The 72089-nt window shown below is 37.6% G+C and overlaps 2 protein-coding genes and 4 non-coding genes across 6 annotated transcripts; 3 read left to right on the forward strand and 3 right to left on the reverse strand.

The window, feature by feature from the left end:
• Positions 1-5926: 5926 nt before the first annotated feature.
• On the reverse strand, positions 5927-35726 carry LOC135077093 (uncharacterized). The gene is made up of 10 exons (XM_063971670.1): positions 35438-35726; positions 13789-13945; positions 13131-13293; positions 11398-11531; positions 10903-11062; positions 10332-10461; positions 9950-10027; positions 9177-9294; positions 7507-7670; positions 5927-6120 (listed from the first exon to the last, which is right to left on the reverse strand). Exons 1-10 carry the CDS (start codon positions 35611-35613, stop codon positions 5946-5948), a joined length of 1455 nt encoding a protein of 484 aa, XP_063827740.1. The 5' UTR covers positions 35614-35726; the 3' UTR covers positions 5927-5945.
• Positions 12205-12715, reverse strand: LOC135077092 (probable small nuclear ribonucleoprotein E). Its single transcript, XM_063971669.1, has one exon. The coding sequence runs from the start codon at positions 12608-12610 to the stop codon at positions 12323-12325; it is 288 nt and encodes a 95-aa protein (XP_063827739.1). The 5' UTR covers positions 12611-12715; the 3' UTR covers positions 12205-12322.
• On the reverse strand, positions 13022-13093 carry Trnag-ucc (transfer RNA glycine (anticodon UCC)). Its single transcript has one exon. It is a non-coding gene; the product is annotated as a tRNA-Gly (tRNA).
• On the forward strand, positions 35342-35413 carry Trnae-uuc (transfer RNA glutamic acid (anticodon UUC)). Its single transcript has one exon. It is a non-coding gene; the product is annotated as a tRNA-Glu (tRNA).
• A 399-nt stretch (positions 35727-36125) lies between the features above and the next one.
• On the forward strand, positions 36126-36199 carry Trnan-guu (transfer RNA asparagine (anticodon GUU)). The gene has a single exon. It is a non-coding gene; the product is annotated as a tRNA-Asn (tRNA).
• Positions 36200-41437: 5238 nt separating this feature from the next.
• Trnag-ucc (transfer RNA glycine (anticodon UCC)) lies at positions 41438-41509 on the forward strand. Its single transcript has one exon. It is a non-coding gene; the product is annotated as a tRNA-Gly (tRNA).
• Positions 41510-72089: the final 30580 nt, after the last annotated feature.

The following is a 72089-nucleotide window of genomic DNA, read 5'->3' on the forward strand; positions in this document are numbered from 1 at the left end:
ATTTTTCGCGAATCGGTGTTCATACATTCACACAATACATTAGACGCCATGTTGTCATAAACGACATATTATAAAATCGCTGTGATTTAATATTCTTAATCATTAATTTTATGGCAAGTGTCCATCAGGAATCATTGTTCTTACACACAGAATCGTATTATTTCGCTTTCGGGTAGTAATATGTCAAAATTGTTGGTTCTTTAGGCGAACAATGTATGGAGAACGAACATTGTCCTGATACTAGGTGCACCTATTCCAAGTATTTATTAATACGTGATCCAAATACCTGTTCCACTTAGTACGTAGTAATTTACCATACTTGACGCGACTAATGCGGACTAATCCACGTATTATGACTTTAAAATACAATTTCCTTTGAAAAGATCCACTCGTAGTATTAATAATGCAATTTGAAATTGAATAATAATGTTTTTGCTGGTTGTTGATTGATTGATATCCTCCCTTCATACTTCAACAGGCTTAGGACTGTCAACTTAAAAGTTGGCGTATTTAAAAGATATCAATTTCATAAAAATATTTACATAATTTTTTCTATTTTTTATTTATGCAATTATCACGGACGCGTGACAACAAACCAAAACAAACCTGTCGGAAGAATAAAAACTGGTTTTTTACTGGCTAGTCAACAAGGAGTGAGCTGGATGAGAGAGAACAAAAATTAAAATATTCAAAACCTTACCTGTGTACAAATAGAGTTTAAATTACGTAATACATCAAACACCTATTCCTATCTCACACCTGCCTGCGCTCAAATTTGTTTGTCAGACAGAGACGGAGTGAATCTCTACGTTCGCACATAAGCTTAGCGAGAAATACGCGGTGCGCGTAATACACGACTACGGATTATGCAATAATAACCTCTATTACTTTGATGGTAGGGTCGGAAATCGTGTAATTTAAAAAATACTAGGTGGATCAAGTATTTTAAAAATTGGAATAGGTGCCACTTAGTACTGTAAAATACCTAGTGTGTGGATCTGTTCTAGTAAATACGTCTCATCTCTAGTCTGTCTGTCTGTCTGTTACGCTTTCCCGCTTAAACCTCGCAACCGATTTTGATGAAATTTGGCATAGAGATAGTTTGAGTCCCGGGAAAGAACATAGGATAGTTTTTATCCCGGTTTTTGAAACAGGGACGCGCGCGATAAAGTTTTTCTGTGACAGACAAAATTCCACGCGGGCGAAACCGCGGGCGGAAAGCTAGTAAAAAATGAAAGTCAAATTGAATGTTACCTATTTGGAAATTGAGTATGAGAATACATTTTAAAAACTCACTTTTTTTTACTTATAGTGCAAGTCCAGGAGTGTGAGACGTCTGCTGCAGCGTCAGGTATTCCATCGCCTTCGACGAGTTACACGATATCACACATCTACAGAAAATAAAACACACGTAAGTAAGTTACAAAAAACCTATTGCTCAAGTCAAAGGAAAAAGTTTCTCTAAACCGCGCGGTGCTTTACAGAAAGAATACAGATTCCAAAATTTACATAAATTCACAAAATGGTAGGTTAAAGACTTACGTTTTGACATTAAAATTGCTTTACATAGTGGGCGCCCAACATGGTGCAGTTAAAATGTGCAAAAACAATAACCACACTGGAATCTATTTTGAAAATTACCAACCTTATGTATTTATAAAAGTCAGGACGAGCTGGTGAGATGTCTGCTGCGCCATCAGCTTCTCGGTTGCCTCCATCGTGTTGATGTTACAGGATATCAGGTGTCTATAGAAAAAAAAACACGTATTTTAGCGAATAAAAACGAAATCAGGTAGTACCTACCTACAATAGGCGATTTTTCTAGATTTCGCCATGATGGATGTAAAATTATCTTACAAATAAGCAATCAGTCGGTAGAAAAGTCATGCCTAGGAGGCAATTTTAACTTGCGTAGGTAGGTTCTGCAAAATGAAAAAGGATTCCCTTTGTGAACATGTTTTTTCTAATAGATAAAATTAACTACTTATGTGCTTTTAGGGCACGAAGCCTCGTTATGTAGACTACCTACTTAAGTACCTAACGTTAAAAACGATTCACCGATCCCATCGTCCTCAAAATAGGGAAATAAAAAAACACCCTACTTACCTTTCATCTCAGCTTCTGTTCATTGTCTTGCAAATTCCCAAATCCATAGAAGCTCTGCAATTCCCACCCAAATGATCTTCAATCTTGATTCCGCTCCACACATTTTATAACTAAATTAGCAAACATTTTCCGGTAAAAAAAATATTTAAAATCATTAATAACGGACGGGCAAGATAAAAATGGCTACCTGCTGAATCTTTGTACTAAGGGTTAAACGACAAAATTAAACTACCCTCACCTAACGATAAATATCCGAAGGCCCCCGAGAAAATTTTTACGGCAAGAAGAAAATACATGTCAATTTTCATTTCTACTTTGCTTTGACATTAATTAATTATTACTTAAATATTCTATCCTTTGACACCTAATTTCGTGCACAATAACTCACAACAAATTAAAATAGTAGTGAACCGATTTTTTTTTGGACCGACGACATACCGCTTGTATTTTAGAAGAAAAAAAAATGGTGTCAAGAAATACATAATCATGCAGCTTTCAAATTAAATTTTGACCGCACAAATAATTAATTATTATTTGAACTGAAATTATTAACAAATATTTGCAGAAAGTTTAAATAGTTTTTTTTTATAATATTATAGTTTGTTCCATTTTTTTTTAAGATCACCACCAATCGGTGTACTTTTTATTGAAGGTTTTTGAAGTCGATTGAAAATAAAAGAAAATAAAAATAACAATAAAAACTTACACGTGCCAATTAGGTATTTAATAGGCAAACCGAAAATAATTAATCGATATAAAAACCAGTCGACCTCATGTTTGTCCAAAATCGCCCATGACGATGACCTCTCGGGTTTAAATAATGGCTGGTATTTTAGATCTATCATATTATCATTTCAGCCAATGCCTGTGGTGCACGGCCGCCACAATTTCCCGCCTACTTCTTCTTTTTTGTTGGCAATACCACAGAATAATAATAAGTACTACGTAGCAATACTCGTAAATTTCCCGCTTTTTTTCTTTTCTGAATTACCTACCTTTAAAATTAAAATTTACATTGCATGTAGCTAGTTATATCAGGAAATTCGAAACATGATTTATTATTTAGATTTTTGTACTGGAGAAGCAGAAAAGCTTTTATTTTGTATTTCTGGTATTCAATTTAAACCTAGGCTGTAAAAAATAACAAGTGATTTCTTTGCTATGCTAAGGCATTTTCCCGCGTATACATCCCGTTATTTGCAGGATCCTGTTTAGTAGTAAGTATACGTCTTTTAAAATTAAGGTCCACACGGAGAGGTAGACCATATAAGCTTTTGTGCTTTGTTTTACGTCTTCTATGCGATTCTTGCAAGAAAACAAGGAATAATGAGGGCTATCGTTTTTATACTTAACAGTTGGCACCCCTGGCGATTGACAGGCCTTACTCTACAGTGGCGCCATCTTGATGAGTGCAAATGCGATAGTCCTCCTACCACTTTAGCGCTCACAAGCTGGCGCCACTGTCTTCGCGACTAGCAAGTGACAGGACCTTACTCTACAGTGGCGCCAACTGGTGAGCGCTAAAACGATAGCCCTCATTGAAGAAAAAAAAACTCGTCGAAATTATTCTGTGTTGATAGCGCACTTTTAATTGGCTCTAGAAAGTTAACGGTTGGTCCTAGAAAAAAAAGTTATCTGAAGATTAGTCTTATTTTTATCTATTCTAAACATTCCCGGCAAAAAAGCCAAAAATTCCAAAAAAAAAATTAAATTTTTCTAAGTCTCGTGCCCCATAGCGCCCCGTTTCCTATTTACACTGACCTACGAATCCCGTTTGCAGTGTCCCGCAAAAAACCGAACCGTGTGTGTTCACACAACAGTTCAGTTTTGTGCTTTAGACATACTCTCTCATCTGTGGTTTTGTCCTGCATTAGGTACACTGGATTGCAGTGGAAACGAGAATAGATGTAAAAATACTTTTTTCTTCAAGGCTCTCGCGGGTTACGGACGGTATTACGTTTATGACGCTTTGTGACTACTTTACTCGTCATGATTACGTACTGGCTATTGGTATAACTGGTCCCAGCTGATTCAACATTAATCTATTAGCTAATTTGCACACTGAACTTACCGCCTGACTCATTGTTAGTAAACAAAATAATTGAGCATGTCAGCTTGGAATGTGAAATTATATTTAATAGACAATAATTATGGGGAATCGCTAGCATGTCTCTTATTCACCACCATGAGCACCACGATGTCGTTGAGTCAGAGAACATGACCTGCTAATTTTTATTGAAGTGTATAGCTATTTTAGTAAATTATTATTAATAATAAAGATATGTATTTACCAATAACTACTTTCGTACTAATAATAATTCATTGTAAGTAAACCAAACCTCAAAAAAAATTCCAATACCAGACAGTTATCCGTAGTAATATAGAATAGAATACTAAATAAATGCCTATTTAATCGTTAAACATTATGTATTAGTTCACTGTGATTTAATTAAAATTAAATTAATCAAGAATGTTACTTTCCAGACCTTTAGCGCCATCTGTCAATCTATAATACATAGTAAGAAGTTGAATAACAATTTTTGCCTTAGCAGTTAGGTACGAACTAAGTTAGTGTAAGAATAACGTAACAGATGGCGCTTATGTCATCATCTAAGAAGTTCATCTCGTATGAGCTCGTATGTTTTTATTAGAATACCTAATTAATTAATTACAATTAATTAACTATAAATACAGCTGCTGCTTTGTATTTCTGACTTAGAACTCCTTCAGGATGATAGTTCTTTGAGGTAGCAAACACAAAAGCGTGCTCGGTTGAGGATAGTGTTAGTAAAATATTGACTAAAACATTATTAATAGTATTGAAACAAACGTTATTCCATAAAAATATAAGATATATTTCAATCTGTTGGCACTTAAATTACACCTAAAATACTGCTTCTTGTTGCACATACTAAATATAAGTTTTTTAAATAAAATTAAATCAATTCAAAAGTACCTCGTTTGTGCGACAAAAATAAACGGTTTATCTATAGGTACTATTAATAGCCTTATAATAGAAAACTGTATTATAAACGTTATGATCATAATCAATAATGCTGCATTACATATTATTTTACTATAAGAGAGTTATCATAGAGAGCAAGTAAGTAATAGGAATCCTTATTTTCATTTGATGTGAGGCGCACGAAATTGAAACGATTACATTGCAGAATAATAGTGTTCCTGCCTTATTATTTTTAGTATCGTGGCTGTTTTAGTCCAGAGGACTCACTGCAACCAGTTTCGATGACGTCACAAGCTGATGTGGCACAGGAGTTGCCGCTTGTCACTCGCCCCTGGTTATGCTTGATGGTCGTCAATGTAGTAAGAGCTGATGAGTTGGGCTTAATAGTCATTGGTCATCTATTGTAGTCGCCAATTTGTTACACACCGCTGTAGCTGGTTCCTTTTGCTTGAGGTCTCTATCGCGACCGCCGTTTTGTCACTCCCTGTTGTTACGCGGTGTATGCGTTCAGTTATGCTATACTATAAGGTTACTGCTGCGCTCGCCGCTTTGTCACTCGCTCTATTTAGTTGTATATGATGGTCATTTGCCTTGGTCACCGCTTGTTATTCGCTGTTATGCTTGGTGGTCACTGTGGCAGCCGCTTTATCACTCGCTGTCTAGTTGTGCTTGATGGTGAAGAAAGACCTCATAGTCACGCACGGTAAAGTTGTAATCCGGTGCGAGCAAGGCGGGCGCGGAGTCGCCGTACGAGTGCAGGTTGTTGTAGCTCTCGCTGTTTAGTTGTGTTTGGTGGTTACTATGGCGGTCGCTTTATCACTCGCTGTCTAGTTGTGCTTGATGGTTACTCTGTGGCGGCCACTTTACTCGCTGTTTAATTATGCTTGATGGTGAAGACCTCATAGTCGCGCACGGTGAAGTTGTAATCCGGCGCGAGCGAGGCGGGCGCGCCGTCGCCGTACGAGTGCAGGTTGCTGTAGCTCTCGCTGTTGGCGTTGCAGTTGTTGCTGATCAGCAGGTCCGCGCCCGCACCGAAGATTGGCCCGCAGCTGGAAGGTAATACGATTGATTTTTGAATGGCATGTATACGTGTATGTTAAGATAAGAAAGCAAACTACAAAAAAGTTTCTGGGCTAATCATTTTTGGGACAGACAACAGAGCCTACTGCAGATATGGCTGCAATGACGCTTTAGTGTATAATTGCTATTAAAATATCAGCAGGCATATATTTTAGCTTGATTTTGGTGCCAGTCCCATCGTCAGCTACAGAATGTCCACTGCTGAACATAGGCGGCTTGCACCCAGCGGTTTGCATCCAAGCACCTTCTTGCTACTTTTACATATATCCACTGGTCGATGCAGCGATGGGGACGGCCAGTGGGTTATGTGGGATTCTTCCCGCCTGCTCACTAAAAGCGAGGCCTACCCACTAAAGCCCGACGGTGTCCACCGGGGCCTAATGAAATGGAACCGCGAGTTATTGTCCTAGATTGGACATTCATTCGCAGCAAAAGCATTATACCACTCACTTGGGGTGGTAGCACAGCGCGAAGGGCTTCTTATTAAGCTCTGACGATGCGGAGTGGTCAACAGGTGTTTGTTTGAGAGGTTAATGCCCGTTTTCACCATCAATCCCTAATTTTTAAGTGACCCCTATGTTAACACATAACAGGCATTTTGTTTTCATAGGGGTCACTTAAAAATTAGGGATTGATGGTGAAAACGGGCATAACCGCCTCTGTGGTCTAGTGGTAAGACCACTTGCTTCAGACGCAGAGGTCCCGGGTTCGATTCCCAGTGGGGGCAGATTTTTCTGTTCGGTTTGGTAGATGGTAGAGCTTGTTCTAAGTCCGCCTGGCTAGCTACCACCATCTTACCTAACTCTGTCGCCCTAACAACAATGTTAACAGTATTATTGTGTTCCGGAAGTTAAAGGTAAGATAGCCAGTTCCTCCATGGTTGAGGATTCCGGGTGAAGCTTCCACCTTCGGCCTGATCGTCACTTACCATCAGGTGAGATACAGGCCAAGAGCTTTCTCGTTGTGGATAAAAAAAAATAGTCTACCTAACACTAAGTGTAGTACTCACTCGGGGTGGTGCACAGCGCGAAGGGCTTCTTATTAAACTCTGACTCTATTTCTATCGGAGACACCTTCAGTCAGTGTAGTACTCACTCGGGGTGGTAGCACAGCGCGACGGGCTTCTTATTAAGCCCTGACAATATGATGAGATCTCCAGTCTTCTGACCTAAGAGCATTATACTAAGATCAGCGAGGACTGGCCAGTAGTGTAAACTCACTCGGGGTGGTAGCACAGCGCGATATGGGCTTCTTATTAAGTTCTTTTTTGATAGTCTGATTAGGCCACCACTTGTTTCCCAGAGGTTTATGCCTATTTTCACCATAGTCTAGCCAACACCAAGTGTAGTACTCACTCGGGGTGGTAGCACAGCGCGAAGGGCTTCTTGTTGAGCGCGTACCGCTGCGGCGGGTCGTGCAGCGCGAACAGACACGCGCGCTCCGCCGGCACGTAGCCGCCCGCGCCGCCGCCTGCCCAGCCCGCGCAGCAAAAGCCGCCTATCACCTCGCCGCGCGATAACTATACATAAACATACAGAGTGGAATTTAGTAATGCCACCTGGAGGGAAAGTACTCTTAATATAGTAGATATTTTTTTTTCTCAAAATCAAAGTCAAAATTTCATTATTTGTTTAGACTAATAAATAGTTCTTACAAATCGTCATTTTGCTCTTAAGGAGCCTCTACATGTCTCATAATCTTTTTACCCTACCAGCGCTTCGAGACCAACATTTGGCAAGTGCTGAATGCCACCTGGAGGGAAAGTACCTACTTTTAATACTGTAGATAGAAAATTTGACTCAAAGAAAACATTTCTTTATTTTTGCAAAGAAATAGAACTACATTCAAAGATTTCCAAAAATTTGCTTGCCACACCCGGAAATCGAACCAACTAAAATCTGTTAAAAATTACACCCTGTATTTTTACTGCATCGATCGTTAGGGTTAAGTATAGGTAAGGATGAAATCTCTCTAACAAATTTGATACCTAAATGAAATAAAAGGAAAACCATGAAATCTTAAGTTATTTTACCTAATTATGTACAGAACATTGTATGGTATGGTAGAGAATTTTCGAAAAATTTTCAAAATCTTTGAATGCAATTCTCTTTCTTTTCAAAAATAAAGGAATGTTTTCTTTCAGTAAAATTTTCTATCTACAGTATTATGAGCAATTTCCCTTCAGGTGGCATTACAAAATTCCACCCTGTATACATTTAAGCGCCAATATTGGTTAGGCGATTATCCCACTGCACCGCATTCCGACGACAGATCAGGCGCGCGTTTCTTACAACAGACCTAGATCTGAGTCACAGTGTGGAGCAGCATTGTAGTTATAGTCATAAATGTTTATTACATCATGTTGGTACATTTGGATCTTAAATACTACGCGCTACGCGACGGAACGCGGTGCAGTATGATAATAACCCTAGCTCGATATTCTATCACATTTGTTTTTAATATGGCAATTTGTGTACACCATACTCAGATCTTCTAGGACTATAAGGACTTCGTGTTTTACAAAACTATGTCTTAGGTAAGGTTGTCCACGGTGGTATGGTGGTACGCAGAATAATAATTATCAATCATTGTGTAAATCCTTGAGATGGTCTTGTCAGCAAATTAGTCACTTAAAATGGAGGCTATCGTTTAAGCGTTCACCAGTTGGCGACACTGTAGAATAAAGTCCTGTCACTCCCTACTCCCTAGTGGCTACAACTGATTAGCGCTAAAGCGGTAGAAGGACTATAGCCTTGCATTTACCAGAATGACGCCACTACAGAGTAAGGTCCTTGCCAGTACGGTTAGCACGAAACTTTCGAATTCGAATCGTTTGCGTATTCGAATTACCATCAAAAGATTTGAAATTCTCACATTATCGTTTAATTCGAAGGTTGAGTATCGAATTTTGTCGAATACGCAAACGATTCGATGACGAAAGTTGTTCATGCTAGAGGTACATTAGTGTCAACTTTATACTTGTACGATAGCCCGCATCCGTGCCCGCATTGTGTACGTAGTTTACCTGCACCAACAGGAGTACCGGCGCGATGTTGTCGCAGTGCGAGTGGAAGGCCTGCGCCGAGAAGCCGTGTGTGGACGCGCGGAACACAAGCCGCCACGACTGCTTCGGTGTACCGCACCTGGAAACATTAAAGATTGATTAGTTATGAAGAAATACTAATGTTTACATTTAGCAATCCTACGGGCTGTGGCGGTCACTTAGTTTTCTCCTGGATCCCTCTCTCGATCACACAAGAAAATTCTGAGCATAGCATAACTGCTGGACAAAGGATTCCCCCAAACTATGGTAACATTTTGATACTAAGGATGGCAATATTGTTTTAAACTTTCATGGTCACTAACATAATTATTATTTACTAGCTTTCCGCCCGCGGCTTCGCCCGCGTGGAATTTTGTCTGTCACAGAAAAACTTTATCGCGCGCGTCCCTGTTAAAACCGGGATAAAAACTATCCTATGTTCTTTCCCAGGACTCAAACTATCTCTATGCCAAATTTCATCAAAATCGGTTGCGAGGTTTAAGCGGGAAAGCGTAACAGACAGACAGACAGACAGACAGACAGACAGACAGAGTTACTTTCGCATTTATAATATTAGTTGGGATTATTATAGACGGGATTGCTACCATGTACCTCAATTTCAACTCAAAATTAAGGTACATGGTAGCAATCCCGTCAGTAATAATTTATACTATAGGCACTTCTGTTGTGTGAATAAACAAATGACGACCTTTACAGGTTCATTAGGGAAAGGTAATTGAAGGCAATAAACTCACCAGTTGTTGATGACGGCTTGGAAGGCACTCTTGTCTTGCTGCAAAATGTGAGACCCGGCGAACATGTTCACTGCCAGACTGCAATTTGATAATTAAGATAACATGGATGAAAATCGTTCATAAAGAGTAGGTATGATGATGGTGGTACTACGTCTTTGATGCAAAGAAATTCTGTTTTCTTGACTTCTTATGTAGGCTGTAAAAACTAAAGCCCGAATACTGACAGATAACAAGGTATGGGTACAATTTTAGGGTATTTATTATCATCATCATCATCATTTCAGCCATAGGACGTCCACTGCTGAACATAGGCCTCCCCCAATGCTTTCCACGTTGATCGATTGGTAGCGTATTTAGTATAATAATGAGTATAGCATCTTACCGTGGCTGCGTCCGCTTGTCGGGGTCGGGGCGCGGCGCCGCATGCAGGGCAGCGCGGCGGTAGCGCTCCAGCGACAGCTCCATCGGCACCGCGCCCGTCGGCTCCACCTCCTCCGCGAACACCGCGCTGTCTGCGGAGATCAAAAATATTACACTTAACAACTTTTCTATTAGACCATAATATAAACCTAAGCACTCGGTAAGGATGAGGGATTTCATCGCTTGCTAAATGCAATTATTGCTGCGAAGCTGCTAAAGATAACATCATTATCATCATTAAGTATTTCAACCATACAAACGTCCACTGTTGAACATAATGCTGCCCCCAATAATTTTTAGATAAGCCGGTTGCAGTTGGTATTGGCCTGCATCCAGCGCCTTCCTGTAGCCTTTATAAGGTCATCTGTTCACCTTGTGGATCACCATCGTCTCGTGAATAGACCTGCTTTACACCAGCGGAGAACTAAACCGTGACAATAGTTAATTACTTATACCAATAAACCTTGTGCATCATCATCGTCTCATCAATAGACCTGCTTAGCAGCAACCGAAAACTAAACAACTATAGTTACCGATGAGCAGCAGCCGCACGTGCTGCATGAGCGGCTGCAGGTGGTGGCAGACGCGCGCGCGCTCCTCCTCCGTCCAGTGCGCGGTGGGCTGCGTCACGCCGGCGCGCTGCTTGGCCCACGCCAGGGCGCAGCGCCACACCTCCTCCTCTTCAAGGCATAGCTAGACAATCATTATTATGCTTTAGTATTCATTTGGAATGCATAGGCAGCGAAGCAGTCGGGCAAGTAATAAGTTCATTGACCGACCCGAAAATTAACTTGAAACAAAACTACCTAATTGTAACTTATTACTTTTCACATGACAAAGTAGTAAAGTCACTTTCAGTTTCACATTAGTTGTTTCTCTAGATTCTCGATAAATATTACTCTCGAGAGTGTTCATGTTTATGAGACAAAATTAATGACCAAACACTTAATAGGTATTAAATTAAGAGAGTTGACTGGTGGACATGTAGGTAGTTAGCAAGAAAAACAAAGAAAAATATTAATACTTACAAAGTCTGAAGATATTAGCTTGATGAGTGCTTCCTTGGGCAGGTTGAGGAACGCATTTGTCTTCACACAGTCAGCAGCATTGTCCCCGATGAACGCAATACATCGCTCCATAAATGATGATGCACTCTTTCCTCCTGAAATATTTATCTGTAGGCTGCAGAATACTGTTTTGCATTTGACTACCTTCTGCTAGTTGCCTTGTATGTATGCCTTTAAAATTCTGTACTTGGAACGGCCATCTATTTTTTAATTGCATTATTTCAGACTTGTCTCCATGTAGACGTATGAAACATGCTTAGCCAACTCTCATTTTCTACCTGATCATAATATTAATATTGAGAGAAGGTATAGCATGGCCTACTTAGTATAGTAAAAACTATTTTAAATAACATGTGAGCAGAATGTCTTTCATAAAATATGTTGCATTGCAGGAAAATTTATTGTCGCGTGGCACTCAAAATAAATACCAGTTGGTGTGCCGCCTTGAAACTACGTTGTTGTTGTGTGTATAATAATTAGAATTAGAAAAAATGTTTAAAGGAATCTTGTAAAGTTAGTTTGAGTGATCAAAATCTTTTTAGCTATATCTACCCGAGAAAGTTGTGAGAATTAGTTACTAGCAGTTCTGGTTTATACTGATCACAATTACAAATCATTCTAAAAGCTTTCTTATTCCCTAAATTACTGATAGGAATTATATTAAACTATTTTTGATATTAAATGAACCGCTAAACTTATAATTTGATGTAAGGGTAGACTAAATTTAACATTCACACTCAATGTGAACATAATTAAAACACAGTATAGTAAAATCTTAAGTTTTAATTGGGACACTTAAAAAATAAGTTGCAGCTGACCCACAGTTGAAACATTCACACTTATTTACTAGGAATGAATACACGGTAATGTTTATAACCTTATCAAATCACGTAGAAGCGTTTGGATTCACATTTTGGATTAGAGTTATATTATCGCCTTTCATCATAATCCTTCCGATTGGTTTTCTATTTTTGGTCTTCATGTGAACTTCTTCAGCTTCGTCCAAAACAATGTTCATGTATTCATCAAAACCCACGATGTGACCCTCGATTCTCAAATTCACGTTCTCGTACAACCAAATCTGCACCCGACTTCTATTTTGTAAATATCTGAAGATGAGGTTGATGGGTTGCACCATCACCTTCTGGACTTTCGGTGGGCCTTTGTAAGCCATTTTTGGATTGTATTTTTCTAAAAATCCTAATTTTCTACGAAATAAAAACCGCCAAAGCCGGCTTCACAAGCGTTGCGTCGCCTGTCAAAATGTCCTGTCAAAGACAAACAAGATGGCGGCGCGGCTTCGTTTTATGGGTGTGTTCACTGTGCGTTTATTTTGTTTTAGTAAAATCACTATTAAAATACTAGTTCCACAATAAAGTATATAACCGTGGCATTAAAAATGCCATTAGAAAACTCATATAACGTGTTTGTTTGATTCCTTAGCCCGCTTTGAAAATTGTTTTTTTTTTACAGTTGGTTTCTTTTGCAGTGAATTTTATAAATATTTATTTGTTTGTGATTTTTTTATTGAAACCATTTTGAAACAAAAAATCCCTTTAGTTTTTAGTTTTGAATGGCAAAAGTGTGCGATGGCCGGGAATCGAACCCGGATCAACTGCTTGGAAGGCAACTATGCTGACCATTACACCACCATCGCAACTGATGGCAGATGCGAAAATTTTCAACAAGATTACCTGGTCGATCCTGTATTTCCATGGCTGCTGCAAGAAGTGTGCAGGCGCTTTCCACGCTGAGGGTCGAGGTGACGTGGTCTTCGCAAGCCGCACGGAGGTCCTCCACTCCCAGATCAGCTGAGAGTGTCATCATCTCAAAAACACCGGAATCTTGAAGAAGTAGCTGCCAAAAACAGGTTAGTCCATATTTTGAGATCTTTTATTTGCTTTTATTACATTTTGTGCGAATTTCTACAAAAGTTGTCGAGGTTTTCGTGATAAATGTTTTATGCATCATCAACTTGTAAAAGTAAGGTAGGTCCTACCTTACAAAAATGTTTTGCAAAAAGCGATTGTCAGATGTTATTTATTGTTATTGTTATTTAAAATTTGATTTTCAATAATTAAAAATCAATGCTATGCACTGAGCTATATCGTAGCATCAATTTGCGTGAATGTTTTCCCATTATCATTTTAAGTTTACCATCACACAACAAAAGTTTCATGAACCCCCAGAATTACACAGGTGAATGACACTTTGTACATAAAACAAGCGATAGATGGCGTTGCAAGTCTCTCGTTTTATGAACCAAAAACAAACCGATTGGGCGTCACAGTTTACTAAAATAAAATTTTGAGAAGTTAAAAGCAAAATAAAGGTTTTTTTTAAAGTACAAACCTTGCCGGTGTAGACATACTGTATGAAGAGGCGGAAAGTGTCTGGCTGCACGTGCGGCATGCGTATGGGGGTCGGCTGCGAGCCCACAGATGGCGCCACCGAGCAGCCGGGGATGCGGCACACCTCGCCGCGCTTTGTGTTTTGGAAGCTTTTGCATCTGGAACAAAAAGTACAAATTAGATATTTTACTGATTATGAACTTTCATTAATATTTCCAGCCGCTTCCGCCGCACAACCGCTTAGGGCTGTATTTTTTATTTTACTTTTAGAGCAAATTTTTATTGCGCGATCATCATGTTAATCTATTTTGTTTTACCTATATTGAATTAGGTTTACAACTTTCCTACCTACCTACGTAATTTGTAGTGATGATAATAATTGTGGAACTCAGTATAGCCTCGTAAGACCGAAGAGTAAATTTTGTCGACTTCTTAGTATCGCCGAATGTGCTTTCAGAAGAACGAATAATTTGTAGTAGTAAAGGCCGAGCACTTCGAGTAAAAAAAATTCTATGTTGGAGATTTTCTTTTGCATTCATATTTTCAGGGGCCCTATATGTATAATAGTGCATAGAGCTTATTTTAGGTGAAAAATAATAAAAAAATGTTTTCTCTTAAAAGAACATTCGGTATTACAGACTTTAAAAAGGAAAAGTAAATAAATTGTATTTTATACTTTAAAGTAAAACATAAATGTAACCTTCTTAATAAATTAATACTACATAAAGATACAATAATGATATTATAATAAATGTAACTGAAAAGGTACAACGGTTTTAATTTTATTTAATGTTTCATAATTAGTACTTTTAAAAGTACTATCGGTTTTATAACATACACTAATTATAGGTTACAATGTATAAGAAGTAAAGTGAATATTCATGTTAATTATAATATTTACTAAACTAAAAATCAGAACGTTCTCATGGTAAATTTTCTCAATCATATCATAATTTTAAAAGTCAAATACTCAATCCCATCTCAATAGAAAAAATATACAAAAATAAAACTTTCACCATCAAGACCGAATGTTCCTTGCAAAGAACTATTATTTTCAAACGAAAAAAAATCTTACAAAACTACTTCAAATTGGGAAAAATAATTTTTTTGCTTGTTTAGCAGTGTCTTAACTTAAATTATACCGGTCAGTTTTGCAATTAAACTACGTTTACGTGAAGAAAAAAAATTAATCGCACATCACGTCTTCTCGGACGAACCACCTTGTCAAAGAAAAATGATAATTTGACAGTGACATTTTGTTTTTTTTTATATTAATTAGTTCGGATACCTGATTTTGAATACTTTAAGCCATAGACTATCACTCTTTTTTTTCGATAGGCGCGAATTTTTGAACTTAAATTTATCGCTAAAGTTTTAGTTCCTCTGAAGGCACATCCGGCGATACTTCGAAATCACCTCCGAAAATGTCTCGGCGTTACTGACTACAAAGTTTTAGTTCCTTCTGTGGCACATCCGGGCTTACGAGGATAGGATGACATTTAGGTCGCGTGAATAAAGTTTTTATTAGACTAAACTTTAGTCAGTTACTTACTAAAGTGACTCATTCAAATTAAACTAAGCTCTGGGCGAATATTCTAATTTCTATTATAGATTTGATAATATTAAGTACCTACCTAGCTGCAGCGAATTTTGGCTGAGCGACTTTAAAAAAGTCATTATTTAACTAAGAATTTTTATTTTTATTTCAGAAAATACATGTCACTGTGTTTCACGCAATGAAATATTGATATTTAAAAGACGTTTTGAAAGGGAGATGTATCGCAAGAGATTGAAGACCTAAAGTCATAAAAATTACCATTTCAAGATTTTCAAAAAGTTTTCCCTCAGTCAACTACTTATTTTGGCCACCCAACTTTGTTATTTACCTTATTTTTATTATTTTTAAAGCAGAAAAAAATCGCACGCACCGAGTAGGTCGTTAATGTGTTTAAGAGCCGATAATTTTGTAGAAACACAAATTGTGTTATAAACGGTCCCGCCCGAGGAAAAACATAAGTTGTCAAGCACTCGCAACTTCGCAAGTCGCAACTTATGCCCCGACTTCTAGCACTAGGGCCACCATGATTTACGTTAAAATTGTTAGTCTATTTACTTTTAACCATGGAGAGTGGCTTTAATGGTCATGGTTGGTTGTTTAAAGAAATTGGCATTCTCACGGCCGCTTCACAATACATCTTAAACTGTATTCTATTTATTCAAAAAAATATTACTGAATTCAAAAAGAAAAGTGATATTCACCAAATTAACACTAGAAATAAAAATAAATTGGCTATACCCGCTTTTAGACTTAATAAAGTGTTTGCCACTTTTATGGGACAAGGTATCCATTTTTATAACAAAGTCCCTGATAAATATAAAGAGCTACCGTATAATAAATTTAAAGATATAGTTAAAGATCACATGCTTAAAAAAGCCTATTATACAACTCGAGATTTTCTTAATGATAAGTCATCCTGGGAGTAGGATTATGGTCCTCTCATGCTCGCACTAAAAAGAATTAAAATGAAAAGTAATGTATAAACTGATAATAATTTCTCAAATGTTATAGTGTCATGCTTCTCAATCTGGACTGTTACTTAGCTTTATTATTAGTTTTTTTTTTTTTAAAGAGATAACTTGGAATTGTCATTCTCACTAAAATGTCTCTGGGGTGGTGGCGTAGTGAGGCGGGTCGTTACATTCCCTCTAATATGGTCGAGTGAAGCGATGGCTGGTTCACTCGTCATGTCTGTGAACAGGCGCTGCTTTCGGGGACTGGTCAATCCAAGTTATTCAAATTTATGTATGCGAGTCATTTCTACTAGTATCTTAATATGTAAGTCTAGATATTAGCACGTCACTACCTTGTTTAATATACCACGCAATCTTGTATACCCATTCTTATAAGATACACCATACAAGAATGCATGGTAAATTCAGTGAACTGCTCCTGAATCGAATGTACCTACTACTACTATTTCTATTTATTTATATTAACCGGCAGACAGTGGTGACTGAGTTTGTTGCGGCGCTTCTTCTCAGCACTTGCCAAATGTTGGTCTCGAAGCGCTGGTAGGGTAAAAAGATTATGAGACATGTAGAGGCTCCTTAAGAGCAAAATGACGATTTGTAAGAACTATTTATTAGTCCAAACAAATAAAGAAATTTTGACTTAGAAATTTTGACTTTGACTTTGACTATGGAAAATGGTGAAATTCCACATATCTATAGGAGCCTTTGGGGTTCATATCCATTTCTTCCTCTTCGAACATTGGCCTCCTCTTCAACCTTCCACGGATTTCTGTCCCCGGCCAGTTGCATCCATTGCCGAATGTCATCTGTCTATCTTTTAGGCGGTTCTTCCTCTGCATATTACCAAAATATATTCTCTCTTCTTATCCACATAGCACTACAAAGTTTAATTTTTTATGAAGTCTGAAACGATAAAAAGACGTCCTTAAACTACAACAACCTACAACATTATACCCCCCAAGTAAACTTTACTTGGGGAATAATGTTGTAGGTTGTTATCCCAAAATAGGCTAGTTTCCTAAAAAAATTTTTTTAGTCCGTCATGTTTAATATCAAAAAATATTGGACACATATATTTTTATTTGCCAATCTAACAAATAATTACATAGTTATGGTGCGTTGAAGTTCCGCACGACGTCACAACGTGCGGCACTTTTATGCAAGCATTGACGTCACGGGCCTCTTCTTATGAACTTTGGCGCGCTTTATCTCTTTAAATTTTCATTAGTTTGAAAAAGTGAAAAATACGTGTAGAGTATTTTTTGATAAGTTAACTGACGGACTAATTAAAACTCTTGCTTTTTGACCCAGGAAACATCCCTATTAGGTAGGTAGGTACGGATGACAGTACGTCTAGGTAAACACTGTAGTATCATCATCTGTATTGTAGCTACTACAACTCTCTGATGAGCTGTTGTCTGTACCTATTTTATATTCACAGTGGAAAAAGCATAAAAAAATATCAATTAAGATTCCAAAGAACTGCTTGGTATTGGTGTCCCTACTGCAGAGTGCTCTCCGCTCGATAATAGCGTCTAAATTTATTTAAGTTCCCGATACCGGGACCGATAACTTGCGAGCTGCAGTGACAGAGCACTCTTTGATGGCGAACACCGTAATCGCATCAGATGGTCCATTAGAAGACTATGATCGAGGCACTTCGCAACTGATTCGGTGGCTGAGCAGAAATTGAGCCGGATAAGCTTGTAGATGGATAGGAAATTTTGAGCCAAAGATATAAAGGTTTATTAAGTGTATCCTAGACTGCATCTCACTTAACACCAGGTGCGATTGCGGTCAAACTTGTCTTGCATAAAAAAAAGTGTACCTAACTAAGTATTTGAATTTTTATTAAACACTTCGTTTAGCTTTAGACCAAATGAAATTGCGAGTTTTTGTTACTCTAAATAATTTCAAATTAATGTTGAGCCTTGAGGATAATCTTTTACATAGGTATTAAAGGTCCATGCCGATAACTTGATCTTTATCGTTAAATTGCGGAAATTTCTCAATCTTGATGAGTTTATTCTGCTATTACCATTATTCCTTATTCATTTGGACGATATGAGTTTTCCTTTTTATAATACTTACTTACACTGAATCATCTACAGCAAATTGCGTCTATTTCATCATAAACATTATTTGTAAGCAATAAAATTTTATGAGGTTGAGATTAGTTGCCTTGTTCTTCTAACCCTAAACAGGTGAAACGCGTGTACATTTTCTGATACACCTACTTTTACGCGGATTGTTGACATCAACAATTTCCAATTACTCACTAACTTCATTAAATAACATGGTAGTAGCATATTTGATTCTCCAGACACCTTCATTAGAGTCAACCGCACGGGCCGCCCTTAGCGTGTCGCCGGCTGATTGGCCGATTGCTGGTCTAATTGGATTCCGCATACATGTCACTGCGTTTAATTAATTCCTACATCTGACAGTATTAAGATCTGTTTTAGTTCAAAGTGTTAATTGATCCGTTCATGTTTCTCTGAAAGCTCTAAGGTCTAAAGTCTTTGGTCTACTTCATTGTGGGAGCTTAAATCGAAGCCAAAGCTGCATAAATTCTCTCAGGAGAGACTTACTTCAGCTGCAGGAGCAGCTGCTAACTTACATTTCACTATGATTTATCTAAGTATTTGTACGGATCGTTTAACAAAGTTTCAGAGCGCTTAGCAAAGTAAAACAATCTATGGCTCACTAACTGAAAATTTTCAGTTTCAAGATATAAAAGTAGTCGACCCAATACTCAATTTGAAACTATTTTCATTAAGATAAATATCGAATAAGTTTGTTTTCTTATCCTCATAAATCCGGTAAGGCGATAAAACAATTTACGTTCAATACCTTAAGTCCACTTTCTTATTTTGAAAAGGACAACTTGAAAACCAATTCCCGCCATGAAAGAGGATCAATGTAGCCGCTTAGCAAAATATTTGGACAATTAAAAAGTTTCGGTGCCCACGGGATTATGGGATCCAGAGCTTATTCCCACTTAATTGATTTATCGGCGCCTGCGCTGCGAGCGGAGCATCTCGGGACTCGGAAGACGGGACTTTAAGTTTATGCCCAAAGTGTAAACTGTTCTCGATAAATGATAACGGTGAGATGGCAATGAATTTTATTTAATTTTTATCATGGTTAACCTGATAGCTTCGGGAAATGACATAAAATTAAAATTACCTCATGTAAATAGACGTAAATTCCAATTCAGTGTTTTAGAATCTATAGCTTGTTATTTATCTGCAATTTTATAATATATCCAGTTCATATGTTGTTTATTAGATGGGCTGTAGGAATGTAGCGGGACTTAAACAGACGCTGCTGGAAGATGGTCGCTGCTCTATTCAGCAATGGACCACGATAGGCGAATTTTAAGATCATCATCATCATCAACAGCGCTTTGCAGTCCACAGCTGGACTATGAGCCCCCTCTACTTACTATAGTGGAGGGTTTTTTCATCCCTACGCTTGGCAGGCGGGGAATTTTAAGATATCTAACCGTATTATCAAACCACTTAACTCAAAGGAGAGCACCATCTGCGCTTGCTTAATCTTTAGGAAGCGTTGTCTCCGCGGTAGCACGTTCCGAATTAATCACTTGAGGCTGCGATCGGGAATTTTGTACCGAATCCATTAATCTGCGTCGCGTGCGGTGCCTAGATTATTAATGAATTAGCCAGACACCAGCACGGCTATGTAATAGCTGGTGGGAGCTATGTAATTAAGTTTGCTTAATTACGTCACTGACGTCCGACGCGAAATACAAACTGTAAGCAATCTAGCTTCATATTTTACGAGCGAAATATGGAGCTAGGAAATTGGTTTAAACGTGTAGGTACCTATTTCAGACAACATTTACTTTGTACCTAGGTAAATGCTGTTTAACTTTGATATCTGGAAGCCTCAAATGAATCTTATTTGAGCCTATCCTACAATGAATTAACCGACTTCATACAATAAGTATTTAATAGTAGCTAAAATTACTTTTCTACTACTAAGGGTTGAACTGAAAGAAGATTCAACAGTGGGTAGATAGGCAGTTAAACTTTTTTTTATGGGACAGGAGGCAAACTAGCACACGGATCGCCTGATGATAAGTGATTGCCGCCGCCCATAGACAGACACCCTTTAAGTTTAACATAAAAAAATATATTTGTAAATAGGTATCAAAATGTCCTTTCTGCTTGTTGTTGTGTTACGTTATTTAATCTATGTTTGATGCCGCGCCGCGTGGCAGATGCTGATTAATGGCTTGCAAAAAGACCAGTAAAAATTACTTTCCCTCTTATTTTATGTTTACAACCAAAATAAACAAAAGCTGTTGACGCGAGTCAGAACCAGTTTGGGAAACTCAGCTTGTAGACATAAACGTGGAAATTTCAAATTTTGAAACAAAACCACAACTCTGTTTATGTCCTAAAACTAGAAACCTAGGTAGTACGTTTTCAAACAAAACTACTTCTACTTCTAGAAATAGTAGACAGTGGTGTGAGACTCGTGCTGAGTGAGTTTGCCGACTTCACGACAAACAAGCCTTGTTAACAATAATTTTATTATAATTCATGGAAATTCTAACGCGTCACACAAAAAGCAACTCAATCATTTCAGAGTTCAACAAAAACGTTTTCCTCTGCCCTGATTCAATTACGTGCCTTAGCTTTTATAAACCACGGACGGAGATGTAGATCTGTCTTTCAAAAGGGCCATTTGCATATCTTTTGTAACCGACTCGAGGACTTGACCTGACCCCATTCAGGAAGCCTTTTGTTTCTGACCAAATTCACTTTATTAGCTTTACAACTGTGTAATTGATTTCTTGTAGACTATTATTTCATGAAAATTGTACCGGAGTAACTCAATATTTTGATAGCAAGTCTTCTTCATTCTTGATTTCAGTATTTTCAATAAGATTTAAGGTCTAGTCAAATGTTGAATCCTTTTAAAACTCTTCTATTTCATGTTCATCATGATCATTAAGAATTACTTCTTCGGTAATCATCACTACTATTTCCCACTGACTCGGCTGAACCATTTAAGAACCTAGTAAGGGACACTTTTGCAGATTTTCGTTTTTTGTCATAAATCACCTTAGAATTAAGGTCTCCACAGGATGTGAAGACAGAAATCGCTCTATTACACTTAACACCGGAGAAACGCGTTGCTAAAAACCTAGTAAGTCCAATTCAAATCTGCAAAAACCATTATCAAAACCTAGCAAGTTACAATGACCATTTAAAACCTAGTAAGTGCATGGACTTACTAGGTTTCAAAATGGTCAATGTGACTTACTAGAGGTAAAATGCTACTGTAATTTAAATATTATTTCGAGTTCTGTTGGCTGACACTCGGTAACCATATCAAAATCTGGGGACTACATGAGTACTGATTCATATTCGATTTTGATTTTGATTTTTACGAGGCACTTTTGTCGAAAAAATATTTTTTAGTGTTAGTAAAGAGCATAAAACTTGCAATTTTTAACTAAATATATTCTTTTATTCCATAAAGTACACTTTAGTAACTAATCTTTAATATAAACATCGGAAGTTATCCAAATCTTTAAGCATCTTAGCAAGGCAAATGAAAATGCGTTTTTTCGCTCTCCTGTAAAATTTGCTCCGCTGCACTTACTAGGTTCTTAAATGGTTCAGCCGGACTATTTCCTACAATATTTTTCTTTGTGTGTCATGTCAAGTAGGATCTTATTGATTAATTCTTCTTCATTTCATTTGCTCCATCCTATATTATATTTTATTTCTTAAATCGGTTCCCACCTTCTATTCCATTCTACCTTAGGCACGTGAGATTAGTTTTGTAATATCATTCGCACAGCCAAAATTAACTTGTGATGTGTCGTGTCCAGCGTACGGGACGTTACAAGACACGACACCACCTAATTGACACCGACCCTTTTCTAGGGGAAGAAGAATTAATCAACAACTACCTACTCGAATCAGGGAAAGAAATTGATTCTCCGCCTATTAGATGTCACGAAGGTGATTAATTTGTCTCTGAAACACATCTTCATCTCATGTAAGAAAATAAATGTAAAATTAAACCTCAATTCAAAACAATAGACTTTACATAGGTACCTAATAATTTGTAAAAAAAAACCCTAGAATAGCTTCTGCAATTTCCGTAGCATCGCCCATCATGCCAGTAGTGGATTGTCTCGGTACCTATGTGTAATGGAAAAATATGCGCGGAATGCTATGACACAGCTATGGGCACGAATTAATTGCAATGTCTTCGTTGTTTAATTTCCCAGCAAATGCTTTACAGATCACCCCCGCGATTATTAGCGAACTAAACACAATTTGTATCAGGCCGGGCATGACTGATGACGCGACGCGGTCTGCGCGCCCGCCGCAGACTGAGCAAGATTGATTGTCTTGCTTTTTGTTGGCACAACGTTTTGTGATTGTACAAGATATTGTCAATTGCAAAATGTAACAGAATACAATTTTCCGTGTAAACTCACCAGTAGTTTCACTATCCCTAGATTTTGTATTTTTCTACAGACTGGCTTTAATGTTAATGATAGACATTACAGACAGGCGGCAAAGGCATTTATAACAATATACGTCGTAGGTGGCGCATGGTCGCCTCAATACGTTTCAATCACGATTCATAATATTTAGTCTCTCGTCCGGATACTATGTAGGTAATATCGGAGTCATAATGATGGTCATAATAACATTTTTCAGTGTTCCATATCTCATATATGAATGGATATGTCGATAATAAATTACATTAGCATAGACACGCGCCTTAGTAGGTACTTTTGTTCAAAACTACCTGAATTTATAGTGCCGCGAATTCATGATTGATGAATCTGCGACCGCGGACCGCGACCGCGACGCGCATCCAGCAAAATGGCGCGCCCGCCGCAGCTGACGGGATGAAATTTTGGCGGGAATTAAGTTAGAAATGGAAGGATTGTTATTCGTCTTTTGTTAGAAAATTACAGGTTTGATGGCGACGAGGACAAACTATTGTTGTAATTCTTTAATAAATTACCACAAACTGTTGTAGAACTACCCATTCATAAATTCAAAGCACATTATTAAAAGTACCTTAATGAAAAAGGGAAGGGCTACTATAAAGTCGATGATTATTTAAAAGATAAAAATGTTTGTGATGCGTTACTGCCTCATCATCATCATCATCATTTCAGCCACAGGACGTCCACTGCTGAACATAGGCCTCCCCCAATGCTTTCCATGTTGATCGATTGGTAGCGGCCTGCGTCCAGCGCTTCCCTGCTACCTTTACGATGTCGTCGGTCCACCTTGTAGGTGGACGTCCCACGCTGCGTTTTCCGGTACGCGGCCTCCATTCCAGAACCTTTCTGCCCCATCGGCCGTCAGTTCTGCGTACTATGTGCCCTGCCCATTGCCACTTCAGCTTGCTAATCCGTCGGGCTATGTCAGCGACTTTGGTTCGTTTACGGATCTCCTCATTTCTGATTCGATCTCGCAAAGAAACACCAAGCATAGCCCTCTCCATAGCACGCTGTGCAACTTTGAGCTTCTGTATAAGGCCTATAGTGAGAGGCCACGTTTCCGAGCCATAAGTTATCACTGGTAACACACATTGGTTATATACTCTAGTCTTCAGGCATTGAGGTAATTTTTACCTAGCTAGGCGTTACTGCCTAGCTCGCATAAATATTTATGTATAACATTGTACATTTTAAAGCCTGTAAACCTTTGAAAAAGAGGCTGACAATAGTGACTGAGTTTCTTGCGCTGCTTCTTCTCAGCACTGGCCCATTTGTTGTCCTGAAGCAGTGGTAGGGTTAATACTGGGACGTGTAAAAGTGCTTTTTTTTAAGCCTATTTACAGAAATAAATGAGTTTTATGAGTTTTTTATTTGACTCTTAAAATGGTTTAAATCTTCGGCAGTTATCCTACAAATTAAATTGTTAAAAGGACGACGCACCGTCACCATCTTAATTTAGTTATACCTACCACTATCCTAGGAGACTGAAATGAAAATTATTATACAAATAGTTTTCACATCCACCTATATCATTAAAGGTATCTTTTGATCGACTGTCGACGATTCACTCTGATGCATCAAAAATTACTACACAAATTGAAACATGAGCGGCATTAAAAATATCTTCATTTACATTGAGTCGTCAGCCAATTCATCCTAGGGTCCCTACTCTACAAAATTACTTCGATATGTTGACTTTATTAGTGTCTCTATCCCTCACGTTGGGTCTATGTATGAGATAGAAGTGAAGCCTTATTGAAATAATATTCCAGGGTCGACCCCTTCAAAGTCAGATCGTGGCAGTTAATCCCCGCCATTCACACTCGCGCAAATTGTAGACTAGCTGGAGGGTAATTGGCTAATGAATTCCTATAGGGATGGGCTGAAATAAAATTATAAACATGAACGCTGACTGAAGTCATGAAAGAGAAAATTGGACGTTAAACAGATTCACAACCGTCTCGAAGTTAGGTGGAAGATGTGTGAGATCTATAGTTAGATGATCTTTGATCAAGTGGAAATATCAAGTGGATATTACTTTACCAAGAGAAAACCTTTCTGATAATTACAGTGGCAATAAGTTAATTAGATATAAATAAGTAGGTATCGTTTATGCAGTGCTAGCACAGAGTAAAGTTTGTTTACTCATGTGGTTATTCAGGTTAACTTTTAATATTTTTACCTAGAATTCTTCATTTTACTTAGTATTTAACCAAACACGTTCGAGTCCTATATTCATATAATATTATTTAGTTTTCGTTCCAATAAAATATTTAAAAATAACCATAATCATTTTCAATCGTCAATAGCTTTCGTCATCCCTGCGCATATTTTTCACGTTCTTTCAGTGATTTTATTTAAGCGGCGGTGTCATGCAATCCGGCTGCAATGCAAATACTGCTGATTGCGCCATTCAAGGCTCCCCGTTAAAGTAATTTCATGATGCCCCAATCCGGTAAACAGACATGATTAATATTAAAAACATGTTCGTTAAGAGCACATCTGATTGGGAGGCACTGTTTGTTTTGGAAATAATGAGTATTATTATGTTTTGCTCCAATCAATTTGATTGTCCTATCTACTCGTATATTATTAAAAAAAAAGTATGCTTATGTTAAGACCAGCACAGTCAGAAATTTTGTACAAGTTTACTAAGTATTTCTCTCACTAATGTGGCTGGCCAATGAATGGTAAAATAATCTTGTTTTTTTTTTATATGGGAAAGAAAGGCCTTCAGCATAAAGTTCACTTAAATCACACTTTTTTCTGGCGCGACGAAGTAAATGAAAACAGCAAATACGTTAAAAGTGGACGTTATTAAAAATAACGCTGCGGCGGCAAACGTCAAGCGCAGGCGATGCGGCGCGGTGCGGTGCGATCCAATTTGCGGTCGCGACGCGCGACGTACGTGTATGCGACGCAACTTTGACGTAACGAAAGCTAGTTTCAGTCTATCGTAAAATAATAGGTAGGTAGATAGGTAGGTACCTATTTGTAAAAACGGGCGATTTTCATTGAGTCTGCAAAATGCTTCTGAAAGATCTCGGAATTCATAGGATCTTTTTTATATCGCTTTTCTCAAAATATTATTCACTTCAAATACATATTTCTTAAAACTTTTTTTTACTTGCAGTACTGTTAAAACATTTACAAATAACATAGGTGACACGTATTTAAATAACAATAATGCCCGTTTTCACCATCAATCCCTAATTTGACCCCTACGGTAATACATAACAGGCATTTTGTTTTTATAGGGGTCACTTAAAAATTAGGGATTGATGGTGAAAACGGGCATTACTATCTGTTGAACTCGTATCTCACAGGCAGAAAGCAAAAAGTTTGTATTAATGGAACTGAGTCTTCTGGAGCAGCTCTTACCATGGGTGTGCCGCAGGGATCGATATTGGGACCTTTGCTATTTCTTATTTATATTAATGATCTTCCCTACTTTGTAAAAGATCTATGTGATATTGTGTTATTTGCTGATGACACATCTCTCATTTTCAAAGTTGATAGAGGTAAAGTAAACCTTGATGATATAAATGACACACTCTCACAGGTTTTGCATTGGTTTACTGTTAACAACTTATTGTTAAATGCAAACAAAACTAAGTGCATTAAATTTACCTTACCTAATGTGAGGCAGGTTCCCACACAATTGATGGTGAAGAATGAACCATTAAATAGCATAAGTTCCACAACATTCTTGGGAATCACTTTAGACTCTAAACTTCAGTGGGGTCCTCATATTGAAACCTTGTCAGCAAGGCTCAGTTCAGCTGCTTTTGCAGTGAGAAAGATAAGGCAATTAACTGACATTGAAACGGCAAGGCTAGTTTATTTTAGCTATTTTCATAGTATAATGTCATACGGCATATTGTTGTGGGGCTCAGCTGCGGACATTGAAATAAAATAAATAAATAAATAAAATAAATAAATAAACCTTTATTGTCACCATAACAAAAAAAAATACAACTTTAACACAGCTTAACAATTAAAAATAAGGTGACAAGGGCATCCGGCTCAGCGTAAGCTGTACGGCACTAGGTCCATGCAGCGCTGGTTTTCAGCCGGTGCCAGTCTCCTGCACAGTAATACAGCGTACTAGTGTCCGACCGAATGTTCGGTTTCGGTTTCGTTTTCGGTTGAGTTTCGGTAAAAACACGAGTTTCGGTTTAGTTTCGTTTTCGGCGGCAAACTTGCCGAAACTACGACCGAAACCGAATGTGCATTACGATCATAGTTTATACTTAATTTATAGTATTATACAATGTCTCAAGTCAAAAGTATTTGACCAGTGTGTGTTGCCAGTGATGGTGTATGGCTCTGAGACGTGGTCGCTTACTATGGGCCTCATAAGAAGGCTCAAGGTCACCCAAAGAGCGATGGAGCGTGCTATGCTCGGAGTTTCCCTGCGTGATCGAATCAGAAATGAGGAGATCCGTAGGAGAACCAGAGTGACTGACATAGCCCGCAGAATCGCTAAAATCAAGTGGCAGTGGGCGGGGCACATAGCTCGAAGAGCTGATGGCCACTGGGGCAGAAAAGTTCTTGAGTGGCGACCACGAGCTGGAAGACGTAGCGTGGGCAGGCCTCCCACTAGGTGGACCGACGATCTGGTAAAGGTCGCGGGAAGTACCTGGATGCAAGTGGCGCAGGACCGGTCTTTGTGGAAATCCTTGGGGGAGGCCTTTGTCCAGCAGTGGACGTCTTTCGGCTGAAACGACGACGACAATGTGTCCGGGCATGTAGTGATCAAACTTTAAGGGCGTGATCTATGGACAACTTTATCGATGAAAATACTTCAAATTTGGGGCTTGACCCATTTCTCAAAAAATTACAAGCCTTTAAGTTTTTAATTTTTAGAATTCACCTCTTCTTTCAAAAACAAGTGACTGCGTGGGCACCTTAACACTAATGAGCAAATATTTTATGTCATGCGATAGCTGATAAAATGTTCTATTAGTTAAGTAGAAAACAGACACAAGTTTCATACATTTTAAGGGAGTAGGAATGGATTTAAGTAGAAAAAAACATGACTTTTTTCACTTCTTTTTCAGTTATTTTCCAAAACAAGAAAAACCAGGTCGTTAAAGTATGTTTTATTTGCATTGTATTATTAGTATTTGAGCTATTCTACAAAACGAATGTAAATTTATTAGCCTACGTCTATTACTTTCGAATCTATTGTTGAACAAAGGTACCCCTTCCCAGCCGGTTCCATAGCGCGGCTAGTCATGTAGTCGGAGTAGGTTGTGCGATTCTTTCAGGCAGTGCATTTTCGCATTTCTTTATTTTTCCCTCAAAATATGAGCGTTGTAAGGAAGTTTCGGTTTCGGTTTCGGCCGAAAGAGACACCGTTGCCGAAATTCGTTTTCGGTTTCGGTCGTAAAACTAGTTTCGGTCGGACACTAAAAAGAACCTTTATAAGCCTTGTGTCCTGTGTATGGGTATACACAATTTATCTCCCACTCTGCCACGAGTGTTCAGACCATGTGCGTTCTTTGTCCACTCAAGTTTCTCGTAGAGGTAATGAGGTTTATGACTTTCGACAATTTTATGCATAAGAGTCATAAAATGTAATTCTCGTCGTGCTGACATCTTAAGAACCCGTTCCTTATTAAGGTAAGGTGTAACATGAGAACGTTTTGGTATTTGGAAGCAGAATCTAGCGCAAGCGTTTTGAACACGCTGAATGGCCTTCTCAGTCACAACTAGAATGCGAGGGTGATAGACTACGTCACAGTAGTTGAACTGGGAAAGAATTAAGGAGTCTACCAGTATAATCCTAATCCGTACGGCCAAAAAGTCTCTAATGTGGTATAACATTTTGAGGCGATAGAACGCGCCACGAATCTTAGCACTAACGTGCTCGGCGAACCTCATCTCTGAGTCCAACATTAGACCCAGATTCCTTGCGACATTTACGCGTTCCAACCTCTCATCATTAATAAGGATAGCCGGATTATTTTGACATTGAAACTGTGTTTGTTCTGCAGAAGAGAGCAGTGCGGGCCATTTATAACATTGGACCCCGATTTTCCTTGAGAGAATTCTTTAAGGAGATTAATATACTGACAGTAGCTTCACAGTTCATTTATGAAAACCTTTTATATGTTCGCAAAAATATAGAGCAATTTACTAGAAAGAGTGATTTACACAAGTTCAATACAAGAAACAAAAATAAACTTGCCGTTCCAAATTTCAGACTGCACAAGATTGGTAATTCATTTATGGGGAAATGTATTAAACTTTTCAATAAATTACCACAAACTGTTGTAGAATTGCCCATTCATAAATTTAAAGCACATATCAAAAGCACCTTAATGAAAAAGGGCTACTATAAAGTTGATGATTATATAAAGGATAAAAATGTTTGGAATGTTTAACTACCTAGCTCGCATCAATACTTATGACTATAATTTGTATATTTTAAAGACTGTAAAACCTTGAAAAGGAGGCTGACAATAGTGACTGAGTTTCTTGCGCTGCTTCTTCTCAGCACTGGCCCATTTATTGTCCCGAAGCAGTGGTAGGGTTAATATTGGGACGTGTAAAAGCGCTTTTTTAAAGCCTATTTGCAAAAATAAATGAATTTTATGAATTTTAATTTTATTTTATGAATTTTAATCGGATAACGAAATAAAACATTCAGACCTCCAAAAAAGGATCATTTCCTATTTTGGGATTTAAAATAAATTAAAAAGAGTCAGTATTGTTAAAGTCACAACAGTCAATTAAGTAGACAACATACTCGTAGCATCGTAGCAAGGAACCTAATAAGCAGACCCTTGGTTGGAGACATGTCAAAAGCACGCGGCGTCGCGCGGTGCATTGAGAATTGCGATCTTTATTTGACATGAACAATAACCGGAAAACTAGTGTTTTTTTGGGGGGAAAGATGGGAAATTGGTTTTTGAAAGGCAAACAAATTATTTAATTACTTGTCCTTGATGAAATGGGGGTTATGTTTTAAACTTTATCTGGTGGTTCTTGATCGAATTAAAATATTATTTCAAGATTTCCCAATAGATTTATTCGTATCGTGCATTATTATTTACATTCCTACCAACACCATTACAATTTGAACACGGTGATTATGATAATTAAATCAGCCATCAAATATTGTTTATGCAGATGAGTTAAGTAAATGTTGGTAACGGGCGGCTTCGGAATCTAATTGTACGAATATTTCCATACTAAACGCCTAAGATAAGCGTTTTGGGTTTAGTTAGTTTACATAAGTTAGGTAAATAAATTAATGAATGTGTAATTTTTTGAATAAAATACAATGCTAAATACTAATGCTGTATAACTTTTCAAAGTTACTTGTGCCTGTACCTTGCAAGAGTTTCAGGCGAAAACTTAAAATAATTCCAAGTTAACGTTCCCACTCGCTAGGTGTCGCTGCGCCATGAAAGTTGTCGCCTCCATCCGCGGCGCTGCGGTGCCAACTTCGCTCATTTGCGATTGCGACAAAACAGTTGAAAATACGTTTCAAAGTTAATCACTTACTTTTTCAATGGAACGGAACAAATGAAGTACTGTTTCGGCTCCATTGTTTGATTTCGCGGTTTAAACGGATAAGTTCGGAACATACGCGACAATGGCAAAGTTGGTAAACTCATTTGTGGGACTGAAGCGGATTGTTCAGGTATAATTTTATTATACGTTCATTTATTGTTTTTACGAGTCTTATTCTGAATGTAGGTACTATTAAGAGAACGTTGTTATTTAAGATTAATTAATTTAAAGGAAACTCATATGGACTAACTCCGACGTTTTCTTGTTGTTCTACATTGTTTGTACCTACACTAAACGTTTCTATTGTGCAGAGATTTCAACCCGCGTCTTCTTCTAACGTAGGAGCCGAATGCTATCTCATTTAATTGTTGCTGTAAAGACTAGACTACATCTAATTCACTAAACAAATAACCATAATCTGAAGCTGAATATCGCAATCTCACCAGCAAAGCAAAGCAATAAAACAAACAGAACAATGACATGATTTCCCTGCAGAACCGAGCCGTTAGTTCGTCGTTGTTTAGCCGTGTGTATTAATGCCACAGCATTCTGTAATGAAAACATCCATCCCGCTCACAATTAGAGCGGAGCTATAAATTTGAGCTGAGCGAGCGAGTTGTGCTTGTGACGCATCGATCACCTTTCACTGTGAAAGTAATATCCGTAAGAATCTCGAAGTTACAGGAATCATTTATACTAGGTACCTATAGAATCTTCGATCTAGAATTCTAGATAGATATGTGCCATGTTGGGGGACCGTATGAATGAGACACGGGTTGTAGTTAGTCTCTGATATTAATCTGTTTATTAGTGTGAACTGCGTGACTATTTATACGATATAGATCAAAGGTAAATGACGTCACAGCATCAGCACTATACGTGATAAATGTGCTGACACTGTGAACGTGATCAAGATAAGATATGAAGAGATTTAGTATTGTGCATACCGGCACAGTACTCCCCCCCTTTAAATAAGAAAAAAAAATAATGCGCTAATTACAATAACATACATAAATTATCTACGTTAATACAGGTTCAATGTTCAATCTCTACATACTTACATACAAGAAATAAAAATAATGTGCTAATTACATAATACAAATTACAATAACTATCTACGTTATACAAATCATGTCGTGAAAATGGGGAAACGTTTATAAAGATGAGATTATAACAAAATATAACCACTGGCTTTTTCCTTATCTGGCGTTTTCACAGTCGTGGGTTGCCCTCGCGCAAGCTCGGCTTTACGCGATGGGTGCGCTGTAGTCACAGCGTTCATGCCTTGTGTCCTTGCACATTTCATAAGCGTTATCAGCTTCTGAAGACCAAAGGATAGGCGAATTATCATTCTTGAAATATACAAAGTATTCAACTTCGATACGCGGCTGCGTAATTTTCTCAATTCCTTGACTGTGTTTTAATTCATTAATTGCTTTGTATTTATTTCTGCTCTGTTGGGCGATTCCTTGGCTCGTTATCGGATAACCTAAGAAATATTCGCTCTGGAGGGACTCACATTTTTCTAAATGTTTGTAATCCCAAGTTAAGAGTCAGCGTTTTCTCACCATAAGTGTTTTATCTTTGAACCATTCGTGGTATATTATAACATATTGCTCATTTGGCATTGTTGCTTATCACATCATATGTTGCTCCCGTAACGATTAAAAACCTCATACCACTTTTTCAGTCGGTAAAAATAAGGCGGTTAGACGGGTAGATAGCACAGAAGCCGTGCTGGCTGTGCGATTTTTAGTTTCCTTGGTTCGTTTGTTTCCAATCACATGGTTATTCACATTTTTCTGCATACGTTGATACATATTATAATAACAAAATCTTCTTACTTGACTAGGCGACCTTGGCCTGTAACTGCTGCGTCGCAAATTTTCACGGTCATGGCACAATTATTATTTCAATTGCACATGTTATAGCTGTGTTAGCACATTTTCCATTGTTTGGTCTTGAATTTTGCTGATGTTGTAGTTGACTGTTGAACTGCTGAGACTTCATTATTTTTGCATTCTCTAATATTTTATTAGCGATTTGATTCTTTTGAAGTTCCAAGACTGATTCCAGCTACACAGACGAGGTTGGTCCTTCCAGAATTCGGGAATACGGATGTGACAGGGGTACTGGCAGCGACTTCTCGTAGTGTTGTCTTGCACGGAGTTGACATGATGACGATGATTGATGTTGAAGTGACGTCACGGATTTGCTCTGCTCAATCGGGGTAGCCAATTTGATTCCATGTCAGATGAAAGCTGGCGGAGGCTGATGCTGAAGATGGTGGTGGGTGATGGAGGTTACGTCTCACATCACGTTGGCTTGGTACGTTGTTCTTCGTCGTCGTTCGTCGGCTTCGTCTTCTTCTTCGACTTCGTCGGGGTCACCAATTTGTGCCATCTTCGTCCGGTTCGTCGTCGGGGTCACCAATTTGTGGCAACTTCATCGGGATCATCTTCTTCGTCGGGGTCACCAATTTGTGCCATGTTGGGGGACCGTATGAATGAGACACGGGTTGTAGTTAGTCTCTGATATTAATCTGTTTATTAGTGTGAACTGCGTGACTATTTATACGATATAGATCAAAGGTAAATGACGTCACAGCATCAGCACTATACGTGATAAATGTGCTGACACTGTGAACGTGATCAAGATAAGATATGAAGAGATTTAGTATTGTGCATACCGGCACAGATATTAAAGATGATCAAAGTCTCTTGATTGTCTCGCCTTATCCAACAAATTAATACCACCTTCATTATACAGGATCTTAATGCCTGAATTTATAATTGTTTTTAGCCCTTTTCTTTTGAGTTTTTTTTTTATCACTAGCATACTTACTCATCATATAAGTGCGTGATGTTTTAATCTTGTACGAGTACATGGACGTAAGGCCCTTCTACGTAGTGGAGTCTTCTTGACCCCCTTACAAAGTTGTCATATCAGCAGGAAAAGATTGTGTCAACTATTACATTATTACAGCAGCGTTAATGAGAGCATTCTGAGCATTAATACGCGTGCAATTAGACCGATGCTATAAATTGAGCTGAGCGAGCTGTGACGTCAGCGGGCGACACATTGATCAACTCCCTCTGCTGGCTGCGGAAATTGAGTGACGTGACGTACTAGCGTATTTTAGCTTTGCAGTCAAGATTTTGTCAGGCGTCGACATTTTTGTAATCGCAATTCGCAACGGTTATTGGGTAATTTTCGTTTCGAATTTATTTGTTAGTGATCCATAAATTTTAATACGGGCTAATTATACAAGTAGCCCGTATTGCAAGTACTTAGATAAAAATATGGGCATTGATTGATAAAGATTGACACCCTTTGTACCATGTTTATTGCAAAGCTTTCTATTTCTTGAGGTTTGCAGAATTTCTTTTGTACCGTAAGTTGGAAGTAGACTCAACCGCAGGCAAAGTAAAATTTTGCGTTCCTCCATTTTGTCCATGAAAAAGATAACTTGTTTTATAATCCCGGCTTCTTGAAAAATCTGACTGCGATATCATAAACAAAATTTCTCGTTACTCCAGCGGTAGAACCTGCCCGGTTTAGGTTTAAATTAACGATAGCAACGAATGATTTAATAAAGGAGAGTTTATCGTGAGACGGATAACGGAGACGCAACTTTGCAGATAAATCTCGGCTCGCACCTGGGGCCGAATTACTTGTTGGCTAGACATTACTTACACTTTAGAATATGGAAAAATGTTTTGCTTTGATGAAAAATGAAGTAGCTTAGCAACCTTAATATTTTTTACCTTTTTAGTAATTTTCAGATAAGTAAGCCTACTTAGTCAAGTTAGTTATCACATTCTTGGTGTCTATTATTAATTAATGCAGGTTGTTCTTACCTGACTGCTCCAAAAAAATAAGGGTTAATTATACTTTGTAAAAATGTGGGAAATATGATATTACTATAAGTAGTACGACTACGAGTAAATAATTAGTCAAATATTATTTACCATTAGTCAAAAGCTAATGTTCATTCAAATATAAAAAGAAGAGAAATAAATTCCAAGCAAATGCTCGAACATCCAACTTCATAAATTCATAGAGAAAATGTAGCCAATAAACTTGACTCCCAATGAAAATGATATCTGCCAGCGCACAAAATCTAATAAAAAGTATCAATAGGATAAACTAACGTCGTATATCTAAGTAAAAGAAACTCGAACCCTCGCAAACACGAAGTTATTTCCCGATCTTTTAATAAATACATTGGCCAGTCGAAGTTTGCGCATAACTTTTCTCTCGATACGCTTTTCCTAAAACCACATGTCACAAAACATGGCTGGCTTTTTGTATGTAAATTATCTTCAGGATATTTTGTTTACTAAGATGCAAAAACTTTTTGGCGACGTTTTATTTTCGTTTCTCAGAAAAAATGTAATTTTGTCGGACTTAGTCTGACATCTATGTATGCTTTTGAGTAACTTTAGTTTGGCCGTAGCTCAATAGATGGCGTTAGTAGTCCATCAAAGTGCCAAAATTAGAGTTGAATGGTAACAAAATATTGTGGTATGAATATTAAAATGCCCTGTCTTACCCCCGTTAGTGCATTAGTGAACACGGTGGGTGTCAGCAGGCAAATTACGGGGACTTCATACTGTGCGCTATTCATTTGCATCAGAAACGGAGAATTTAGGTGCAATCGTGAAGGCGCAATTTTCTTCCCAGCACTGCGCATAAAGACTGTGGTGGCTTTAACTTTCTAAATGGTTTCTGTTTTACATAATTGCACACTTTTAAATTCTCTTTAATTTATTATTCCTCGCTTACCTTCAATTGAAAGCATGAAATTAGTTTTTATAACTTGGTTATTACGCTTCTGTTACTATCTGTAACAGCGAGTTATTTTATGCTATGTTTTGGGTATTTATGTATTTTTTATGCAAAAAATTAACTCCATAATAAATAGTCCAGTGTATTAATACCTCAAATTATGTTATAATATTTCACCTTGCTCCTCATCTCCCGTATGGTCTAGTGGCTAGGATACCTGGCTTTCACCCAGGAGGCTCGGGTTCGATTCCCGGTACGGGAATACTTTTTGTTTTTATTTTCTTACCTTGCAATGAGGATAATCTTGTGCGCGTATACTTTTTCTTCCGAAGTCCCAAGAATGAAGACTATATCGGCAGAATCTTGGTCTTCAGATAGTCTCTGCAGGTCTCGAAGGAGACCAGGGAGACCGGCTCGTTCAACAGAAGCGGCGCAGCACGCCCCAGGCACCCTGTTTGCCATCGCGGCTCCCAACACTTGCTTTTTACGAAAAATCGTGAACGCCTTTTACACCACAGTTAAAATAACCTCCTAACCTAATTCAACCGCAAAATAACACTTGAACTAACACAAACACTAACATAACATAACACACTTAATGTTTTTTATTCAAATAACTCGGTGTTATCGTTAAAATCACTAACAAACCGATTGTTTACTTGAGAAACGAATGTTTTGCTCCGGAGTTACTTGTCAACATAACCTTAATCGCATAACTCAGCTTCCAGTAGAAATAACTTGAACTACGCTCTCAGTTCGTTATCCAGCTACGTTCTGTGTCGTGGAATGTTCATAAAAACTTCGACACAGTGCGACACAAAGCGAACCTTAGTTCTCGAAGCTTGCCCATACAAGCCACTAAACTGGTTTTCGTTTTGCTCAGGTAAAGCTGCTCTATTCATATCTCCTTCCTTGTCATTTGCGTGTGATACAGAATGAAGTTAGCGTTTTTTATTTTCGCACCGGCAACCATCGCCTCCGTGGCGCAATCGGCTAGCGCGTTCGGCTGTTAACCGAAAGGTTGGTGGTTCGAGCCCACCCGGGGGCGCAATTTTTTATAATTTTTAACAATTTACTTGAATTCTTCATGTTTTGAGTAAAGATTTTAGTTTATTCAATTTCGTTATGTAGTTTTATTAGGCAGGTTTATCTAAAAACAATTTTTGTATACTTCGTCTGATTCTTCATGTTTTTATGTAAAAAATTGGATAAAATATGTTAGGTCTAAGTTCTAACTAAGTATAGAATTTAACAAACTTCACGTACATTTAATTTGATTAAACATTAATTAATCTGCATGTAGTCACGATAAAAAATATTTTTTAAAACATACTTTTGTGCTTTCAAATAAAATTCTGCCAACCCTGAAAATGAAAAGCCTTTAGCATCATGAAGCGGATGCCGAACTGCAAACTGAAGGCTGGGTGTAGATAGTGACAGCGGCTCCCATACTTGCCGCTGTCATCGCTATCTGACAGATAGGAAATTGCAGCCCGTCGCGTGCACCCGAGGCCGAAACTTCCTCACACACGCTTTTGAAACCGTTTAAAAGTTGTGGGAGTGGAAGAGTTCTAATTTCGAATGTGTAGCTGGCCGAATACAATGGATCGTAAAAAAGAAAGAACACCATTTTGATTTTCCCACCATAAAACAGTTTTATGCTGTGATAACTGTTTATAATTTTTAACACAATACATAAACTTGTAGAGTGATAAAAACTATGTGGATGGACGGGAATAATCTGTCTGTCCGAAACTTCTTTTTATTTATTTTTTTTATTTATAGAAACCAACGGCATCATTAGTATTTTGAGATTTACTTCTTTTAAGACCTACTTACTTGAAAATTATGGAAAATGGTTATTTTGATGACTGAAAAATCATGTATACCAGCAGTATTTGTGGTGAAAACATATTAATATCCTGAAATGTAAGCAGATAATTATGTTTTCGAAACCTCATAAAGTGGAATTAAAAGAGATTAGAACAACACCAAATGGTTTTCAAACAAAATACTCACTATATTGCGTTTGGCATGTAAGCAGGTAATGTTTTCAAAACATAATTTGAGTAAAGAGATTAAAACAGCAATTGGATTTCAAAATACTAGAAGTTATTGCGTTTGGCACGGTTTACATCGGACGTACTCAGACACAAATATTGAAAAAACCCATTCCACATAGAAGCGGGCTTCATAACTCCAGCGGCTATTTGTACAGATGCCGTTCATCCAACGGGCCGCGGACGGATATATTGGCGTCTGGTTTCTTTGCCCGTCACCATAGATTAGTGCCTCACTAAATACCGATAAAGTAAGAGTGCCCTCTGTGTATAATAATTCCGTCAGTTTGTTTTTATTTCTGTCCGGAGCGAGCGCGGAACGGCCCCGCTGACAACGTAATTGGTTCCTCTTTGATTTTAGTTACTAGTTTTATTCGGTCTTTGTTATTGTATGTCAAGGTTAATGCACACTTACGGGTTTATGCTGATTATAATGTAGGGATGTCAGTGGGCCCTTTGCCTTTTAGGAGTATCGATTAACCCAATCCCTTTGTTAGAAGAAACGGCGTCTATAGACTGTAGTCATGCTCATCTAGATAAGACCCTATCAGTAGTCATGTTCATATTATAGATCAGAAAGCCTATCTACAGATAGAGGGGGCTTAATTATTTAAACATTATAATAACACTTTATAAATGTTAAGCCTAACTTGTTAACTAGGTAGTTTAAACCAGTTTAAACATGTCCGTCCTATTAAGACCGATGTCATTATTTTTAAGGTAATTGTTCGTATTGGCCGCTGCGATACAAGCTTTCCTGCTTAGTGCAGAGACCGCCAGAATAATTTGTACAATGTGACATCTATTAGTAATAAATACTTTTTTACTTTTTTTACTTTTTTACTTTTTTACATCTACCCAATAATTTTGTATACCTATCCAAATAGCGGTTATTTCATGGCATTTTGATTTGATTTGATAGTCATCGAATTTTGATGTTTCAACCGATTGGATTCTAGAGGGGGTCGATGTTATCTGCTCGTCCAAGTAAATATGTGCGATTGTATCAATCACTGTCACGGGAGTAGGCGATAAGTGGCGTATTTGCTTACGATAATGCAATCAATAACCGGATTATTTCCTTTTGCTCCGCGTTGTAGCGTGTTTGCTAACACGTGTAGATACAGTCAATAAATATCCGTTCTGTTGTGGAAACGGTAATAGTAATAATGTTTGTGAGTACAGCCATAGTGGTGAGGATTACGGAGCGTTCTTCCGTTGAAATGTAGCAGCAAAGGGGATCGTTGCTTTTGTTGACAGCAGTTAGCAAGGCACAGGCAAGACTTACATTGGAGAAAGACTTCATTTGATTTTGATCATCTCTTATTTACTTGCGAGTATTTCCCTAAATAAGAACATATTTAGGTACCTACTACACACTATGTTCATTGCTTCAGAATCACTTTAAGGTGGGAAAATAGAACACCAGAAAGGAAGAAAAGTAAGCGCATTGCAATAAATATTAGGAACAGATTGACGTTACAAAACTTTTGTTGAAGTGTTTCATGCTCATTTATTAGGTAAGTAGTCAGTAGATGAAAGCACACACTTTTGATTCAAAAACAGCGAAGTAAGAAAAAGCAACATCTACTTCGATATTTTAGGACGACCTAAAATGAGTAAACACCAAAGTAAGATAATTTCGAAAGTTTCGTCACCACTGACAGAGACAAATTGAGTCACGTTTAGATTATTTCGCACAAGTAGCTACGTGATCGGTCAATTTCACAGCGGGGATCGCCAACAAAAAGTTTACCAATTACAACCGAAATAGGAATATTCCAAAACTCCGAATTTAAATCTAAAAACATAATTTTATGACAATGCCATTTGAGTGAATTGCTTTTTACTGAAAAACATGATTTATTTTTCATGTGATCACGTTTAATACTATTTACACGTACATATTACACAATTTTGTTAAATGTAAGTTTGAAGTAAGTGGTTACTTCAAACTGCTGCGCTGCGCTGATAGTGGTATCAGCGCACTTCTTCTTGTTGTGTCGACAACAAACCTACACCGCTCAAGCCAAAAGTCCGCCACAAGAATCACCATCAGCGCACTCTTTGTTATATTTTGAAATTGATGTACCAATGTTATGTACAATTACCATGTTCCACTCTCATAATGTGCCATTATTATCTATTTGTAATGCGACTTCAATCAGCTAATAACCACAAGTGCCCAATCACCAAAACATAAGAAAACCAATTAACCCGGGTCCTAAACGTCATCTAACTGTTGAATATTGATGCACACTCGTGTGCAGATGCGATCTCGCATCGCCCCACAAAGGAATCAATTACGGCCCGCCGCGGAACAGAAAGAAACAATATAGCACCGGCTTTTCTCTCCACTTCTGTGCCTTCGCGGGTGGGGCTTGCGACGGATAGACATGACACATGAAAACATCTTACCTGAGTTGGCATCACTGTTAAAAAAAGAAAACAGATATTATTTGCATTAAGAGGGGATTAAAGTAATAAGAAGAGGGTAAATTCATAAAGGCTGAGTTGTACAACCTAACTTTAACCGTCCACTATAACGATATCCGGTGTTTTTTGTATGGATTTTGACAGATTTTTGACGTTTGTTAAAGTAAGATGGTGCAACCCAGCTTAAGTAGTGGAGTCTTTTCTCACGTCTTTTAAAATTGTCCATTTACCTACTGAAACTGTATCAAATTGGGGCTCCACCAAAGCAATCTGGAACTAAAGTTTTATGAAGAGAAGTTTAATGCAAAAAAAGGAGACGATCATTACAGAATCATGATTTTATTAAAAAGGAGGCAGAAAAAAGTTTTAGGAAGTACCTACTTTTTCCGTAGCAAAGGATCTGTTTTAGGAGTGTATATTGGGAGATCATTCTAGTTATTAATTTAGTCTTCCGATTAGTCTGATTGAAGTTCTTCGCAGGAAATAAGACTAAAAAGATATTACTGCTTTGGCTTTCTATTTTTATTGCATTTTATCATTTTATTAAAATTTTAAAAAAGTCGTAGGCCCAAATAAAAATCGGCCGGTCTACCCAAACTTAAGCTATAGTCCCGTCTCGCGGATCGGCCCTCGTCGCTTTGAGCGAGATCAAAGCGCACGCGCGTCTATTAGCCCTGATTACAGGTGGGGTGGCCAGCTCTGCTAATTACAATCCCGGACTATCATCCATGATTACATACCTGAACGGTTAGGGTAAAAATCGGCACAGTTAGCGCTCGCGTGTAGGAAAAGAAACGTAAGAGCAAATTTTTGGATCACTGAATCATCAGAATTTTTGCGGAACCTTGAAACAAATGTTGACTTCTGTTTCTGTTGTGCATGATCTGATAAGATAAGGTTTTGTAACGTGCTTTTTTGTCCTGGATACTGATGTTGTTCACACTCTTTTTGGCCGATCCTGTGTGTAACGTGTATCATCGTCATCATTTACGTATTTAGCCTCCTCCACAGGAGCACACTAAAAAACAATAAAAACTCATTTATTTCTGTAAATAGGCTTAAAAAAAGCACTTTTACCAAAGACAAATGAAAGATTTGGTCTACACTCTGCTGATAGGTAGTCCCTCGATATTTCCGTAGCGTGGTCGCCACACACTCGCTGCCCGCGGCCGCGCAGGCAGCATGCGTTCTAGTGCCATTGCAACTTTAATTGGCTTTGATAGTGCAGCGTTTGACGAGTTCCTTGATGCACTTACTCGTAGCTTTGTCATCCTTTGTTGCGTATCGAGGGCGCGTCGACGAAATTGAGACTCAATGCTTGTTTAGAAAAACAACGGTTTAAATTAGCATTAAATTAAATTCACAATCTTTTTGCATTCCGAAATAAGCAGGTAATAATAATATTGCGAGTTAGCATTTTGTCGGTGCTGGAAAAACCTCTCACCGTGAATCGAACAGAAGATCGCCCGCGTTCAATAAATTACGTCATTGCGCTTGAGTGTAAAATAAGATTATTTGTTCCAACTATCACAAAAAATATTATAATATCAACTTAATTTAGTTAAAATGAACCATAAATAGATGGAAAATAAAATAAAGCTACTGGTTATTTCTATTTTTATTTAATTGGTATTTAAATCGTAATAAAACCGATTTTTATGGCTCTACATTGCGTCATTTTGTTATCGAATAGCCAAAGCGTGATTCTCTCAATATCAAAGTGCTGATAATACAGAATGACGCGACGGCAAAATATAATGTAATCAGTTATTTCGCCCATCCAGCATGTGGCGTTGGTGGTGTAATGGTCAGCATAGTTGCCTTCCAAGCAGTTGATCCGGGTTCGATTCCCGGCCAACGCACACTTTTTGATTTTTTTTATTGAATTTAAAAAATAATAAACAACATTATGATAATGTATTTTGTTTCATAAATCTTTATTGCTTGCTTCCTTTATATTGGCGAGGAGAAAAAAAAATCAAGGTATCACTCGCTATAAAATAAATAATAAAAAAATAATCTTAAATATGAGTACGTGTCACAGAATAGAACACAATTTTATGTGTCAACAGATGTCGCTAGCGGTATAAAATGCAACGCCTCTCTCTCCCCTCTTTCAATTTCTTCAAGGATTTCTACGCGCGATTGCGATTTGGAAAGCAAACACTTTAAAAGCAATTTAGGGGTTTTATTACGTTCTGGATACCTTGGAATAGTGTTTGATTTGCTCGTGATAGGTATTTTAAATTGTCTGGGCAAAACCACAAAAAATCTAAGCGACTGAAGTAGGTTTTTAATTTAACTGAATTAAATATTTAACTTCACCCTCAATTTATTTTATTACGGGAGTTTCTTTTACGGATAAATTCTTCTATTTTATTTATCCTGTCGATTTAATTTAGTCGGGAACGATTCGAATTATCTACACATTTTGTAAATAAGACTTATCTTAAAATTCTATTACAACTGTTACTGCGAATATTGAAAATCTCTCGTAAATTTTTTAATGTTTCTAAATATATAAAAAGAAAATAATCATTTTCCTTATATTTAATTTATGATTGATTTTGACACACTTATCTATACTATGGATGGCATGTATGGTGTGAGTGGTGTGACATTCACCTCGGCTTCAGGGACCGATCCTGTACTTAACGAGTATAGCCAACATACGCCGCGGACCCAAAACAACTATCATCGCCTACAAAACCATTATCTCTCAATACCGAACACGCACGTCAATATTTAGACTACCCCTTGTACTTGCAATCATACACAATTACGATCTAAGAAACGTTTATCTGCCTCCTTCTTCATCAGGATATGCGAACTTAAATCCTATTACAAAGGGATAAGGTTGCTAGTGTTTGTGTGGAGTGATAAGACAAGTTGGTGGCCAAGGGTACACTCGCCCTAATATTGACTGTAGGAACAATTTCCGGGAGGAGCAAACAGGAGCGATTCCGCACAATTTGCTCCTAATTGCAGAACGGGACAAGGAATAAGAGGATAAGGAAGCTGACGTGGTCTTCGGATTAGAGATAATAAATAAATAAATATGAGTCGGGTCCATTTTCGTGGGTAGGAAGTAGGGGGAGTCCGGGAGAGTTTACCCGCCTTCCACTAAAATGCTCATAAATATTTATATACTTACAAATCGCAATTTTTTATTAATTGTATCTTAAGCTACATTATATGTGCGTTCCCTTCGAGAGGCCACTGTGGAAAACGAAGGTTTCGTATACATAAAGATTTAGCAGAACCTCTAAAACAAATGTAGCCAGAATGATAAATTTGTAGGTGTTGTAAGTTGGACGCTACAACTCGCCGAATGTGGTCCCTCAGATGAACTATGTCAAATGCCAAATTACTGAATCTGACCAAATAAGATGATTTTGATGAATGGTAATATTTAGGAGGTAAATCGTAGTGCTACATACGAAAATAAGAGCTCTGCATAGTTACTGCAAATAAAGAAAATCCAATCAGACGATGGGCCCTCAGTTCACCAGTGCACAAAATTTACTTTAATGCTACAAATTGGAACTTGAGACTAAGTTTCTTTGGTAAGGTTTTAATTTTAGCAGAAGTAGCCACAATGCTACCCTGAGAGTACAGGGTTTATATATTCTACTAGTACAGAATAAAAGCTCTAGTAAAGTGAGCCCTCGGAACACACGCTAAAAACCAATTCCATGATAAATATCTCGCCCAACTCATTGTTTGATAAAAATAGTTTACAGCATTTTATGTACAAAATTTGCAGTTTAAAATTGTAATCAAATATTATTGCTATATAAAGTATTTAAAGAAATATCTTGCTTCTTAAATTCTCCGTAATGATTTTGTGTATGTTAACCACATTGTCGATTTTTTTAGGAAACTCAAAACGAAAGTATAAGTAGGTATTCTGTACGATTGCCTAAGAGGTATTTTGAGATAAATCCGAGTCTATTGATTTTATTTTAATTAAATACTACGTAAAAATAATTTTATTTAAATTACCTATGCATTGTGTGATACGGAATAGATTTATAGCTGTGATATAACAAAATCGATTAATGCCGCGGTTCATTAATCAGTAGCAGTGAATCGTTCGTTCGTTTCAGCCAAAAGACGTCCGCTGCTGGTCAAAGGCCTCCCCCAAAGATTTCCACAATGCCCGGTCCTGTGCTGCTCGCATCCAGGTACCTCCTTTGACCTTCACCAAATCGTCGGTCCTGCCACGCTACGTCTTCCGGCTCCTACGAATCTCCTCATTTCTGATTCGATCACGTAGGGAAATTAAGAGCATAGCTCGCTCCATGGCCCTTTGGGTGACCTTGAGCCTTCATGAGGCCCATAGTAAACAACCACGTCTCAGATCCGTATACCATCACTGGCAAAACACACTGGTCAGTCTTAAATAAATAAAATAATATAAAAAGTATTTATTTCAGATAACAGAGATCCATAAATGTTAGTAAAAACTTAGGCTAATGTTAGTATCTTATTTCTACAACCGACCTCGTCCTGCTGAGCATGTGGCCGATCAGTGGACCATCCCCACTTTCGGATATCTCCTTCAGTACGCTGTGGCACAGTTCTTAAGACACTGCGGTATTTCGGACGTGAGAATATCGCGAAGCTTCCCGGCGGACGCTGCCCAGCCGAGTTGAATTCGACGATTGAGTGAAAATCGCACAATCGCACATGGTAATTTTGTTATCAGTGTACTTTGTTTTATTATGCTCTATCTATAGAAATGTTTAACAGTACAACTTTATCTTGAATTTTTTTAATCGTGGTATTGGTTGTGTAGGGACACTTTTTCTAGTTATCCATTAATTTTCTGATGTGTGGTTACCCTAATACGAATATTTTGTTCACACATAAATGAGTCAGTTTTATTTCAAGAAAGGAAATATTTACACACCACACAAATACTTAAGTTTGTACTACGAAATGACTACGTTTTTATAGTATTATGTGTAAATTAATACACCTTCCACCTTGTCTCTAAATATGATAAGTTTTTTCTGAAACGTGTGGCCCGAGGGCTCACTTTACTAGAGCTTTTATTCTGTACTAGTAGAATATATAAACCCTGTACTCTCAGGGTAGCATTGTGGCTACTTCTGCTAAAATTAAAACCTTACCAAAGAAACTTAGTCTCAAATTCCAATTTGTAGCATTAAAGTAAATTTTGTGCACTGGAGAACTGAGGGCCCATCGTCTGATTCGATTTTCTTTATTTGCAGTAACTATCCAAAGGTCTTATTTTCGTATGTAGCCCTACGATTTACCTCCTAAATATTACCATTCATCAAAATCATCTTATTTGGTCAGATTCAGTAATTTGGTATTTGACATAGTTCATCTGAGGGACCACATTCGGCGAGTTGTAGCGTCCAACTTACAACACCTACAAATTTATAATTCTGGCTACATTTGTTTTAGAGGTTCTGCTAAATCTTTATGTATACGAAACCTTCGTTTTCCACAGTGGCCTCTCGAAGGGAACGCACATTACATTATTTAGCTATATTTTAGCTATATTGTCGGCCGTTTGGTGTAGTGGTTCAGAACGGACTACTATGCCGAGAGGTCCCGGGTTCGATTCCCGGCCGGGCAGAAATTGAAATGATGAATTTTAATTTCTGTGACGGGTTTGGGTGTGACTATGTATAATATTTATGTATTTAAGAAAAAAAAAAAGTATATAAGTAGTATATCCGTTAAGCTAGCACCCATAACACAAGCATTAAGTTGCTTACTTTGGGGCTAGCTGGCGCTGTGTGAAATTGTCCAAAGATTTTTTTTTTTAATTTTTTTTTTCTTCTAAGAAAGTTTAATACATCATTATTAGTTTAGGAGTAATTAACAATTTTAACCAAAATGATATTTGGCTAATATCTCCCGCCTGGGTGGGAGACTTGACCCCGCAAGTAGGGAGCCTTTACCCGGGTTTAAAAATAAGCAAAATAATTACTTCAAACTATAATTCTATAAAGAAATGTAATCTTCTTGAATGAAAATGTGTAACAATTTAATTCTTTGAGGTTTCAAAAAAATCAGCCACGTTTTTTCTATTAAAACTGGTTGATCTGGATAAACTGGTTTCTACTGGGGCAACACCTCTAATAATTTTCCTTTATCGATGTTAATACCTATAGCATTTCTTATTACTGACAGATCTAAATTGATCCTGTTTCTAGATGTTCCTTTTTATATTTAAAAGGCATTTTGGATGATTATCTGCAATAAAAGTACCAGATTACCCTGGGTAAAGTCTCCTCCCGATGCCAGGGTAATGTCTCCCACCCCAGGCCAAGCTGTCCATTATTACATTTTTATAAAAAACTATAACACTTATGTAAAAACCGTCTACCGTAAATGGAACTAGGATAATTACTTTTACGATGTATATAAATGACATGCTGGAATCTATTCATAGTAAACAACTGAAATCAAATATCGAAAATTGAAAAAAGTTACTTTTCGGGCTCGAAAATGTGTTATCACTTGTCACTCCTAAACCAAACTGCCAATCGCAATGGAAATTCGTGGGCGAGGTGGGACGCACCTATGGAGTCTAAGAAGTGTGACTACGTCGCAATATTTAGTTCCACAAAAATTCTATGAGCAGTGGCTATTGTCTCCCACCTGCTAAACTCTCCCGGACTCCCCCTAACATTTTGTGCTATAACGTCGGATTTTACCAGTTAAAAACGCCTCGCGTCTGCCATCTAACCGTGTGAGATAAAACCGTTAAAATAAGAATTTTAGTCGATTATGTAATATGTATAATCTTTCAGCTATCTGGCAATCAGTTATTTCTCACTAGGAATGTAACAAGTTTCGCTTACTGTAGTAGTAGTAGTAGTAGTAGCTTACTGTAGTAGTAGTGTAGTAATCATTTAAATGGTGTGACTTTCATTTACACAAAATATGAAAAACTTCCTTGATAAAATGTTATCCAAACATTTTCTTTATTCAAAATTCCATAGATTTTTTCTCTCAAATTTTTCCTAAACAACAACGCACTGAAGCAGCAAAATCAATTTCCGCAAAATGTGCGTGCACCGTGAGTTCCGCGGTAGTTCTTCAAAGGCTGCGCGCGCGCCCCGAGTGTCCCTAATTGCCTCTAGACACGAGTGGCGGCTGTCCGGTGATTGGGCTCGAGTCGGCTGGCTTGTTTTAAAGCGAGCTGGAGTGTTGTGAGCTAATTTGGGAAATTCTCGCCGTTTTGGTGGTAATGTTAGAAAGTCATTTGGTTGCATCGTTTCTAATTAGGCTAAGCTTCTGTTACTAAGTTAAATTTTGAACTAGAGAAAATAATATCTTTTATTTTGGTTTTGGTATGAAGTTGACACGATGCACGATGTTTTGTGAAATAATTTAGAAAATTTGAAATTTCTTTGTTCACAATCGTGGGAAAAACTCGAAAGACACGAGAAAGAAACCCTCAGAAATAACGATTTATATGTTAGAAATGTGGCTGCTAAATATCAACATAACAAAGAGACTGAATACGTCACTGTCGTGTGTAGCTTTCTTGTCTAGCCAACTGTCTACAATAGGGCGCCTTGACGGTAAAATATATTTAGAAAGTTTTTACACTCATTGTGCCTTCTTAACCGAATCATACCTACAAGGCGTTGTAACGATAAACATCAGCCGAAAACGTGTACCCGTAGATATTCAAGGCATTTTTGTCCCGTAACCTCTCGTCTAAGACGTTGATATCAGATCGTCAGTATTCATTAAGGCGGCGTTATCGCGACGTTTGAGTCTCGCAGGATTGCGACGGCAAACATAGATACGCAAATGCACTGAAAGGATGTAGGTCGCGCCCGCTGGCGCCGCCGACGCACGCGGACGTATTCTGCTGGCGTCTTCGGTGATGAGGGACTGCCTCGAAAAGTAACTGATGGTCAGAGGAGAGTGCTTTGTAGTTTTCCATTATTAGAGCATCTCCACAGCTACTTTATATTTTTGTCAGTCGATAGTGAATCTACTTACCTCGAAATTTTCGATGTTCCTATGGGCTCCAATGATCACCTTTCATTTCATGAGCAAATGATTGTGTGTTGAGAACGAGCATTCAGCCACACTAGATATTTCATAAAATAATTATGTACTTCTACTTATCCACATAGTTCAGTATTTTATTCGTTATACGCGTTTTCACAATATAAGCTCGGCCTAGTTTGATTCCCGATAAATATTATATGCTTTCGATTATTATTATCTCCATCATTAAGGTAGAGATCATTAGCATTTGAGTTACTTTGACTTCACAGAAATCTGTGTTAGTCTTAGAATCATAGTGGTTGGTTTACCTACCTTCGTTTCAAGATCGTGTCTTGGCCCCGGAATAAGCAGCGAGTCGGAACACTAATCTCCGACCGCAAATACAGCCGCCGCTGTTTGCAAACAACTTGCTGTCACTGAGAGTAAGTGAAGAATCAAGATCCAGGGACCTACGTCAAGAAGTTTTTCCTCTGATGCTCTTTGATATGTGATCGAAATGTCTTGGTGAAAATGGTGATAACATGCCTCTGTTCTAGCTGTCGATATATCCATCTGCAGTCAGCATCTACGTCATCTTCTTGCGTAGTTACACCCCATGCATGGTCGCTTCATGCACCTTGCGTTTGTCAAGTATGATTATATTATCGTTGAGGGTTAATTGGGTAAGCCTATAATACACAGTTCTTTTACATTTTATATACTTAGGTGACGACAGACGTCATTGTAGAGCGGACTTTGTGGATAAAGGGATAGAAATTGGCTGTAAAATGAAATTCACATTGACTAAAATCCAAATGCGATTTTGAAGATTTAAGGTTCATAAGAACGAAGTCTGAGACTTTCTTTAGTTAGTTTATATTTAAACTATCATTTTGTGTCGCAAATAGAAACCCACGTGCAGCTCGCTGCTGATACATTTCGATATTCAGTTTCCGCGCGAGCGACTTGCCAAAGACAGTTTTGACGAAGGTGCGACGGCTTTGAGGCGACTCTTACACGACTTACACACACTATACTTGCAAGCAGTAGGTCAAGTTGTGTACCTATTGAACTCGCGATCGACATCATGAGAAAGACTATGGGTTTTAGACGTTAGCGCATACCAACATATTTTTTAATATATTTCTGGAAATAACACAGTTTGCTTGAATTTTCTTAAGTTAACTGTACCTCAGTTAATCGAAGTCTATTTCTTATTCTCTATTATTATCAGTAGTTCTTAATTTCCTAGATATCTTTAGATAACTTCACACAACGCCATCTAAAGTAAGATTATGTTAAGATTTTATCAGCCAGCCTATTTGATTTCAGTAATAGGTGAACAATGAACATAAAAGTTCGCCCTATGGAAAGCTTTTTAGCTTTTGTTAGAACACTGAACTAAGGCGCTTTAGATTCAACCTAACATGGGCATGTTTATTGTCTCTCTGACGGTTTTCTGACGCCGACGCAGTTAGCTACAATTTCAATTGTTTTTAGTACCTCGTGTAGAATTTAAACAATTTTACTGCACCTTTTTGTATTGTGGCCCAGTTCTGCGACTCGGCTGGCGTGTTCTGTGACCGGTGGCCCGGAAACGGGTTCGATGTTCGACACGTGAAATGGACTTGTTGTGTCATGTTTGCCTTGTGCTCTCTCGCGAAAAACTACTTTTTAGTAGCTACGCTTGTCATATTTGGGTATCTACATTGTTCGGGATGTTTTCCTTGACGAAGAAGTAGGTAACATATTTTTAGATGTTTTGATATCGATGACATATTTAAGTATTCAAACAAACCGTAAATATTGTAACTTTTTTACTGGTTATTTTTGTAAAACATTACATCTTTCAATGTTGATATTATTTTTTTATGTCACCTATATTTTTTAATTAATTAGGCAATTACTATACTTGCTGTGTTGAGTAGAATAGAAATAAATTTAGAATAGAAAGTATTTATTTATGTATTTATTTATGTTGAAAGTATTTTTAGTAGAATTCTTCTTCCTCAAAAAACAGTTATAAATCCACCCAAGTGCATACGCCGTATATGTCAGGTATCCGCGTAATATGAAAACACTTTTGTCGCTCGCTCAGCGCAGGCCTTTGAGCCGGCACAATTCTTTGATGTCCCAATCCGAGCTAGTGTTCAGGCACTCGCGGCCGCTACCAAGACACGCGATAATTAGCCGTGAACGCTCCCGCGCTCGCTACTTGCGACGGAATTAGCCCCTCGCGATCGCTTTGAAGGGCGCAGGTGTGTACGCAGGCTGCTTTGGAAGGGGTAGTCGTACCCTAAACCTCTAGTTTGCCACCACAGTTGAATTACCTTACATAGATGTAGGTACCACCACTGTAGAGAAAAAAAAGATATGAAACAAAACCTATATTTTTTTACGGGGAGAAAACACGGCTAAACAAAATGCTATAATCAAGAAGTCACGCATAACCCAATAGATCAGCTACTGGGTCATGCGTGACTTCTTTCCAGAGGTAACCACTACCAAGAATAGGTCTGAAGATATGCCATAACAACTAGCTCGATCGCTTTTTGCGATAAGTCCCACACATAACTTTTCATGCATTCTTCATAATCATAATTTCAGCCACAGGAGTCAGGACGTCCACTGCTGAACATAGGCCTTCCCCAATTACTTCTACAGCATACATAGCGCCTGCATTCAGCGCCTTCCTCTCCTACCTTTATGCATTCTTAGGTCATCTCTCATCTAGACTAGAGAACACTAAGATCTGAATTCTTTACAAATTGGGGTTCTCTAGCGTAACACTGCGTAATTGACTAGTGATGTCAACTACCCATAACTTTATTTAGGTCCCTGATGATCCTGGATGCATCCCTGCCCGCGGCCTTTGTTGCAACACAAACGCGGCCGCCTCGTCTGTGTTGATTAGATACGCTTTCAGTACCGACGCTTTGACGTACGATCGCATGCGGGGGCTAAGTATGTGGTAATTTCGAGGCGGGTAAAGAAAGGGTTAAAAAATCAACCGCGAATGTGGAATCTATTAACTTTGTGTACGACAAAGATAGTTCCTAAGTACCTAGCTACAAAACGTAAAAGCTTATTCTAAGTTAAGTACTGATACTAGGGCACGGTTTTTAAAATGAATTTCCAACTGCGTGCTCATCTTCTACTCAAAGATAAAAATATGAAAATTAATTCAAACTTGACTAAAAGATTAGCACATTCAAGCTAAAAATCTCAATATAGAAATCTACTTGTCTTCTATTAGAGGCTTTATCTTCGATTGGTGGCACAATTTTAATCTGCTGCACGGTTAATCACTACGGATAATACTTGTGGTGTGGCGGAGTTTTGGGCTGACACTGTGTAGCTTTGTTGTCGACACTACAAGAAGAAGAATAGCATAAACTTTCAAATATAAATGTGTGTATCGTAGGTGTACACTGTACAGTATACAGGGAGTTTGTTGAGGGCACACCGGTCAGTCGCCCACTTTGTTTGTAGGTCGCGGTCAGTGCTGTCACGGGCAGCGAGGTTACGTAGCATTGTCTATTCTGTGACACTGTGGTTGAGCCGGTATTGCTGAAAAGCATGAAATGTTGAAATATACTGCAGGCAAATAGAGGCAATGGTTCTAAGTTCGGCTGTCTTGACTCTGGTACTAAGAAATTTGTCTGGTCTTACTTGAGTACATAATGTAACTCATTAATAAACGTCGCGTTAAGAACCGTGTCTTTCTATTTTGGTCTTACTTTATTTATAAACTAGACAGTTCAGTAGACAAAACATAATGTGACGAGTCTGGGTGTTAGTATGTTTAATATTTATGTTACAGTCAAAACTCATAATCGGTCAAAACCACTTTAGACTGCAAAAATCAGTCAAAAGAGGTTTTGACTGATGTCCTTGGTCAGTATCAGTTTAATATCCGTAAGCTAGCACCACATAACACAAGCATATAAAATAAACTTATAATTTAAAAGACTATAACAATCCTCACTAAAACATCACAGCAGCACTAAATCAATACCTTTGAATATACCTACCTACTTACAACGGAATACATTCACTAAAATATAAGAATTTTCCAACAAAACTACGATTTTCCGCCAACAGATACTCTATGCTCAAAGACCATAGTCAATAGTTACAAGTGGGCAGTCGAAGCGGCGCAATCAAAGGCGGCGGCGACATCAAAGGCTCTGTAATGGCTTTTTAGCGGGGAGCGGGGGGCGGCAACTTCAAGTAGTTAGGGCGAATTGTTGCGTACACTCGTTTTTGTTTCGGCTCGTTTTCTAATGAATGTCACTTGTGACGGCGCGTCGCGTCGAGTGACTCGGCTGAATATGTATGTGCGATTTTGTGGTCTTGGGTATTAGTGTTGTCACGTGATTTTATTTAAATTGATTCGCTTTTGTTTTAGAATTATCACATTTTATTATCAATTTATCAGACTAATCGATCCACCTGGTTTTGGAGGTCATGAGGAATAGCACTCTCTTTGTATTCGTCATTCTGCATAAAGTCTTACATAAAATCATTTGAATTTAAGTAAGATTCTAATCCTGTTTTAGACGCATAAATTCACAAGCTAGCAAGTGAGGATGGACTTTATCTGTCCATTGTTTGCCAAACAAAAGCAATATCATAAAGTTCAATGTAAAGCAAACCCAAGCTTAACACGGAGATAGTATGACATATTCCATTTTATTATCAGTTTATTGTGGCGCCCTGGCGGGACTCCAATTGGCACTATGGAGTCCTAAAGAGATGTTAAAGTGAGCGTTCTAAATAATGTTATCGCTTGAAATCTTTTGGCTTTCAAAGCTACGGAGACTACGAAAAATTGAGGCTACGCGACTACGGCGTAGACGCTACGGACGACGATAAATGGCTACATTTTATTGTAGAGAGAAATTGAGAAATCTTTTCTGTCTTTTTAGAAGTCATGGACGATATTATTTTTTCATTGTAAATGGCAGCTTTGTTAAACATAAGATTTGTAAATGCTTTATAAGACACAATATTTTTAGGGTTCCGTACCTGGCTCGTGAACTGGGAACGAAACTAAAATAAAAAACTGTAGTTTTCTCAATAAATAAAAATCAAAAAAACCAAGTCTCGCAACTCAGTTGTTCTACGGTAAAAAGTTGTGAGATCCATGTAATACCAAGTCCAGGCCAGGAAATCTTTAACGTTTTACATAAATATATATTGACTTGGCCATCGCACTAAATAATTTAATTTACACGTGTTTTCATGCGATGGCCAAGTCAATATATTTATGTAAAACGTTAAAGATTTCCTGGCCTGGACTTGGTATTACATGGATCTCACAACTTTTTACCGTAGAACAACTGAGTTGCGAGACTTGGTTTTTTTGACAAGTATTGTTTTTGATGGGATCTCATTTCTTTTTGTATTTTGTAGACAGCAGTTATGTATCTAGAAAACTGGACCGAAATTGAAAATTTTTACTCGACTTGGCGGTTGCACTACCGTGCCCCCAAATATCATTTCTTTTTGTATTTTGTAGACAGCAGTTATGTATCTAGAAAACTGGACCGAAATTGAAAAATTTTACTCGACTTGGCGGTTGCACTACCGTGCCCCCAAATATTTTAGTTTTTCCTTGATTCATACACCAAACACTACTTATATTCCAAATTTGAAGCTTCTAGGTCTGCTAGAAGTGCCTTAGAGTTTTGATGATCGGTGAGTCAGTGAGTCAGTGAGTCAGTGAGTCAGTGAGTGACAAAATTAAGTAACTTTGACCCGTTATAATTCTTAAACTACTGGTTCAAATTGAATGAAATTTTAAATATACCGTGTCTTTACAATGCCTGCATAGCTAATGAAAATTCAGCCTTCTAGTTTTATGCACAACGAAGTTACAGGCAGTCGAAAATGGCCTGAATTGCTTCGAGAAAAGGATGGTACGGCCGTGCCGCTTTTTTGCTCGACTTGGTGGGGGCACTGCCGTGCCCCCAGATAAAATAAAAGTTTTTTTTTGTTCGATTTTGTGAGTACATAAGTATAATACTATATTTAATATTGAATCGATTGAGCATTGTTTCTACTAGCCTTACTAAATTAATATATTTCATAACTTTTTCAATGAGCATCACTCCCTAGCTAATATTGTGTAGAACATGATACACGCTGAGTAGGTGCCATTTTGGGTCAATAAATTCTGTCAAATTATGTGAAACTATATTTGAACCAAATACATTATTTTTCTTTCTTTCTAATACTAAAATCTATATGAAGGTCAACACAATTGAGGATTGCTTGAGACTTCAAGAAGATCTGGATAGACTTTCTGCATATTACATAGCTAACCGTATCACAGTCAATGTCTCTAAATGCGTACATATTAAGTTTACCAGGCGTAAAACTCCCATTGAATATGGTTATAGACTAAATAATGTATGTCTCAACGGGGTTGAATCTGTGAAAGATTTAGGGATTTATTTGGACTGCAAGCTAACATTTAATTGTCACTTGGAATATATAATAAATAAGGCATACAAGAACTTAGGTTTTATTATAAGGGTTACACGCGATTTCACTGATATTTCTTCTATAAAAATTCTTTACTACGCTTATATCAGGAGTATTCTTGAGTATTGCAGCACTGTTTGGAATCCGCAATACATAACTCATCAACATTCACTAGAACGCCTTCAAATTAAATTCGTTAAATACTTGAGTTACCGTAGCAAACTTAAAATTGATGATTACCCTAATTACAATGAATTATGCCACAAACACGGCCTCGTTACGCTAGGTAATAGGCGTCTGATGCAGGACATGGCTGTCATGCATGATATATGCTCTGGAAATCTGGATTGTATTGAATTGTCCAATAAAATACTCAATTTAAACGCGCCTTCTAAAAGAACTCGCCACACGCAACTCTTTCACACACCGTTAGTGCGCACTAACTACGAGGTCAACGATATGTCTATTAGACTGCCTAGATCATACAATAAATTTTTCTCCGACATCGACATATTCAATACATCTAAAGCTAAGTTCAAAACTGCAGTTCATAAGCAGCTTACGTACAAGCTCTAAAATGCCGATAGTAATAAATAAATAATAAAAAAGTCATAAAACTTATCGTGTTAAACTTAGCATCTTTTTACCACCATTACGAGCGTCCATGTAAACCAACCGTAACACCTCATCACACACACTATGACACTTTACCATACACTACACACTTGCAATACACTGACCATGCGATAATGCTTGTTTAATTTACTTTAATCTAATTTAGTCTAATTTAATTTATAATATTTATTTTCACATTTATAAAGTTTATGTAAATACATAATTATTATTTGATTAGTGACTCGGAATTTCACACCCAGTTCACATGTAATTTGCTTACTTAGTTTTGAATTGTTTTAGTGTTCACCTACCTACCCACGTTAACTTATTTAAAAATGTTTTAGTAATAGAATGTGTTTCTTTAATTGGCTTATGTTCAAGTTGTATCTTCCTGCACATTTATGTACAATTTAATGCTGTTGAAACATTGTTAAACAAATAAAATAAAAAATAAAATAAAATAAATACCTATCTCTGTATCCTGCTGTGTATCCGCGTCGCGCTATCGAGGCCTATCTCAGCATTCAGCGCGCTCATCGCGGATTCCTTTTGCCGAGGGCAAACAGACCGCTTTGGTTTCGGCGATAGCTCGTCTCCAGTTACAGATCTGGATCAGTGGGGTTGTTTGGATTCTGTTATGATGATATTCGTGAAATCAATGAGATGTAGGTACTTTTGTAATATGGGAGTTTCATGTGTTTACGTCTGTTTCCAAGAAACAGAGAGTTTATTTATAACGGGTAACAAGAAACGACGAAATAGGAAGACAATCTTTCTAAGAATTACTTACATCATATAAATAAAGTATTATGATTAATAATCCTAAGAATCAAGACTGTTATTCCCTCTGCTTTAATTACGTTTCTAATTTTAGTCAGTAAGCTGACATTTGATCCTAAGACAAAAGCGAATCACATGTATTTATGTTGTGTGGAACCATAAATATTTTATTCTAATAATTTTGTGATAAAAAATGTAAAGAAATACTAATATCTTCAAAATGTCTTTTAAAAAAAAGGTATCTTCAAGATCGATTCCTTATGGGTTGCCTGACGTTTCATTTCAGACGCACATGCACCCCAAGAATTACCCTTCCCTACTATATTCTCTCTCTTTTCAACCCTCACAAATGCACATTTCTCTCTCTTTCAGTACAAACGTCATTGCGTGGCGCATTGTCTGCGGTACGCACACAAAGCATTTTGTATTTTGTCCGAACCCAATACGGATGAAAATTCTTTGTTTTGAAAGCGTGAAAAGGAAATTGGCATTTACATCGACAGAGGAAAAGCCAGTTTTCCGCGGCAGAATTTGAAAATGGAATTCGACTCTGCACCGCTACACATTTAATGGTGCTACTGGTGATTTAGATACGAGTTCCTAGCACATTGTGATAGGGTCGAAATTCATTCGGAAATTGACTTTTTATTCGCAATATAAAGGCCACTTTGTAGGTACGGAACACGCCGGCTGGCCGCATTCGTTGACATGTACCGGCACGCGAACGTTTTTGTTCCATTTTCAGTTTATAAAAAATAGTTTACCGAAATGTGACGTTCGATTTTTTAAATGTTTGGGTTTGATCGCGTGGCCAGTGTGTTGTCGTTGTGACTGGAGGTTTCATTTGTAGTGAACAAATAGAGAAAATCTAAATTCGGTGGCCTGTTTTGTATACGAAGTAGTTCTAAGGTTATTTTAAGCTTACGTAGGTAATTCTTCAAATAGTGTTAACGTAAAATCATTCTATTATTTTAGTATATTAAAGTGTAGTGATTTTTTCGTCATATCAACGCTACTTTCGCATTAAGGTGAGTTGAGTATTTGTTTATTTTACTTTTTTAGAACAGGTAATGTTTTGGAATCGTAGCAAATGTTTGACATTAAACTTTTAAAGGCAGTAGTGGTTGGCAGGCTTGGGTCGTCGACCCCGTCGCCATGGCAACGCGGCCATGTGCGCGGAGGCTTGCAGCGGGGTCCGATTGCAGCGATTTGTACGGGACCCTTCAGTAGCGCGATTTGAAAAGTTTTTGGTAGATTCAGTACGGGGAAATGAAAAATAAACTTTTGTATCTGTTTGCATATTTTACGTTATGTTCATTATGGCGTAACTACGGTAGGTACGAGTACAATGTACAAACATTTTAGTAAGTTTGTTCGTTGTCTAATCTCTATGAATCTTCTTTCTCTCTAAATTCTGAGAGTGCCATTGAGAATTAAGTCTCTACTATACTAATGTCTATTCTATTGTATACAGGACCCTTAACGAGGTCTCATATGCAAAAATAGAAAATATTGATGTAAAAGGCTGTTAATTTTCATCCTATAGTATAGACCCATACCATATGTTGTTATACAGGGCGTAAGAAATTAATTATTAATTTCTATCGTGCAGTCTTACTTTGTTTTGTTATCGAACAAGGACATTATTGTTTATTAAAATTTACTTCTAGTGAATTAAAATCTCGAAAACTCGTAGTAACAGAATAAAACTATATTCGTTAGTGGCGTCAACAGGTTAAGCGTCATAAATCGATAGTTGTAAAATCTTAATAATTAGACTGATTTATCTTCACACCACCCTTTGCAAGACACCTATCAAAATTAGTGAATTACGTACTTGATCCGATACACTTGCAGCTCTACATAAATAATAGAGTTTCTATTGTCCGCGTATTAATGCGTTTAGTTTTATTATCCGCCGCTTATCTAAACGGCCATAAACTATGCACTTACTTATTTTTACGAGACCAATTTGTCAAGCAATAATTTAAAGCCGTTGCATTAACCCTTGCACTGCGACGGGGTGGGTCCGACCCTGTCGTTTTATAGTTTTATTGCGTTGGTGGTACAATTTAATTATTGTTTCTATGTTGGCAATGTTTAGTGATGATTTATGAGGCAATAAGGACGTCTAGATTGCAGGGCTGGTCTATTATGATACTGTGATGGTATGCAAGTGCATTTGGTGGCGTGACGTGGTTGAAATTATTTCGTGAAAATATCTTTTTACGGCACACAAATGACTAATTTTCTTTACAATTTGACAGTTTTCACCTCACGTTGGGTTCACTTCACACGTACATAAAGTTGTTTGTATGGAAACGTTACGTTGCCCCCTCTCACCTTTGTTCCAATGTTCTTTGAATGAAACGAAAAATATTGAGAAGAATGTACGAGTCAAAAAAACATTTGTTTCGTATAAAATAAATGAAACATAGTAATTGGATTACTTTATTCGTCCGTTTAAAGATAATCCCACACTAATCTAATCAAACATATTAACCCTGTTAGAGGCTTATGTACGATTTTTTTTTGTTTACTTTTATTTACCTACCTTTTGTCATGCTTTAGATATTGGTCTTTTATAAAAAGTTCGAATGAATCGTCGGTTCTTGTACACCCCGTATTGCAATAGTACCTAAAGTACCATTAGCAGATACGCCGCTACACAAGCAATACTATGAGCGGTTCGTTCGGTCCCTTGCCTTCCGCACAAAGATGCATTGCGGTAGGTGTGAAGCAGACACCTCGCGCAGGGCTGCCACTTCCTACATTTAAGATATTTTTTTATTATCTGTGTAAGTGTCATCTATAAATAGTTGTAGGTATAGGGGTAAAATGTGTTCCAATTGATTGAAATATTATTACATTCATACAGTTGCAACACTTGCAACTATCGTACAAAAAATGACATTATATTATGAAAAAGTGGTTTCTGGATTGAACATAATCTCAATATAAATTACATAAGCTCTATCACAATACCAATGTGTGTACTTTTTGCCAAGTTAACTTTATGTAGTAAATAGTATTAAAGCGTTCGTAGTATTAAAATTATCTCAAAGTTATGGCTGGAACTCCTACGTACCTTAGAAAGAATCTAAAGGGTAAAAAGTCAAGTCCACCAAGAACGACTATGTAAAATAGGTAATAGGTAAGTATATGTAATAGGTAAACATGACTAAGACTCAGTGTCAACCCTAGGCAGGTGGCGGCTCCGTAGGGATTTCCAAGGGATCGATCCGTCCCCCGCGACTGCACCCTTTTACTTATTATAATTTTATATTAAACCAGGTCTTTTCGACGTCAATGTGTTTAGGCGGTGGCGGGTTGAACCGAACGTTTGCCTTTTGTTTTAATGATGGTTGAGGCGAGAGGGTTGGACCTCTCTCAGGTAACCCGAGGGCCGGCCGTTTGGCATAAATTACTTTTTGCCTAAAGAAAACTCCAATTAAGTAGGTGTTAATCAATTTAAAAATAGTCTAGATGCTTAAACATACCTACATGAAACGCATCAAAGTCTGTGGAACAGATCCTAAGTACCTAATCTTAAAACATACTAAAATGACAAAGCGAATAACTATCATATTTTTCTCTGCTTCACGGCTACACACAGGTAAACATAATCATAATAAAAAGACACTCCAAATTTAAGCAGACATTATAATATTATGTGTGTGTGACAGCTACAATCTTTTGCTTATATTTTTACGTTACATATTTATTCTGACGACGAAAAATGTATCTAAATATAGTACTGAAAAACGGAATCTCTCTCGTAAAGTGCTTTTGGGGTGTTACTCCCCAACATTCGGCCAATGTTTGTCTTGCTAAACCTATGGGGAGGCCGCTTAGTATTCCCAAAGCAAACTGGGGTAAATTGCAAACTAATTTTGAGTGTGCTCAGTGTATAGACTTTAGTTCACGGCCTGATTTCGGGATGAGGCGAGGATTTTGGATTTAATGATCAATAAATAAACTGAGAACTCTACATCTTGTCAACATGTTCATTGCGTTGGACACAATCTGTTTTCTTTTGTTTCTCTCTCAACACAGACTACAGATTTTTATTCGGCGAATAGTTGGGTCCAATCTAATTTGTATAAAGAATTGACCGATGTCTATGTGCGCATTTTCATACATGTCCAACTATAAGTACTGGTTAACAGCCCGACCCAACTATCATATAAGTGCCACTTCGTCGCTTGCCTCTCTAACTGACGTAACTGACATTTAGCAAAATTTTCAGGCTATAGAAAGATCGATTCGTCTTGCAAAATTGATTAAGATGGTGTAAATAACTCAGTTTCGAAAAAAATGTTAGATAGGTACGTCAGCCAGAGAGGCAAGCGACGACTTGAGGTCTAAACTGAATAAATGTTTTTGTTTTTGATTTTTGATTTTATCGGCCGACTAAAAGTCTAGTTTGCGGCTAGGCTTCTGCGGCTAGGCTTAGGAATTCCAGATATTAAAAAAAAAAATATTCTGTAGTCTATTTCATTGACTATAGGATGTTACAGGTTTTAATCTAGGCACATATAACTTTTTAGGATGAGTTAAAGTTTATTGGTCTTTTGACGATGTCTTAAATACTATCCATTGGTACCTAATATACTTCTAACTACATAGGTGCTACATCCATACCGAAACCGATAAAGCGCATTCTAAAATTTCAAACACGTCGGTTGACACCTTAGCATTTAGCAGCAGCTCCATATGAAGCCATATCATTAGCGCGTTCGCGAAGCTCATTAGCGAAAACAAGCGCAGCGTAACGCGATAGCGCGTTGATCGTTCGCACCTCGCGCCGCGCGTCGGATTACGCGGGGGACACCTGTTAAAGTGCGTCCAGGAAATGCAAGCGACGGAAAAGATTATTGTATGAGTGTTAAGGTTATCGAAAACGTGGGATAATCCTTTTTAACTACAAAAGAAGAGGTACAGGTACTTACAGGGCAGGTAAATACAATGTATCATCCTGGACTGCATCTCCATAACATCAGGTGCAATTGCAGTCAAATAACTGCTATTTTTTCTTCTGCATCTGAAATAAGTACCTGTTTATTTATTGTGAACAGAGCAAGCATTTAAGTTTTGAAATACGTGGGATAAACTACGATATTACTATAGCTGTAATAATTTATTTTTAGCTGGATATACATATTTTATGGCAAGATTTGGTCTTTAGGAGATGTACCTAAATTTTAATGAATTCATACTTGGACAAAAGTCTATTTAATGTAAAGTTATGTGCAAAAGATAAATGATTTAATTCCCTGTTCTGTAACAGTTACCTGGCCAACCACCTAATGAACTGAACAAATCAGAAGAAGTCTCCAGATAATTACTCCCCTAAAGAACAAAAACAACACTATAACCTGTAATTTTTCACAAGTCTACATCAAGCTAAATAAACATGTTGTAAATGTAGAAGTGTATTCCAACGTCTTCCTGAAAATAGCACAACAATATTAGCAATCATCTCGACTCCATTTTGGCATCTACAAGGAACATTAACGATACAAGTTGTTTACGGTGCACTTCTCCACTTGCATTCGTTGCACTCGCGTGACCGCCTTGCGATCTGCGCCATAATGCCAAGTAGATCTTGAGTCAATGGGGTACAGTTGAAAGTTCCACAGCAAATATGGAAGCTGGTCAGCAATAAAGTATACAGATAAAGCGGTCCGTACCGCAGAGAGAATGGCGCCCAAGTATTTATTGGGACAACTTTTAGTGTGATGATTTGTGTGTAGTGTAGAATTCCTGAAATTAGGTACCTACATAATGTTCAAGATAGTGCGATTGTCGATACGAAAGTTGCATCTTTGCTTATTTATGATACGTAGGTAGGTACATTAATAAATTATACGCAAATATATTGGGTCTTTTCTTAAATTAAGGATCAATCATTATGGCATTTAGGGCGGACTAAGACACGGTGATATTCGAGAAAATTCATTTTTTACTCGAAAGAAAAATATTGAAAATCATTACATTTGCACCAGTGAAAGAAATAGCTGTTGTGCTACTATGTTGTGTGTTATTATAATTTTCTCCAATGAAATGGCCAATAAATTTGTGTAACAGCTTTGATCCTGTTTCGTTTGTTAGTGTAAATAATCTGGTTGATTCCCCTCCCCGCCCCCCTCGCAATCAACTTCCCATTGGCAGGGCTGTGAAATGAAAAGTTTAGGAAATTCTAGCAGTATCTTTTTATAGAACATAGGATAAAGATACACTGCTTATGTGTCTGTTGTCTGGTGATATCTAAAGGTAATCGATTTAATAAAAAAAACAGAAGATAACATCGGTAATTCATTACCTACTAAACAGCTTATAATAAATAAATAAATAATAATAAATCATTTATTTGCTCAGAAACATTATCTAAAGACTTACTTAATCACCATCAGTCTATACATATGTAGAAGCCTACTCCTGGTCATAGTACCAATACGAAGCCCACTCCTGGTCATAGTGCCAATACGCGCCTTTTTAAGTGGCCCCGAGACGATCAATCGCGATTGTCAATTCTACGTGATTGTCATTTGACATTGATCGTTTACAAAAGGCATTGAAGCGATTGTCAATTGAATTTACGTGATTGAAGCAAATTGATGATAATTTTAATTGAAGCCCAATTGACAGGTGCCATTGAAGCTAATATTGGTCGTTTCGCTGAGCAATTGACAATCGTTTCCGTCAATTGGAACGTAAATACATTGACAATCGCGATTGATCGTCTCGGGGCTGCTTTACACTATCTCCGGTTTGTCGTATCGAATCGATGTCATTGAACAACAACAACAATTGAACTCGGGTTGGAACAGAGCTGTGTTTTAACACGGTTAACATTTGACTCCGGTTAAACTGAAACCCGCAATTACAGCTAACGTTTTACCCAATGAGGGCTATCGTTTTAGCGCTCACCAGTTTGCGCCACTGTAGAGTAAGGTCCTGTCACTTGCTAGTAGCGAAGACAGTGGCACCAACTGGTGAGTGCTAAAGTGGTAGGAGGACTATCGCATTTGCACTCATCAAGATGGCGCCACTGTAGAGTAAGGTCCTGTCAATCGCCAGGGGTGCCAACTGTTAAGCATAAAAACGATAGCCCTCATTGAAGAAGTGACGCTAACCACCACGACGTGAACAGGACTAACGACGCACTTACACCATAGGTATGCAGATCATAAGAAGCGTCAGCCCTGCCCCGTAATGTGATAACGATTACTAATTGGCGGCTTCGTCTGTTTTGTTTTGGTTCTGCCGAACTGATCTGTTTGCCCTTTGATTGCGTTACGCTTCAGCGTTCTGCTCGTTACTTAACACTTTGGGTCACGGTGGAGGTAAACATATTCATCTGAAAGGGACATTAGTCAAATAAGGTCACTTTTGATTGGAATTTGAGGGTTAATTGGTGAAAGTTTCAAATTATTTACTTGTAGAGTCCTTTCAAAACTCCTGAAGATTATTTTGTTATGCTGACTGCCTGAACATTTTGACAAAGACGTTCCTACGTATTCGCTAACTAGACAAAGACAAATCTCCTTGCCATAGACCAAATCCTCCATTTGCCTCTAAAGAGGATCATATTACTGGAGTAGATACTAAATGATCTGTCGATGTAGAATGACGTACTATTTTTCTACTCATTATAGCACTTTGTTTTAGAATTGGTTTGTTAATTTGTTGCTTATCTATAGTCAGGTAAACGAGATTAAAATAACTTGAAAATTAACGTAGCGATCTTAAGCCAGACTGAACTTCAGGCACGGTAATAATATCATACAGTATTGTAACTTCATATAAACCGACGAAACTCGAGCTTTCCTTCGAAATTCAAATCTCGGTATGCGCTCGACATGCAAAAGTCGGGGGTGTCGCGAATGGGCCATAGTAATAAACGGACGATGTGTTGTTTTTTAGACAGTGCTTTTTTATAAAAATAATTACAAGTAGCTATTTATACAGGGTGTTAGGTAAATGTGTTTATAAGCCGACACTAGCCCATATTATTATTATTATTAAAAAATAAATAAATATGTTAACATTTATGTATGTAAATGGTATGGTGAAGTCAGTGATGCCATTTTTAATTTTTTTTATTTTCATACAAAATAATTTATAAAATCAGATTTTTATGAAAATTAAAATTATTAAAATGAATAAAATGATGATACCAATTTTCCGACTACACCATACCATTAATATGCACATGTTAACATGGGCTAGTGTCCGCTTATAAACCCATTTACCTAACACCCTGTATAAATCAAGCATTTTGTACGCCTTAGTCGAGGCGCATACATTTTACGGTCGCAAATTTATAAGATTTGTTACTAAATCTTAACACAAATATATTTTTTTAATTAAATCTACTAATGACAAGACAACATGCATTTTTATCCTATTTCATTCATAAAGTATTTTATTTGTCAAAATAAAATAAAAATTACAATCACAAAATACATTCACAAAACTATATAGAAATTCTTAGTAGGCAGTTGTAATGAAAATAGGGTCTACAGGTAGGCAGCCCTACCGCATGTTGTCATACCGTGACGTTCCGCGCGGATGTTGACATTTATTTCAAAAATATGGTCGAGTTGGAATACTGTATAGATAGTATTACCGTGCTTCAGGCTTAATCCTTAAGCCTTAGGATATAAAAATTCAAACTCTTCGCTTCACTGCACTAAAGATTAGCAGCTAAAGAAATTCAAATCCCAGATTAAAGCAAGCACTGTTTGTTGTGACAAATTATAGTTGCGACGATTATGCTGCTTAGTATGCACGCCGGGTCCGGGTTCGAGTCGCGCGGGGTGCCTCGGGGATAGAATATCTGTTTGATTAATAGGGTGTTTCGTTTAATATCCGATGCTGAGATGCTTCGTAATTAAAAAGAGTGGGTTGAAAAGGAAAGTCAGTTTTGCTTCTTCAAAACTCATTTTGTTACGTAACTGAAATAAAATTATGTTATATGTATTTGGTAGGTATACTGTTTGATAAAGGTATTTTAAAGAAAAATGTACACCTTTTGCTACTTTGCGAAAGTTTGCGCCAAAAGGCGTGAACGTTTAAATATTAAAAACACACGTTAAATTCGTCATTCCACCAAGAAACCTTTACTTACATCTAAAAACTAGCAAACGTAAAGGATTGGGATTGAATAGAACCCTTTAACTAAGTGGTCTTCGCGCCAAAACGCGAATTTCTTAATTAAAATTTCCCCGCTAAGGCTAGTTTGCGCGCGGCCGGCGAGGCGTGCGCACGCGCCTTAATTAACGTCGTTGTGGCTCTAATTGCGATGTTGCTTTGATACGCTGCGCATACCTCACGCCTCCTACTGTCGAACGGGGACTCCAGGGGATAGGGAGCCAAGCCTTGCAATCTTGAGCGAACCTCAAGCGTAGTATTTGCGTTGGTTTGGGTTCAATGAAGCTTTTTTTTTCAGAAAATCATCAATTCATTAAATGATACTGCAGATTACTGAATAGTTACTAACGTAACAATACAGTATGTTTGTAACAAAGCCTATATTTACCGTACGAACTATTGTATCCGATGGCACTAAGGTTGATGTGCCGTTATCCATATAGTGTTCTTTGGAGATCGCGTGCGTTCGTGATATAACCTGAAAAAAAAGGTCTTTATAGGTACTTATACAACAAATAAAGTCAGGTGCCCTGTAAATACTGTCGAGTAAAGGCATGATCCATTTCAAACATACTTATAAATTCCTCACTTCAAGCCTCATTGATCAAAAATAGCGGTAGTTTGCAAAGTTATAATACTAGTGGGAAGAACTGTAAGAATAAGAAAAAGTACCACACTGAACATTTCTACACAAATGCTTTTGATCATTCTAAAACTTCATCAAGTGTCAAGAAGAGTATCCGTCCCCTCGCCTACAAATCCCCAAGCGCACGTATAAAGTTTACCCTTGAAAAAGTTTAAAAGGTTTTGTCGCGAGGCTAGTTCACACTCGCGCGGCGCGAGCCCGTGTGTAATTAGGCTTACAAGAAATTACGAATGTACACAGCCTGTAAAACTGGGGAAGGTGTGGAAGGGTTCTTTAGTCATAAATATTTTTATTACGAATCAGTTCTGTAGTTGTAAATTTATTTTTAGAAGCATATATCCGTAACATGCTTGCTTCTTGCTTTTTAAAGCTATTGTACATTGACCATTTTGTTTAGGATAATGAATTTCTCCTTTGTGATTTCTTATCATTTTCTGAAAGTTATTTTCTAAGGAGGTCGGAACTTTAAAAAAAGCTAAGCAAAAATTGTGTACTCTACAACGAATATTAATCAATTTTCTGTTGAAATGTTAGATTATTATTTATTACATTTATAAAAAACACAACACTATGTCCACGCAGAATACAAATTAATGCGTTTATTGTTCTGCTTGAATAGGGATCGAACCCTCGACTCTATTTTATCTAGAACTGAATTCCAAATCTTATTTAATGTGTTACCAGTTCTCTGTTATACCTGTTACAAAGGTAAACGTTTCGAGAACTGGTAACACATGTGACTTTTCACATTACAATATTTTATTATTAACTCTTACTTTTTTGGTTAATTATTAAGCTGTCTAACCCTAGTTTTTCTTGTTAATGTAGTCGTGACGCGATTCGCGAATGTTCTTGGTTTTTGAAAGTGCATTAATTAGAGGCTAATTAAAGGTTCTGTAGTGTAGCTACACTGCGGTGCTGGGAGATCAATTAACACTGAATAGGTTGCTGTAAGGATGTGTATAAACTCCAACCTTTGACAATAGGACTATTTGGAACTATATCGCTATACTAAGGTCCCATAATCTATCATAATATTGTACCGCTAGATAGGTATGAAAATGCTATAAAATGGTAGAATATTTCTTAAAGAGGATCTTTTAAATCCAGAACTTTCAAATGCAAACTTTTTATGTATGGTATGCAGTCCCCTTTCAGGGCACTTTTCATGAAACTCACTACAATTTGTAACTTAACATCAAATTGACAATAACAATGATCTTTGAAAACTATAATATTATGAAAGGTACTGATATTTAATCAGCTAAAAATCGTTCGTTCCATTAAAATGAAATTAAACCTCACAATAAAAGAGCGCGAACCATCGAATAAACAAGCGTAGGTACTTAAGACAACGGCGTCTGCCCCGGAGGAGGGCAGAGGCCTTTTGTGCTTAATTAAACAAATAATGGGCGCAATGAGAGGACAATAAGCCATCTGCGAGTGACCTCCGAGCTATGACACTCTTCGTTTTGCTACGTCTTGGGCAGCTCGTCCTCAGTGCAAGCGTTTTCTTTTTTAAACCGTTTTCATATAACACGTACTCGTAGCACATCCTTGCTATGTGCTACGAGTAGACCATTTGGTAGTGTAAAAGTTTATAAGATGGGTTCAGATTCTTTCAATTTATTGTTGATTCAGAACATTTTTCAGTTTATTTAAACCAAGTTCAAACTAACCATATTAATTCTTTGTCCGTAACTGTATTATTGTTTGCCAATATTACCGAAGATTGTAACAATTAAAAATGTTGCTCTGAAAGCAACATTTTTAATATTGCGAACATAATCAAAGAATAGTGATATCCCCTACGCAGAATATGTAGTTGCATTATATGGGTGTCCAGAATATTTAGTAACATAGGTATTACGAGAACAATTGAAAGAAAAGCTTTGCTACGAAATGGCGTGTGACAGGACCACAGAACAGAAAAATGTTTATTTCTGCTCTGTGGATAGAACGCCAGAACGCTTGTACTGAGGCTGGGCCCGAAAACGCGTTTTCTTTTAACCACTCCGAGGGGTGAGTGACGCGGAATTTAAAGCGGTCGCGACACCAAAATGGCCGTCCTTTTGTACATTTGGGGAAACTCGCCCGGACAATTATGAGTTCGTTAGGTCTTAACTCGGTGGATCCGCTTGAAATATTATAATTACTTTATACTTAATACTAAAATATACTTACAGAAACCAGCTTTCGTTCACGATGCGTAAAGTTCTAATATTACAACACTACACTGCGTATACAGACACAAAATAAAATCAAGTTTTGTGTATGTCATAGGAGTGTGGTAGTTTGTTTTTATTGCTTAGATTTCTTTTGGTAATTGAAGGCTAGAGATATTTATCGTCGATAGTTAGTTTATTAATGAAGATCACTAAATATATTGTGGATTCTCTGCGCTATAATCTCCATCAATAAAATCGACTCTCGTAAACATGTAACAAATTAACCACTGATCACAAACGGTCGCAAACAAATCGTGGAATTGCTCGGTTTATTGTACAAACTTGGCGTCAACAAGAGAATCGCTTTACAACCGTGCACTGAGGGGACCTATTCGGGAAGCGATCGACATTTTACGAGCTCTTTACAGCTGGACAAGTTTTATGACATTGTTAGTGTCTTTAAATCTGATCAGCCAACAGTGAAAAGTACGAGAGTATCTTGTTAGGAGGTCTAAAAGACGCGATCGAATTTTTTTTTACGCATTAAAAGTTTCCTTGAAACTGATAACTTACTACTTATCTAAATGCATCAGTCGTTTCCCATACTATTCAAAAGTTTTAGGTCTTCAGATTTAATGTTCTAAAAATCGATTGCTTTTCTACTATCGATTCATTCCAGAATAGGTTCCCAGTTACAAACCGTCGCCACTCAGTCTTCGTCAGTCGATGGCGTCAATCTACCCGCAACGACTTTGTGGCCGAAGTGTTTCCGACTCTTGTAAACCGAGATTGTGTTTCTTTGCTTATTTTCTTATTATTTCGCCAAAAGACGACGGAGCCATTTAACTACGTGATTGGTATTATTGGGGGAAAATGCTGGCTACGCCCCCAATGGTATTTTGTTCATTTACTTATTTAACTCGCCCAAACAGTATGCAGGATTTCAACTACTGTCTGCTTTTTAGATGTCCACATAATTTTATTTCACAAACAAAGTCACCAGGCTCCTTCAAATTGACTTTTCAAAAAGCTAAGCTTCAAAAAACTCTTCAAGAAAATTGTGTAATTTTTTAAACTCGTAGTTTCCCGAAAATCTAATTTCTGGTAATCTAACAAATAGTGATAATACTCTACTATTAATCATAAAAAATATAATGCATGCACCTAAACATAGCACCATTAAATTACCTAACAAAATAATTGGACACCGCGATACTCGCCTGATTTTAATCACACATATGACATGTAATTAATTATGAAGCAAGACGCGTCGAACCCGCTAATGAGTGATTACTCGCTCGCCCCCGGGACGTAGGTTCGGTCCCGAGTCACGCACCTCGGCTTTTTCACGATTAATGCGAAACGTTATCATAAATTGCACTTTTGTTGCAGATATTCTAAGGATTGCACTCCGGTGGCAGGCGTGCGAGTGAAATAAGGTAAGCTATTTATTTTATTCTCAATCTATGGTACGAGTATAGTTTTTATAGGTGTAAAACAACAGACTTTGTAGAACATTTATCTACTCAACAAAAGGTAATTAAGTGAAATAAATACGGGAAAACAGTTTTTTTTTAACTTATCTTTACAATAATTTCATTACCTGGGATCGGTTCTCCGAGTTCTTATGCGTCGGAAAATGAGAAGAATGTTCTGGGTTGTTTTCTTTCGGTTGGACTTTCTCTGAATTATTAGCTTTACTTTGATTTTGAACAGGGTAACACTCATCACAATCTACCAGTAATCGCCACTTGTCTAATTATGGAACGAAAACTATTATTCAAATTATTTATTTACACATCGTTCTATTTTTTTTTTGTAACGGTCGTTACTTACTTTGACCTTACTACATTCCTTTTGACACTGAACCTTATTGATAGATTGCCCGGTGCTTTGTCCTGCTGGAAGCTCTTCTGGAAGGACTGGTTTTTTGTTCTAAACGTCCTGCCAGAAGATCGTCGCAAGTCCTGCCCGCAGTACGCAATTTGTACGTGTTTGCTTGCTGGTCCTTCCAGCAGTACGGTGACCTTCAAATTTGAACTCATCCTCACCAGAAGTAGTAAACACTTGGTTAGTGTTTATTAAATAAAAAGTCATGTCGTAGAATCATTTCGTTTAATCAGTCTTTTACTTTACTTAATATATTATAAACTTGTTTATCTTCTTTTAACTTAACTAATAGGAACTATAATAAGGAACTTTAAATTAATTACTTTGGTACGTCATTTTGTATTAGAAATTACACCTATCACTTACAAATACACTACAAATAAAAAACAAAAACAAGAAATAAATTATAAATGTTTGATTAGGCTGGAATACTTCACATTCATTATAATATTATCGCCAAAATGTTGCCTACTCCAGGCCCGGCGCGTCAAAATGTGTCGCGCGAGCGCGAACGCGCTGCCCCCGTGTATACTCGTGCGCCATCGGGCTTCGACTAATGGTTAGTCGCGTTTTTCGATCTTGGGCACTATTGGGTGAAAGAGAAAGAAACACTCTATTTTTTGGTGTAAATTTGAACTTTGTACAATGTATACTTACGAAACTGTGATCTTTTAATTTTGCGTCCTTCCGGAAGTACTTTAAGTCCTGCTTGCAGGACTCCGGGCAATCTATCATTATATCTTCATCATCGCTTGCACACCGCCACAAGCCTGCCACCGGAGGCAGGGGCGCGCAACCCCACTTCATTACGCGCCCCTCCGAATTGCAGTGCACGTGCCGCGTGCGCTCCGACACCCCTGCCGGATGCCGCTGATGGCGTAATCTGTGGGCTGCCCGCCCCTAGCTGAAAGAATTGGGATATGGCGTTGGGTTGGTCACCTCTGCTTCCGATGACCATGAGTATGGCACTGTGCAAAAAAAAACACGAAATTGTTGTTAATCAGGATTAACTGATCAAGTTTTAAACTGAACTCTTTAAAAATGTAGCATCAGCTGTTGCTTACCACCGTATCTCCCATGAGGGTGTTAAATTTCATTATATCGGTCATAAGTACATAAATACAAAATGAACTATGCTCGCTTCAAAACATTCTAAATACAATTTTGTTTTGCGGACACAAAGGTCACAGCTTTGAAATAACTTACCATAATTTATTTTAATGCTGGTAGCTTATTAGTGCTGCAATTATTTTAAGTACAAATTACCTACAATTAAGAAAGAGTCTACTTCCGTGAACTGATTCTTTACGACTAATCTATAATTTATTTCATTTAAATAAATTCACCAATCTGTTCTTTTCTGCGGTTCTTTTCAAGCAGAATCTTTTATGACGTGCTTCAGACACACTACGAGTGTCCTTCCAAGACGTTTGAGCCAAGCTTGGAGCCAATCTGCATAATGAGGCTGTAGAGCGTTTGCTTCTCCGCGATATGTAGATCATTTATCTTTGATTTGTTTTATTGTGACATTATATCTGCGTCTAGACAGTACATTTGTGGCAATCGATTTCAAACCACTAGTACCTACAACTACTACAAGTAAATCGTTGTATTTGTCTGTATTGTTTATTAAAAGAACCATAGCTAGCTATGGTTCTTTACTTAACTGCTGTTGAAAAAAGCAGGTTATTTAAACAAAAATCCGGAGTTCATATCTTAGGGCACGAAATACGAGTATCATTATTATCATCACACCATATTAGTACAGTATACTTAGTTCTTTTAAACAAATTCCCTATAACTTTTTGGACAATCAACTGGACCTGAAGTAAAGACAACGACATCAGACGTAGGATTTCGCTTTGACCCGCACCTTATTAACCTCAAAATATGAACGATTTTGCAACTGTCACGCTAGATGTGCTGTCTGGAGCACCAGTGACTAAAAAGAGGGTCTAAAAACCTTCCACATGTCCTATTTATCACCCTTTAAATGAGGCAGAGCCGGGTCAGACGCGATACGTCACGCGACGCACGGCGATTTGTCCGCGTATCGTCGGAGACGAGTACTTAGGGAGTTGTACTATTACGTATTAGTGATAAGGGTTAAATTGGTGTGCAGACATGTTGGTATCGCTCGGGAAGGACAGGTCCGAAATTTTGGGTGTAGGGTCAACTGAATGCCTATTCCCAAGTAACATTTTACTCCATTTAAGAGTTCACATTTAGTTCCAATGTGTACTTAAAGCATTAGTACAGTTCACTCGTGATGTATAAGCTGTATTATTGCAATTAATTACACCTATACCTGTCTAAGGGACTTATAGGAGTGTAGACTAGTGTAGAGTTATACTTTTATACGATTGTTGGTGTTATAATACTCTAACAACTATCCTTTAGTCAGCCGTCTGACTAAGAGCATTATAGGAGGGTAGAGATACGGCAACCGCTGTTTAACGGCCTACTTGTACGATGTTATAGAGCTAGCATTTTAATAGAACACACGTGGTCATTTATAAAGCCAAAGGCTGTTATGTTTACTTGTTTAGACTGTTATACAGCTAGTAGCTGTAGTAGGACTTGTTTGTGTTAATAAAATAACCTTTTTTTACTATCTGTACAAAAGTGTTTCAATGGTTCGCATGTGCACTGTAGGCTGTTAAAAGGACTATATGTGTTGTCCATTAACATCAATAG

The sequence above is a fragment of the Ostrinia nubilalis genome, chromosome 13 (genome assembly GCF_963855985.1).
Source record: "Ostrinia nubilalis chromosome 13, ilOstNubi1.1, whole genome shotgun sequence".
Classification (NCBI taxonomy): domain Eukaryota; kingdom Metazoa; phylum Arthropoda; class Insecta; order Lepidoptera; family Crambidae; genus Ostrinia; species Ostrinia nubilalis.

Coding starts and splice junctions, on each gene's coding strand:
- LOC135077093 (XM_063971670.1), bottom strand. CDS start 35,613: ATGGCAAACAGGGTGCCTGGGGCGTGCTGCGCCGCTTCTGTTGAACGA. Junction 13,946..35,437: donor AAGATTATCCTCATTGCAAG/GTAAGAAAATAA, acceptor TTTTTGTTCCAG/ATGCAAAAGCTTCCAAAACA. Junction 11,532..13,130: donor GGAAATACAGGATCGACCAG/GTAATCTTGTTG, acceptor TAAATATTTCAG/GAGGAAAGAGTGCATCATCA.
- LOC135077092 (XM_063971669.1), bottom strand. CDS start 12,610: ATGGCTTACAAAGGCCCACCGAAAGTCCAGAAGGTGATGGTGCAACCC.